This window comes from Drosophila grimshawi, unplaced genomic scaffold (genome assembly GCF_018153295.1).
Source record: "Drosophila grimshawi isolate 15287-2541.00 unplaced genomic scaffold, ASM1815329v1 contig_848, whole genome shotgun sequence".
NCBI lineage: Eukaryota > Metazoa > Arthropoda > Insecta > Diptera > Drosophilidae > Drosophila > Drosophila grimshawi.
Genome location: NW_025063692.1, coordinates 10770606 through 10839369, shown reverse-complemented (window position 1 = coordinate 10839369; position 68764 = coordinate 10770606). Strand labels below are relative to the sequence as shown.

The window sequence follows — 68764 nt, the reverse complement described above, 5'->3', positions numbered from 1 at the left end:
CCGTTGCCGTTGCCGTTGCTGTTTCTGTTACTGTTGCTTATCTCTTGGCCAATTTCAATATCATTTTATGCCGCAGTTGTTCCTTTGACCATCTCTTGTTCTCTGCTTTAGTTGTTGTTGTTGTTGCTGCTGCTGTTGTTGTTGTTGCTTTTGCGCTTCCTTCTTTTTCAGCTGTTAATTCAAAGTAAATTATGTATTTTGCATAATTACAATATTTGACTTTTACTGTTGACTGCACGCCAACGTCTGAGCCAAGTTTTCAGCCGACAACACAGACAGAGAGAGAGAGAGAGAGGGAGAGAAGGAGAGGGAGGAAGGGGTAACACAGCTATTTGCCTGCTGCTGCTGCTTCTTGGTCCAACTTTTCCTTTTTTTTTTCTTCTGGTTTTTGGGTATATTTGGACTGCGGCTTCCGTTCATTTATCTTCTTTATGAATTGCTGATGTTCTTTGTATTGTTGTCGCTGTTGGTAATACCATATTTATACCCTTGCAGAGGATATTATCATTTTTGTTTTGCCATGTGTAATGTCATGTAATTGAAGGAGACGTCTCCGACCCCATAAAGTTGAATTAAATATGTATATTTGTCGCAGGGAACAGATATGTCGAAGACGGCTGGATCGAAATACTATATCATATCGGTCGAAAGTGACCAGTTTGTTTATTTAAAAATGAAAAAACTATAAGCCATAGACTACTATAGCATATAGCTTTCATAATAATTATCGGTCGCATTCATAATGATGGAATTAGATGTCGGCAAGGGCAGCTAATCTTCGGCGTTCTTTCTTGTTATTGTTATTGTTATTGGCCAAGAAGTTAGCAAGACCAATTGTTGTGTTTTAATACTCTTACTCAAGATAGCAAATGCATCTTTGTAATTTCAATTACTTAATGATTTATAGTTATTTTAATTAACTGTAGTTGACTTGGCCAAATGTAGACAAATTCAATTTACTATCGAAAGCTTTCTTTGAAATTTAATTGAACAGATTTATATAAACTTTGGTCAAGTAATTGTCCTTTACTATATTGTTTTAACAGCAGAGTTTGACCATAAACCACTTTAAAACTGGTTGGCTTATTCAAAGCCAAACTGAATGAGTTTAACAACGAATATTGACCAATAGTTCCTTGACCAATCATTTAGTGTTGCACTCAGGTTTGTTAAAGGTGGCCACTGATATCCGATGAGTTAAAGTTACAGCTTGTGATGTTGCACGATTGCTGCAATCTGTGCTGTGTGGATTGGAGCCCCTTTTACCTTTCACCCAGACGCGATCGATCGATCGATACATGCTGTAAATTCCAATGTGCTTGTTATACGATGCTGTGAAAGGAGAAAGTTGCTTTTATGCTGCTGCTGCTGCTGCTGCAGGTCTGCTGCTGCTGCAGTCGCTGCTGCTGCATGTGGCAGGAACGTTGCATGGATGCAACAAAAGGCGGTGACTTTCACACACCGCCGTCGTTGTTGTTGTCCATCGATGCAACAGGTGCGGCAGCAGTGCAGCTTGCGGTTGGGACCCTGTTGTGTGTTTGTATGTTGAACGTGCAGGGTGCGGCGGGGAGTGATGCGGAGAGAGGGGGGTTGGATTGGTGGGGGGCGGGGAGGGGATAGTGGGGTGAGAAATGAGCGTGCCACATCTTTGCGTGCATTTAATTGTGCGTAATTATTCACTTTGGCTGCGATGCTAGCAACGGCGGCCCCTGCGAGGCCCATCACAGCACTTAATTGGCTAAACCCGCCGCCTGCTAATTGCCCAACAGCCCATTTCACTCGTCAACAAAAAACGAAGAAAAAAAAGAAGGTGTCTTACATGTGTTTTCCGCTTGAAGTGTTTTTTCATCACCACGTTCCTATATGTCTTCGACTAGTTCTCACGTGATTCATAATCGTCCCATTAACGTTACCTAACTGGGTTAACATCTACCGAACGAACACACAGCTGATGCGCAAAGGGTTAAAGCCTGCCTGACTTTTGATGTCATCATAATTGAAAACGGCGCAACAACAAAGAGAGTTGCACGGGTGCAAATTGAAATGCTGCGCTAATTGGATTTATTTTATATACAAATGCGCAAAGATTACGCAGATTGCATTTAATTACATGAATTGAATTACATTTTTAATTGTAATTACATTTATTCGCTGACATGTTTTAAACAGCGAATTAGCCGGCTGGAACTGGGCTGAAGTGTGGAATGTATTTTGTTTTCAATTCGTAGTTGTGTTTTTTATCGCCCATATTAAACACATTATTGCCTAACGAGGAGTCCCGCAATTTTTGCGCACAATACAGTTATGTGATGGCTGTCTCACAATTGGGGTTCCTCATCGGGGGGATATCGATTATGCATGACTATTATGACACTTGTCTGGACAACAGCTGCAAGCTGTTGTTATGGCATTTTGCAATAACGCTGCCACTCAATTTGATTAAATATTCAGCCTTGTCGCCTGACACACTCACAGAGACATCGAGAAAGCGACACAGAGAGAGAGACAGAGAGAGAGAGAGAGAGAGAGAGAGAGCCTGGGAAATAGCATATTGTGTCCTTACTTCTTGCAGGGTCAACGAATTAAAAAGCAGGGGGGGGGGGGCGGTTAAGTAACTTAAATCGCGCAACCATTTTGTTGTTGTTGTTGTATTAAGTCTGAATTTCCCACTATTTCCCCTTTGTTCGCTCCTAGGCTCGCTGCCTTTGTTTTAGGTCAGGTGCTGCACGCATTCACAAATTGTTTGTCTTATATAATTCTGTTGCATTTGACAGGCGCCGACATAAAATAATAACTCCTGACAGCGGCATCAAAATACCGACGCCTCTTCCCCATCTCCCTCCCCATCACGCCAGGCAACTGTTACGATTACTGGCCGACTGTTTGCGTTGCCAGTTTTCGTTCAACATCACCTACCCCCCACCCGCTGTGTCAGTCAGTTTGTGCAGTGCGCTCTTGCTTGGCTGAGCCCTTTGGAGCTTTCAAGTTGAGCTTACGAGCGCCACAAAGCTTTACTTTCTATGTAACGGAAGTTGTTGTTGTTGTAAATGATGACAGAACATCATCATCGGCATCAACAGTAGCGCATTATTGTTATTTGGAATGTCATTGCCGCCGTGACGTCACAGAGAGCGCCATCGTGGGAGTAGCATTAACAGAAATGCGATGAGATCCACAAACTGAGCGAATGGCAGCGATTCGTTGTTGTTTGACTTGTTAGTTGTTGCTGCTTCGGCTGCTTCTGCTTCTGCTGGTGCTGCTTCTGCTTCTGCTGGTGCTGCTTCTGCCGTTGCTGCTTCTGTCTGCGATTGTCTACGTGCTGTTCAACATGCGATTGCCTTTGTCGCTGCACATTGGTTAGAATCCCAATAAAATGCAGTCACTGTGAGCAATAAAACTTTATCAGTTGCCCTGCACCTTGTCGCAATGTGACGTATGTTTTTTTTGTAAATATATAGAAATATATGTAAGATGCATATACATACATAAACTCACCAAACACCACACAAAAAAAAATAAATAAATATAAAAAAATATATATACTAAAATTATGTTTCAATTTTCAATATAATATTGAGTGCAATTTATAACGAATACAGGCATTTTATTCACACATTTATTTGACTTGAGAAGTGAAATTCTGTTACCACTGTGTGCTGCTCGCTTGGCATCAATGTTCACGCCTTGCACTGCAGACACTGTTATATTTGTTGTTGTTGGCACTTCTGCCGGTGTCTGTGCTGTGTGCGTGGTAGTGTGTCTGTGTGTATGTGTGTATGTGCTGTGGGGTTTGGCTTCTCGATTTTTCTGTGCAGAGAGCAAACTGCAAAGCTGGGTAGCGAGAGATAGGGAGAGAGAGAGAGAGAGAGAGAGAGTGCCGAAAAGTCAACAGCTGTTTACTGCTATTGCTGCCGGCTGTGTGGGAGGTGGGAGAGAATAAAGTCACGCAGTCACAAGCACACATACAAATGCACAAGGGCAAGCAGACGCACACACGCACTGTATTGCTAACAGAGGAGTGCAGCCAATTGCACGTGGGCGCCACCTGTCGGTCAACGGTTGACGAATAATGCTTGAATGCATCTACGAACCTTTACACCGACCGCAAGCCCCCCTTTGGCCATCGTCCTTTGGTTAATTGATCAACAATTTGACAAACCGATGACTCTTGCCCTTGTTAACCAGTTGATAAAGCTAATTTTGCCCTCTGGTTCTTTTTTTTCCAATAGGGTGGCAAATGGGGGGCGAGTAGATGTCGGTTTCGAGATACAACACTTTATTAACTTTTTCAGTCATAAAAGTTCAACAAAGAAATTGCCAACGTGCCCTAAAAACCCGAGTATTGCAAATTTGCAACAAAAACCGCAGCAAATAAACGCGCGCGACAACAAAAAAAAAACATAATAAAAAATATAAAAAAAACCGAAATGAAATGAAACGATTTTACAACCTTGTTGCAAATTTTACGATCCACTCGAGTGTGTATGTCAGTGTGTGTGTGTGTGTTTGTGTGTGTGTGTGTGAGCCAACTACATCTTAACCAACGAAATTGTGTCTTTTTTGCAGCAAATGAAAATGAGAAACTTGCAATAATCAAAACAAAATAACAACAACATATAAGAAACAACGTATAAGAAACCCAACTAAATTAAACTTTAAGATAACAAACGAAAACTGATTATAGATGTGTAAAAAAATAGTTGCCTTAACAATGAAACTTCCTTGTTGACATTACATAAAATATATACAACAAATTATACATACAACATATATACAACAAATATATATACACTCAAAACAACAAATATATATACATATAAGCATATATATATATATATATATATTTTTAATACCTAAAAAACAACAAAACCAAAATCGAAAAGAAAGTATAAAAATCTGAAACGCGATGCGCCTAAAAGAGACCACAAAAAAATCACCGACTACGCTTTCGGGCAAGCTGCTCAAAACGCTGCGCGCATCGCCACCGACTGTCTTGCAGCAACAGCAGCATCAGCAGCATCAGCAGCAACAACAACAGCAACAACAACAACAATATCTACAGCAACATCAATTGCAGCAACGCTGCAGCAGCGTGGGCAGCACCAGCAGCAGCACGGGCACCTGCGAAACGGAACGCTCCACACAATCATCAGTGTCCTCATCGTCAGCATCGTTTGCATCGTCGTCGCTGTCGCCGCTGGCCGCAATGGCGGCAATGCCAACAACAATGCCAACGCTGCCCGCCAGCGTTGATGAAGCTGCCGCCGCTGCTGCGCTGGCGGCCAACATTGCGGAGTCGTTCACGTTTTTGCAACAACATGCGGCGCATCATTTTCGCGACATTTTGTATGCGGCCCACATGCTGGGAAGAGGTAAACCAGGAGATGGGGCGCAGGGAGGGGTGGGAGTGGATGGGAGTTGAATGTAGTTGCTTGTTAACCGGGATATTATACGACTAGGCTGAGATTGTTGCACGACCAGCTGTGGGCAAGCGGCTCACTTAACTGGTTTTTTTTTTCTTCTTTTTTTTCCTCTTGTGTTTGTTTTAGTTTTTGGCCAACCAACCGACCAACTTTCACTTTATGCTTGGTTGCCGCATTTCACCTGGCCACCAAGCAGCTCTAACGACTAACCAAAGATAAAAATGAAACAAAATTTTGTATTTATGAAATGCATTTACTGATTACTGATCGGCGGTTGCCTTATTCTAATTGCAGGCTATTATCAGCCGGCGGGTCCGCTGATCTCGCCGCAGGTGATTGCGCCACCGCCACCGCTTGCAACATCAGCAGCAGCAGCAGCTGCCGCCCAAGCAGCAGCAGCAGCACAGGCTCAAGCAGCAGCAGCGGCAGCGGCAGCAGCAGCAGCAGCTGCAGCAACATCGCAACAGCAGCCAATTAAGAAGCTAAACGAGGACGAATCCACATCAAACTCAGAAAGTGTTGAGCTTGAGCAGTCAGCGACTGCTCAGCAACAGCTGCAGCAGCAGCAACAACAACAACAGTTGCAGCAGCAGCAGCAGCAACAGCAGCAACAGCTGCAACAGCAACAACTGCAACAGCAGCAACTGCAACAGCAGCAGCAACAGTTGCAACAACAACAGCAGCAGCAACAGCAGCATCCATATCCGGGTGTTGGCGCCGTGGCGGCTGCTGCAGCGGCCGCTGCTGGTCATCCGGGTGTGCCGTATCAGCGTTCCATGCACGCGGCTCAGATGCACTATTCGACGGCGTATCCGCCCAACTATTATACACCGTATCCGGGCGAGGTCATGTGCTATTCCCCGCCCGCCTATCAGCCCTATTTCACCAGCAAGGTCTATCAGAGCGGACCGCCACCGCCACCACCGCCGCAAGCGCATCCCGCTGCACATCCACCGCCGCCGCCACCGCCGGGCGCCTATCGACGCTATTCATACTATCAGCACGCAGGACCGCCGCCGCCACCTCATCCGCATCCACAGCCGCCGGACTTATACGAACAGCAGCAGCAGCAACAGCAGCCGCCACCGGTGTCGACATTGGCACAGGGGCAACCGCAAGCGGTGCCACCGCCACAGCAGCAGCCGGTGCAAATTGCAGCTGCCGCCGCAGCAGCAGCAGCCGCCGCCGCAGCAGTCGCAGCTGGTGCACCCGCTGGCACCCAACTGGTGCCCGCCCATCAGCATCCGCAGCATCTGGATCACTATCCGGGCCCGCCCGGCTACTACGCCGGCTACAGTCCCGGCGGCGGCAGCGCCGCCGGCCAGTGCTACACACGCGGCCTTCAGGGTCCGTATATGGGTAAGGAAAAGTATGGTTCTTATACAGGGTCAAACAGATCTACAGATCTACAGTTCGGCATTAGCCTTATATATGCCTCAAACTCAGAAAGTGAATAGGTAACTTTGTAATGCCCAGAAGCATATTTAAATATACCCTGGCAGAGGCTATTATAATTCAGTTGGGAACATCAACTGTACTCCTCAACCAGTAGTTAGATCCTATGTAGAAGCTATTGGCTCAGAAAGGGCTATAATCGATCCAATAGTCTGCAGTAACTTGGGTTCCCAATATAATACAATATTAGTGCTATCGATATATATCGATATATAATATTATTACTAATAATTGTTAATTTCGATTCTTCTTTCTGTTTCTATCGATCGCAGAGTATCCGCCGCAGTGTCCATGTCCAATGCAACAATCGTGTCCAAAAAACGTCCATACTGGGCCTCATATTGGTAGCAACAGCAGCAGCAGCAGCAACAGCAACAGCAACAGTTCCACGCACAAAACGAGCTGCAGCGACAGCAATAACAAGAGCTTGTTGCTGAGTGCGACGAGCAACAGTTGCAACAGCAACAGCAACAGCAGCAACATGCCTGTGCATGGCAACAGCTTGCCTGCCAGCAATACAATAACAACAGCAGCAGCAACAGCAGCAGCAGCAGCAGCAGCAGCATCAGCATCAGCAATAACAACAACAGCAACAACAACACCATCAACATCAACATCAACAACAACAACATCAGCGCTGACTACCAGTAGAGGCCCAGTTAAAAATGGGAACATCAACAACAGCAGAGACACAACAACAATGACAAGGGTAACAACAACCGCAACGGCAGCAACCAATACGACACCAACAGTGGCATCTGTGGCATCCGTTGCAACGTTGGCGACAACAACCACCAATAACATTGGCACCCAGTGCCAAATGCTGCTCAAAACAGAGCTCAAAACCGACGCCGACTGCCAGGTGATGAAAATTCAATATGAGGCGCATGTGATGCCGCCACCAACGCCGCCAGAAAGCTACTGTGCCAGCGACGATAAATTGCTGGAGGAGCAGGACCAAGACCAAGACCAAGACCAAGACCAGGACCAGGAGAAGGAAGCAGAGCAGCTGCAACAGCAGCAAGCAAAGGATATCGAGTCTTATGATTTGACGGGCGGAACGCCGCCCCCACCACAAGTGATGCGTAAGGCGCGTATTGGCAAGAGCATGGCCAGAGAGATGGTCTATGCGGCACAGCAGAAACAGCAACAATTGCTGCTGCAGCAGCAGCAGCAGCAACAGCAGCAGTTGCAACAACAGCAGCAGCAGCAACAGCAACAACAGCAGCAGCTTCTCGGCAAGCAGTCAGAAGCAGAACCACAATTGCCTTTTGTACTTAAAGCAGAAATCAAAGCAGAGACCAAAATCAAAATTGAGCACGATGAACTAACAGCAGCAGCATTAGCTGCAGCAGCAACAGCTGCAACAGCAGCTGCTTTAACGGCAGCAACATGCAATACACATATCAGCGAACTGCCGGACTTGAAGCCAACCATTAAAACAGAACCAGAGCTCGAATTGGAGCTAAATCAGCAGCAGCAGCAGCAGCAGCAGGAACAGCAAGTACAACAGGAACAGCAACAGCAGCAATCGCCCGCCAGCATCAGCAGCAGTACCAACAGCAACAGCAACAGCAACAACAAGCGCATCAATTTGCTTGCATCTGCCGCACAGGGCAAAAAATCGAAGCCGCACAGCTATAAGAATCTGATCAAGCAAGCGGAGCCAAAGAATTATCTTTGTCCCGGTCGCAAGTTTGTGCGTCGCTACGGACGCGTCCCGGCCAAATATATAAAGCGGCGGCAAATGCAGCTGACGCAGCGCCAGCAACTGCAGCGACGCGAGCAACTGCAGCAGCGCAAGCAACAGCAGCAACAACAAGCAGCTGCAGCCACAGCAGCAGCAGCAGCAGCAGCAGGAGCAACAGTAACAGCAACAGCAACACCAGTCACAGCAGTAACAGCGAGAACAGCACCAGGTGATGAGGCATCAGCAACAGTAGCAGCAACATTGGCGCTCGCCAACAATTGCTCGCCGAGCGCGTCGCCAAAGCGTGCTCGTCCACGCAAGCAGGCAATTGCTGCACTGCATCTGCTGGAGAGTTTGGACACAACACTCACCGCACGCGGCTATTTCAGTGATCCGGAGTTGAACAGCAGCAGCAGCAACAGTCGCAATGCAGCAACAACAGTTGGTCTGTATGCGCCGGCAATTCCCTCACCGTTGCTGGCGCCACAGCCGCAAATGCAATTGTCACTGCCACTGCCGCTGCCCCTGGTGGCTAGCGAGAAGCGCTCCAAGTCGGAAACGAAAAAACCATTGGCAGGCGCAGGATCAAATAATGCAGTTAGCATCACGTTGGCGTCACTGGCGACGCAGACTACCTCAGGGGGCGTCGAGTCGCCGCCGGCGAAGAAGCCGCGCAAGCAGCCGCTCAAGCTCAAGTGCAAGGTCAAGAGCCGGAAAACAGCGGCGGCAACCGTTGCTGTTGCCGCAACAACAATTGCAACAGCAACCACTGCTGCTGCTGCCGAGACCAATAACAATGAGTATCAAACAACAGATTTGCAGGCGCAAAAATGCAATGCCACGCCCACAGTGCCAGTTGCTGTTGCAACCGTCGCAGAGACAGCAACAGCAAAAGTAACAACAACAACAACAACAGCAGCAGCAGCAGCAACACAGCCGCAGCAACATTCCGATGAGCAACACAAGTTCCTGATGCCCAACAGACCAATTGAGACACCGTCGATACCCCCAACAACAGTAACAACAACGGCGGCCGAAACGACAACAACAACAACACAAACACCAACAACACCGAAACCACCATCATCATCACCGTCACCAGCAGCAACAGCAACAGCAACAACAAGCACGCCAACAGCAACAGCAACAGCAACAGTGCGACATGCGTCGACCACGAAACGGGCACGTTCCCGCTGCAAATTCGGTAATCGAAAGAAGCAGCGTCATCGACCCGGCGGCGTCAGCTACGAGCTGGACGATACACAGCCGCCGGCGACGCGTGCCAATGTGGTGCCCAAGTGGAACAACGGCTGGATGTGGGCGGGCAAGGCCTTTCAGGGTCCAGTGTTTCTCAATGTGAGTCACAATTACGCTCAAAAGTCAACATTCAAATATTCACTATCTCTCTCTCTCTCTCTTGCTCTCTCTCTCTCTCTCTTTCTCTCTCTCTCTCTCTCTCTCTCTCTCTCTCGCTCTTACTCTCTCTCTCTCTCTCTCGCTCTGTCTCTGTAGAGCGATGATCCGCTGGTGCTGCGCACATGTTATCCGGCCATGCGACACGTTGAAGGCGACATCATACGCACCCGCGACTGTGTCCTGCTCAAGGCAAACGAGGACAATGAGCTGCCCTACGTGGCCAAGGTGGCCCATCTATGGCAGAATCCCGAGGATGGTAAGCAATCCAATCCACACAACAAACAATGAGTGGGTTTCCTGCTTAACTTAAGTTGTGGTTAAAGCGCAAGCTAATCCTAAATTTGATATGTGTCTCGTTGATCCTTATAATTTGCGCATCATTTCAGGTGAGATGATGATGTCACTGCTCTGGTACTACAGGCCCGAGCACACGGACCAGGGCCGCCAGCGCAACGACAGTCCGGACGAGGTGTACGCGTCGCGTCATCGCGATCACAACTCGGTGGCCTGCATAGAGGACAAGTGCTATGTGCTGACATTTAGCGAGTATTGCAGGTGAGTTTGATGGCTGGACTGGGACTGGGATGATATCATTGATGTTCATTGAATCATTGCATTTTGTATTTTGCATAGATATCGGCGACGACTGCGCGCCGCCGAGGAGGATGTGGAAGATGTGAGCATTGTGCCGCGACGCAGCAATACGACCAATTGTTTTACGGTGCGCACCGTGCCGGAGCACACAAATCCGGAGCTGGTCATGTTCTGTCGGCGCGTCTACGAGTTTCGTACGCGTCGCCTGCTCAAGCTGCCCCAGAAGAATGCGCTGGTGTCCAGCTAGCGCCGGGCCACTTAGGGTGAATCCCCTAACCCAAAAATCGAAGCAAATCTAAGGATACATTATTATGCATACGTGTGCTTCATTAGCTTTTAAGAGACAGCAGACAGCAGACGACAGACGACAGACATGTGCGGGGCAAGGATCAGCTTAATCAGCCAGCCCTAACAACAACCGGGCAAACAACCAATTATATACAAACAAACAAACACATTCATACATATATATATACACACACACACACACAGACATGACCAAAATCGGGGAGAAGGAAATGAAATGAAGGAAAATGTATGTGAAGAAAAAAACATGATGGTTTTTTTTATGTTCGAAATGGTTACATTTGTATTACATAATTTATTATTTATTATGCGCCCAACAACACACACACACACACACACACTTATTGTTATTGAGTGAAATGTATTTATTATTATTGAGTTTAGTCAACAATCTTGAACTGTTTCTCTTCCTCTGTCTGCTCTATAGCATTTTAGTGTTTATTTGTTTTATTATATGCCTTTGATTAATATAATGTTTTTTTTACTTTATATATTTCTCACACTACTCTACACAAAATTAATGCTCAGGCAAACACTTTGCGCACACTACTTTTAATGGCAACTTCTTTGTAAAATGGAATCCAAAAAAAAAAAAAAAAAAAAAACAGAAAAAACAGAAGAAAAAAAACGTGAAAGAGAAAAACTTAACGCAACTCGACGCGCTGTTGGTTTTTTGTTGTTAGTTTTTGTAAGAAAAAGAAAGAAAGAAAGAAACGAAGAATGAAAAGAAAGCTGCAAAAAATAGCACAGTATATTTATGTTTTTATGTTGAGCAAAATACTTTGGGAAATTTGATTTCTGCAACAAAATATTTATAGTTTTATAATTTAGACCAAATTAAGTACATATACTACATATTTTTCGTAAGATCTTAAGCTATCTATAATACATACTTATACAATAAATATAGCACTATCTTTAAGTGTGCGTTACAGAAATCCTTAACAAACAGCAAATGTTTAAATAACAGTAATATCAAAAAACAAAAACAAAAACAAAACAAAACAAACAAACAAACAACAACAACAACAAGTCAAATACATTAACAAAATGTACTTTAATCTTATTTTTAAATATTATTTAATTTTAATGCTTAGCGCTCTTAGTTCGAAAGCAATTGAAAATCATTCGTTTTATACCAAATACAATATAATTTATGCACCTAATTTAAAACACACACACACACACACACACTCACACACATACACACACACAAACACACACACAAACACACACACAAACACACACACAAACACACACACACACACACACATACACAAACAAAAACAAAAACATAAAAAACGAGAAAAAACACAAAAAACTATATACATACATATATGCACATGTGTATTATCTATATATTATATATATTATTATTTTATCTGAATTTTTTTTTGTTTATTATTAAATCAAAAGAACATAATAAAAAAAAATCCATTATAATCGATCCTTATACCATTGAAAAAGCTTCAATTAATTGTACTTTGAAAACTAAGAGCATATATAGGTATTTAAATGTATTTATTTATCTTAAAGAAGACAAACTAAATGTGTTGCTAAATTAAGTGCATTTGCGAACAATTTTAGAGGACGCCACTTTAATTGTATTTCGTCGTCTAATTAATAATTCTATTTTTCTCTATTTAGGAGATTTCTGGACTTGATTTAGATTTTGCACGTTTCATTGTGTTTGTATTTGGGGTGCCAAGAAATTACTAAGTAGCAAGCATATACCACATACATATATACGTACGTACATACATACATAGGTACGAGTAGGGAGCTGCAGTAGGCGTGTCAATGTGCCACAAAGCTATGTATGCATATGTGTAGCGTAGTAGACATCGTGTAAGGCATAGCGAAATGAAAAGTTTGGCTTAGAAAGGTTAGCGGTAGGAAGTGTTATATACATATATATATATATATATATATGTATATATATACACGCACATACACACACACACACATATACATGCATATAAATATGTGTATATATACATATACATATATATAGACAACAATATAGGGAGCACATGCAGACATATGAAACATGTATACCAAGCATATATCAAAAAAAAAACAATATATATATATATAAATATATATATATATATAAACACTTTACAACTCGTCCCATTTGGGTGTGGAATAAAAGAATTCAATGGTCCAGCACACAATGTATTCAAGTATTGAAGCGCAGGGGAAATAAATCAATTACAGCCATGAGGTGGTATACAGAGAGCAATAACGTAGGCCTAAAGTGCGAATTATATTTGTATACTCTATATAAGTACATAGCATACATTACATCAATACATACATAATACATACGTTCATCCACACACACACACATACATACATACATACATACATACATAGGCGTACATACGAGTACATAGAAGTACATTCAGGTACACATATTGGGCCACAGTCCCTCAGCTGATGTAAAGCTGGCCAATTCTACAATACATATGCATACATATACAAAATATATATATATAGACATATATATTTCTATAGACAATGTGACAAAAAAAAAAAAAACGAAATGAAATGAAAAGAAAAGAAATGGAAAAAAGAAACACCAATAAAACAATTAATAAAAAACAAAAAAGTAATTAGTATATTTGTACAATAGAAAATAATCAAAAGCAAATGACAGCACAAACAGCTAACAAAATGCTGAGTACAGTCAATACAAAACACTCACACACACACACAAAAAATGCCTGAAAACAAAAAAAAAAACAACAACCAATATACAAAATGAAACAAAGCGAAGAAAATGACAAATGATGAGTAAAAATGAAGAAACGTGTATGGTTTTTGAAACAAATGTTATGCCTGTAGCAATAATGAAACCTCAAATTTGTAATTTATTTCGAATACTTCAAATAGTTAAATTCTACACAGAGTATGTTTTGGGCACGTACTGCAAATATTATTATTGAGCAATTATTATGTGGCAGACAAGTTACATTTTGATGCAAGGGTTGGGCGCTCGTCTACTGGCATCTCATCGAAAAACACAGAAGCCCCAAACCAAACAATTAAAGTGTTTGTTTTTTGTTTTTGTTTTGTTTTTTTTTCATTTTTTACTCAGTGGCAATCGATAACGAAACACAACACGAAAAATTGTCAATAAAAGTCAAAATATTGTTTATTAGACAAATGCATGTACTTCTTGGCAAACTGCTTTTAATCTGAGATGGGATCGATTGGTAACTGCCAGCTCAAAAATATGTACAATACATAAGATCTTTAAGGGTATAGCCAAGTAGCTCTAACTCGCTCAAATTAGTACAGATTTTCAAAGGACAAAGGTGCGTTACAATTGTAAGGACTAATCCCATCGAATATCATTCAAGCATAATGGATTCATGTCACTTAGGCCAAATCCTTATAGATTTTCAGGTGCGTTAGATTTGTGGGCACATAGAATCTGAATATACAAAGAGAATAACTGATCGCCAAACAGATATTATTATTTAATCTTGTATATAGGGATTTATTAATAGATTTGGCTCTTTTTCCCAATATCTAAAACAGGTTCAGGTTCTCAACTTTCCGATTGAATGCCAATTGATGTGGTTTGACTGCGTTTGACTACGTTTGAAGCTGTTTTAAATGTGATATCTAAATATGAAGCTTTCCACTTATCTAAATTTGTATTTACATGTATGTATTTCATTCGTTAAAACAGCGTCTTCATTAAATGACAAAAATGCGTTCCATTTCATCCAACTGTTGACTTAGCAGAGACACACACCACGAACCACAGAAAAAGAAATGTTGGCAATATATTTTGGTTAGCCCAGACACACACATTCTTAACAATATATGGAAGACACACTTAACGAAAATCGAAATATTCTCTAACTATTTGACGAAGAAAGAGGTTTAAGTCTACGATTAATGTTCACAAATTATGTAGCACAGCCTTAGGCAGTCACTTAAAATGAAAATCTAAAACAAATGAAATGAAATATAAAAAAAGCAGGGGAAAACAAGAATAATTGTTTTATGTGTGTGGCTTACTTCAATATTCACAGATCTTATATATATTTAAATTCAAGACACGAAACAATTATTATTGCAATTCTGTCTTATGGCCATTATTAGCTTATGATCGATTTTGCTTATGGTAATTTATTTTATTGCCGTCTATTAATAATTGGTCATTAACGGCCAATGGTAATGCATTAATAGTTGAATTTTGATGGATGACAACAGGCGCAAGTCAACACTACTCAACTGGTTTTCCACATTGTTGACAACCAAACGTTTCCATGACTTGTTGTAATTGCTATATCTTATCCCAGAGATCTGTGTGGAGAAGAGATGACATCATTCGTTTGAATGAAATCGATCGCATGAATGACCTAATAAAATACTACAAATGAATGCCACATGAATCAACCGGGGGCAAATACACAACACTAACAGCAATAATGATTGCAACAACAATCCGAAATTCTAATGGAATTGCACCAAAGTGCAGCTTTCCCCCCACCTCCCACCACCCCTTTCTTCTTTGCGTGCAATTTCAATTTGCCAGACTCTCCTCTCTCTCTCTCTCTCGCTGTCTTTCTCTCGCTCTGGCTCATTTCGTTTCACAATTTCATCAGAAACAGACGCGGTGTCGCCAGTTCCGCCCCTAAATGCAAGCATTCACCCCACCCCAACCCACCCCACCTCCCCTCAACCTATTTGAGCTCCCTTTTAAGTGGGGGCGTGACGCGAGCATTATTCATTAAATGCAATCGTTGCAAATAAAAATATTTGTTTATTATTCCCTCAACGACCGCTTAATCATTTTTGTCAATTGTGGTGCAAAGGGTGAGCGGGGGTGGGGGAGTGTAGGTTGGGGAGTTATATTTTGGCAACAGTTCAAGGCGTTAGCCACCTGGTTGAAATTCGATAAGCATAAAATGAAGATCATAAGTTAATATAAGTGATATGAAATATTTGTATACCCTTTTTCCAATGATTTCGAGTGCTTTCAAATTAAGAATTGTATTTTCATTTATGTCGGTAATAAATTGAATGGTTTTCCCGAAATTGCGCGTAGGATCAAAAGTAAAGATATATTCATTGATTTACTGATGAACCAAAACTTCCATACAGTTCAGACACATACTAGACAATGCCCCCTTGCCCCCAAACCCCAACCCCAGCCCACTCTTCGCTCTGATACCATGAGCTGTATTTTCTATTACGCATTTGGTCTTTTGTGACGCCTTTGTTTCTTCGTCATTGTTTACCATTACGCACACACACGCACACGCACACACACACACACATACACCTGGCATAACAACCCACAGTTGTGGGGCCCACCCACAGCTCATCAGGCATTGAAATCACCTCCGCAGATTGATTAAGATTGTCTGCAATAAAGACAGGCAAAACGGAAACATTGAACGACGATTGACGTTGAACTACTCCCACATAACGTATATATATATATATATATATATATATATAGAGTGACATTTAATCGAAAGTGACATTTAATCGGATCTCGAAATTTTCGCATTTATTTTCTCTGGACCTTTTCCTTTTGATGTGAAAATGTGATCTTTATTAAGCAGATAGCAGATCCTAATTGCAAAGAACAGGGAAACGTTCCTTCTCGGAACAGTTTTCCCCCAAATAAACCAGATAATTATCGGTTATGTTATAAGCGAATGCGTTATTTTTTGTAAAATTATGATAAGTGATAAGAACTGGGTTTCATTTGTCAATGTTATCAATTAAACGATAATTTTAGCTGTCATTTGCGTCAAAGGGAATTTCCTCAAACCAATATACCCCGTATATATACATATATATATATTCTACGATATACCCTTGCAATGATTGGAACTGCTTAAGGCAACATTGTCTTTTGTTCTATCGATTGCTGCGCACTTTTTTTTTGTGGGTGCGAAATCGAAAATACTTTATCCATCTATAATCAACTGAAATTGGCTTTAAATAGATAAAGAAGCGTTCATAAACCAAAATATAAACAACACTCAATTGTTTAAGCAAAAGAGTATTTATAATTATTTTCCACGTGTTATTGAAATTTCCCAATCTTAACTGGGTTCATGACACACCCACAATTACAGCCACAGCTAAGGATGGGTTAGGAGGGTGAGTGGTGTGCAGCTCTAGCTATAACTGCTAATAAAGCTTTAGCATTGTTCATTACTCATACGACATGTTGTTCAAGTGAGGCTGTAAAAAACGCCGCTGGATAATAAAACACTTAAAGCTAAACGCTATTGGCGTCAGACGATAGACCATTATCCACGAGCGTCTGAGACACCATTCTACCTTGCCCGCGTTTCAATACCCAGTTGCCATAAGATTGGGTGCCAAGAGTAATATAAAGTTGCAAAAGTATATAGAGGAAAAAATGCAATTATCTCTAAAATCAATTCTTGAAAAATTAGACAAAAATTAGACTGTCTACAGGGTATCTAAGGTGAACCTCACTTGAGAGTAGAGCATTCCCATTTATGGGTTATATGTCGATTTGATGATGTGAGATATATGACACGCAATGAAATGGCAACACACACACACACACACACAAACACACACACACCTAGACAAATTATTATGTAAATGTGGCTTGGCTTTGTTTAATGGCCACATAAACTGTAATTGCAACTGTAAAGAAAACAACAAAATTATTAATTGAAACTTGTTCGAGTTTGCAGCTTGACAAGGAGTGGGGAATTGGATATGGGCTGTGAGGAGTGGCGGGTGCGGCGGGGTGTGCATCGGTGAGATGGGAGTTCGCAGTTCAAATAAACGTACATTGAAAACATTGCTGAGGCAGGCAGGCAAATTAATTGCAGCTAATTACAAGCAACAGCCATAATGGATACGCGCAGGGAGGGGGGGATGGGATAAGAGGAGGGAGAAGGAGCCACACACTGAGACCACACGTGCTGTGGCACACTCCAGCCAGCACACAACCCCATCACACTGGAAATGCCTGCAACCAAAAACCCGGAAGATGATGCAGCTAAAAACTCAGAGCTGCTGTCAACTCGATAGAGCCAAGGGGCACAGATGAAGCCTGATGCGTGAGGCAGAAGGGGTTAGGAAGGGAAGCGAATTGCGGGATGGGGTGGGGTGGGGTGTTTAGCTAGAGAAATGACATTGCGTTGATTAAACCAAGTTGCAATATTGCAACATTTCAACATTTGCACAGTGCCACATTGCCACATTGCAACAATAAATGCAGTTTCATTGAAGTTAATCAGCCATCCCACAGACCAGAGGACCAGGGACCAGGGACCACAGAGACCAGAGTCGAAGACGGCGCCGATCTTGTCGACAATTTTGCATAAGCAACCAGCAACAAGCAACAAGCAACAAACAACAAATAACAAGCAACACAAGACAAGCATTTACAACCACATCTGCTGAAAACAAATTAGCAAATTGACTGAAGCATTGCGTGGAGTACTCTGGCCTTATACACTGACAGAAATGACGATCCTATAATATGCATCTTACACAAACTAGTTCGTTACTTATTTCTTTAACTTTTCCAGAATTAAAGCAGATGTCTTGTATTTTTCGAAGGGGTTACTAGATTAGATATTCATTCAGCTCATCTTAAATGATGTATAATATTTTAGATTCTTTTTGTCACAGATAGTTTTCGTATCTTTTATCTCGTATCTCTTTCATTTCCCCAGATCAATTGTCACCTGGTTAAAATGCATATTTTTTGGCTATGCAGGAGCAAATCCTTTGCTTTTCGCTCAGTGTATGGTGGGTAGGGTGGTGATCTTCTCTTTTAATTTTTCCGCTGCGCTGCGGTTTCATATAATTTTTATTGGAATTTATTGTGCATGCATATTTGTTGCTGCTGCAGTTGCTGTTTGTTGATGTTGTTGTTGCTCTTGTTGCTGTTGTTGCTGTTGCTGTTGCTGTTGCTGTTGCTTTTTCTGTTGCATTAAGAGGAAGAGATGAAGCAGCTCCGATAATGTCATTTGCCTGTACAGAGCGAAGCATTCGTCTGCTCTTTTTTATCTGCCATTTGAATTCAAATTGAAATGGAAAAATTGAAATTGAAATGACTTTGTTGCAATGTCGTCCAATCAAATTCACATTTCGACTGGCGCCGCCATTGAACGCATCTCAACCATAAACAATATGCGCCTGTATTTGTGGAACCAGCCAACTGAACAAGTTCAAACAGTTGCAAATGCCATGAAATACCATTAAGAAGTGATTAAAAGGGTATCATGACATGCTGCAAAAGTATGTAACAGACAGGGGCAAGACATCAATTGATGTCTCTCTCTCTCTCTCTCTCTTCAATTTATGGATTGAATGCTTGTTGTTATCCTTTTGTCTTTTCGCAGCTCAACTTGTAGCAATTGAAAAAGATTTCCTTGCTTATAATTCGTGCTAAGTTGCGCGCTGACCTGTTAGCCAATATGTCTGTTGGCTAAGACTAAGTCAATACCATCTGCCTAGTCTCTTTTCAATTACCCCCTGTTGATCTCTCTTAGAGAGAGAGAAGCTCCCCTTTCTCCCCATTCCAGTCCCAGTCTTGCATTGACCCCAAAAACTGTTTATTGACACAAATCGTCAATAATCAATTCTCTATAAATAAGTTCAGTCTAAGCAATTGTATATGCCGATGCCGATGTCGATGTCGATGTCGATGGCCTTGCTGTGTTGCGACACCCTCCCCCACCCATCTCTCTCCCTTCCATACCCTGCTCTGTCAGCCTCTAGGCCTGCGCACCACGCATGCAAAAAAAATGTTTTTCCGCTTTTCCGAGCGCAAAAGAATAACGCAAGCATCCAGCATTGATTGGCAGCGGACTTGCGGGCGTGCAAGGGTTGGGGATAGGGTATAGCTGTTATTCGCTGTTATGCCTAGTGTCAATTATAACACATAGCTCACCGCGGCGCAGATAGGAAGGGGGAGAACGAGTGAGGGATGGAGTCGACGTAGAGAGGGTGCACAATTGCTGTTGGGCAATTGGCTTTGGGCGTAATTTATGCATGGTGGCCATGCAAATATTTGTGCATGTGTTGGATACAGGGAACAGCAGGAGGGAAGGGGAAGGGGGGGGAGGCTAGCAGAGCTGGCAATCGATCGATGGATGGTCTGAAACGATCTATCGATGCTAGCAAGCCATCGATCAATTGCAAAAGTCGAGGAATCGAACCGAACCTAAATAAATGTCAAATAAATAAAATGAACAGGCAATAAAAACAAAGAAGGTTGCGAAGATGGAAGGGTGGGGGCGGGGAGGGGGATGGAAGGGCCAGATGGCTTCCGGGGGGTTGGTGGTTGGTGTTTGGGGGTTGGGTCCACTTCAAATGGAGGTGTGAATGTGGGCACTTTAATGAAAACAATAAATCTTCATCACTTGCAAAGCGAGTGAAATGCGGCGCAATGCAAAATGAATTGCAAGTGAAAAACGATAAACGGCAAACGACAAACGACAAACGGTCAACGGCAACGGCAAGTGGCAAGTGGCGACCAGGGTTGCCACACTCGTTGTGCGATAGAAAGAAACAGACTGCTGCACAATTAATAATTTATTGAACACAAATGCACTTACAATTTGCAAACGTAACAATTTATGTCATCCAGTTACACAAACCGCCCTGTCCCCGCCACTCCCCACCCTATCTTTTCATCATCATCACCTCACTCGCCACTCTCACGATCTCTCTCTCTCTCTATATATATATATATGTATATATGTATCTATTTCTGTCTGTATGTCTCTGAAACGGAAGCACACATTTTGTTCGATCAATTGAAATGTGAATAAACAAAAGCTGAAAGCAAATAAATCATTGGAAAGTGCTAATGTGTTGGACTACATAATACCCTATCCATTGTTTGTTTGGGTTTCCAATCGGAATAATCGAATATATAATCGATTTATCCTGCTTGAATTTGTGAACATTTTCAGTTCAATCATCATCATCATCATCATCAATCAATGAGTTGAGCTCCCAGGTCCCAAGTCACAGGTCGCTTCCCCATCTTGGTCCGGGTGCCGGCGACAATTACGTAACTGAGGCGAGTCGGCGAGTGCTTGGAAAATGCGAATTATGCAATGCAAGAGATTTGCAGTGGCACTTGCCTAAAATGCCATTTGCAACGTGTTTGCATTGCAAGTGCGATGCAGCAATTTTAATCGTTTATCAATCGAGCAATGCGCATTAGCATTAAATACTTTGCCAGCTCATAAATTTTATTCTCGTTCAATTAGCCAAGTGCTGACTTTAATGCCATATTGATTTCCTTTATAGTTGAATTTATTTTGTATTCAGTTTTTATTATCTTATATTCGAATAATACAAATCAAAAGAACCATTAATTATATATAATATATGAACTATAACTATTTTTAAAGAAGCATTTTGTATTCGAAAGAAATCTGACGCATTTCAAATTTGAGAACTTGTGAGTTACTAAAAGGCTACAAAAAATAGCAAAAAAAAATTATAGATGTATTTCTTTGATGATTTTTTTCATCGTAATGGAATCTTTATAATGGAATGGAAAAATTTCCAGACTTTTGGCCTTAATTGCCAGCACATCGTTGCGGCATTAATAGACTTATCATATATTTTTAAGGAGTTCCAGCCTCAATTTTTTCATCTGACAATAGACATTGACATTGTTTACTTCAGAGAGGTTTAAGTCTGACAATTGTGACGATAAGCAAATGGTAATCGTTAACCAATTGCGGATTTTGTTGTTGTTTGTTTTTTAAATTTGCTGCTTGATAAACTAATGTTTTTATTCTTATTTACTATATATAATTCAATCTCAAGCGATTTGTGAACAATTTGTCAAACTTTGAATTGATAATAATGCCAATACTTGTTTGTTACACTGAACAATAAATAACAATTATGAGTCGTGCATGAATCAATCAATGGCGAACCCGAAACCAAACTGCAACTTCCTGGGAACTGGGAACTGTCGTAGTCGTAATCCTGCTCTGGCAACGATGGTGTTCCTTTCATTTGATTCCCGTTGCAAGTGCAACAGCAACAGCAACGCCGGCAACAGATGATGCACGTTTTTGCTACGTGGTAAAAACCCATCGTGTGTTTTTCTCGATAACCAATGCGAGACAATAACGTGAGATTTCCTTGGCCGTCTGCTATGATCTAGAAACACGTGAGGCTTCTCTGCTCTTCTCCTCACGCACGAGACGTATTGGGCCAGAGGGCATCCAACCAACCATATGGGTTAAGGTTAAGTTCCGGAAATTCCCGAATGGGAACAGGTAGTCGGCACAGGACCTGGTCAGGTTGCGTTGCATTTATTTCTAGCTCGGTCTTAGGTTTCGCTGTTGGTTTTGGTCTTGCTGAACGACTGAAAGAATGTTTCGCGATTCGCACTCGCAACGCCCGCCAAGAAGCCAATTTAAATAAGCAGCATAAACAAAGGACGACTGCGATTTATGACACTGTCGAATGATGGCATCAAGGATGCTGCCTGCTTGCCTGCGCCACACTTGGGCTTGGCCCGGGATTTTCCCACGGCCCATCTTCGCTTATCTGAGTGCCCCTTTTATGAGGCATCGCCATCGCCATGCATCTGTTTTTCGCACATTTGTCTGTTGTTGTTTCTATGTTCCATGTGATGGGAATTTATGTATTTCCCCGCTTTACCTGACCGGGAATCAAACCAAACCAAACCAAACCCAACCAAGGCAAATCGAACCGCATCGAAACCAACCCACACAATTCCCCTCAAATTAAATTAATAAATAATTCAACTAGAATAGATTTTGTTTCAATGTGTCAAGAATATTTTTAGTTGTAGTTGTCTTCTTTGATAATAGAATGCATTTTAGTGTTCGTTCGTTTGTAGATGACAACAAATTAATAAATCTGATTTTACTGCGCATTATAATGAATTTGAATGTACAATAACAGATTACCCCCAAACCACTTCATCGCCCCCACCCCACCCCCCTTTTTTTTGCTGGGGCGTGTTTGCTATTTTGCTATTTTGCTATTTCCAATTCCCAGTCTAAATCCATTTTGAATATTCTTTTCCGTCTTGGCCCATATAAACTACAGATGTATGTCTGCCACATAAATATATTGACGAGCACTTGAAAGCACAGACACTCCCTCCCCACCCCCCATCCCCATCACCATCCCAATCCGCCTGCCTTCTCGCATATTTGGTGGACGCCTTTAAGCTGCTGGCGCCGGCGCCGGCGCCGGCGCCAAAGATGAGGGTCGTCAAAATAGCAACTTGTAGCAAGTTTTGAGCGACATTTTGTGTCGGCTGTCGATATCTACGTATGTATGTATGTATGTATGTATGTAGGTATGTATGTACATATACGCAAGTGTATCTATCTAAATTAAAATAACAAAAACAACAACAACAACAACAACAAAAATATACACACAAAAAGATGATCGGCGCCAGACGGGCATAAAAAACAGCAAAAGGGGGGTGTGTGTGTCAGGCGCATTCCCATTTGTTTATTGTTCAAAATGAATTTGGTTTAATGCTTTTCCTTTCAGTAACAAGCCAATTTTTTTTTGTTTTGCTTTTTTTGTTGCGTTTTTTTTTTTTTTGGCAGCTTTATATGACCGGAGTCTCGGACCATATCCAATTAATGAGCTATGCGATTTGCGATGCGATGCGATGCGATTCGCTTTATAATCTTGTCGAATCTTTATAACTTTATATGTATCTTTATCCCCCCGTTTACGACTGCGCATTAATAAATTATCTCCTTCTCTGTCGCTCTCTCGTTCTATTTTACTTTTGCCATTAATCTGGCCATAAAGCAAGAATTTTGTTTTAATTTTTGTTTGGTTTTTTGTCTCGTTATTAGTTCATTTAACGCCCACGGTGCCACGCCCATTAGCCGTCGCAGCAGCAGCAGCAGCAGCCGCCGCAGATTGCTAATTCCCATTCCCATTCCCATTACCATTGCCACAATTTCCGAGCACCATCCCCACCCCCAGCCAGACTCGCCCAACTCAGCCATGATTCATTAAAGTCTAAAGAGCCAACTAATAGTCGAAAATTTCATTTAATTTGCGCGTTTCAATTTTTTGTGCGCTACTTGTTTCTATTTTTTTTCTTATTTGTTATTTGTTGTTGTTTTTTATTTCTATACCCCGCAATCTTTAATCCAAAATAAAGCAGATACAAAGATAGATAAGTAAAATCATTGATTACTTAAGAGATTTAGGATTGTTTAAGGGAAAATTCCATGCAGAAGTTTGGGGTATTTGTGGTGTTTGAGTAAAGCTCTGATTCAAGTTTAAACTGCAGGGCATTTGCCAGTCGAGCATTCGCTCTCAACTTGTTTTGTTGTTGTTGTTGTTGTTGTATTCTTCTTTTATTGTTGATTTGTTTGCGGGCGCATTTTCAAAGCGCTCGACATTACTCGAATTTTGTACAGGCAACAAAAGCAACAACAAAAACAATATGAAAATTGGTGAGAAAATAGAGTAAACAAATTTCTGTGTGTTGTGTTGCGTTGTGTGTGAGTGTATTGCGATCGGTCGGTCTGCCTCCTTGATTTTGTTAATCGTCTACAAAAGCTAACCCAGAGATGATCTAATTATTGACGCACGAATCCGCATTGGCCAAGCAACAACAACAACAACAACAACAGCAGCAACAACAACAGCAACACAAAGAGGAAAAATTGTAGCTGAGCAATTTTTGAAAAGCCAGTCAGAGACAACAGCAACAGCAAATGAAATGAACGAAATCAAATATCATTATCCAAGCCATTAGCTCTTTAACGGCTCTTGTTGTTGTGGTTGCTGTTGTTGTTGTTGTTGTTGCTGTCATTGTTGCCTTTGTTACTGTTGTTGTTGTCGGTGTCTGGCTATAAATCTGCTAATGTGTGCGCCAAACACCCACATCGACCCGTTTTGAAAGGCCACGCAATCAACTCTTGAACTTGTTGTGCCCAACACGCATCACACACACACACACACACACACACACACACACACAGCACACACATACAGCACACACACCAGCACACACATCAGCACACACACCAACACACACACACCAACACACACACACACACAACACACATGCATTTTGATATCTTGTTAGTATTCTAAGTGGTTCATGGCCAAACTGTGGCGACCTCGAAAGATAATTTGTTGTTCTTGTGTTTTGTTGCTGCCGCATGAGGTTTTTGCTCTGCGAAGATTTTTGTTATTTTTCATCTTTTTGTTATTTTTTTCTTGTTTTCTCTTAAAATAAACAAAATAATAAACGCAACGAGCTAAAAAGGCTTAAACAGATTAAACAATCACTCAAATGCACAGATTAAAGTGCATTTAGTCATTTTAGCACAATTTACAACATTTTTGAAAAAATCGTATTTTCTGATTGAAAATAGATCAAGTTTTGTCATTGGCAGTAGCCAGTAGTAAAAAAGGGATTTTGTATTCAATGGGAATTGAAATTTTGATCGGTGAGAGTGCTGCGAGTTTCAGATTAAGTTCTTTGGCAGCATAGACTTACTGGCGATTTGATTAGGATGATTATAATAAAATATATAAAAATGTGCAAGGAGAATTGTGATTTATTTTATTTTTTGTCGATAATAATAATATTTATTATACTTTTTAATACAAATGTTTGCTGTTGTTGTTTGTTGTTGCTGCTGCTGCTTGTTTAAGCTGACACTGAAAAGTGCAAAGGGAATAAGATGAAGGGAGAAGAAGAAGACGAAGCAGCAGCAGCAGAAGGCGACAGACAGCAGCGACAAGTGATAAGATCGAAAAGGAGTCTGTGGCAACGACGCATGCAACGCATTTCAAAAGCCGCCAGCTAAATGTGTGTGTGTGTGTGTGTGTGTGATGGGTCTTGGATGGGTTTGGGATTGCTTGGGATGATTCGCTTGGCGTGCGTATCAAAATATAACCATAATAAAAATGCTCGTAATGATGCATCATAAATCGCGCCAAATGCCGGCGGCGCGCGCTTTTTCAGCCGCCACCAAATTGCACGATGTGGATGGGGATGCGGCTGCGGATGGGGATGGGACACACGGGAGGTGGGCATGTTGGGCAGGGTATAGAGCTAGGGAACGAGACAGTGACAACGGATTGAGGAGACGCGGCCAGTACACAGAAAAAAATACAAAAAATAAATCGCATTCGATAAACAATAAATGCTAGTCTTGATTTAAGAGCTTTCCATTGTGCAAACCCAAATCAAGAAACGAGAAAAGCAAAAGAGAACAGAAACTGGACTGTATTCAATTTTGATATTGGCATGGCTTTGGTTTTCTCTGTGTAGGCACAGCCAATTTTCATGCCACATTTGTTGCCATTGGTGTTGCTGGTGTTGTTGGTGCTGTTGCCTGTCAATTCAGTGTGAATTTCAACTATTAAATGCCAATTTATGGCGCGTAGCTTACAATTTTTTATTATCGTTTTTATAACACCTTCGCCAAAGCGTCGGATATAATATTTTGCCTGCTTGCGGCTGGTGGCCAGAGAGGAGGGGCTGTTCTGTTCAGCAGGGGGTGTGTGTTGCTGTGGCAGTGGGGCGTACACCGTTTAACCAAACTGAGGTCCTTCAGCATTCACTGTCCCTACCCACCCCTCCTCTCCCGCCCTAGCCGCTGCCTCTGCCTCTGCCTCTGCAGCAGGCTCTTCCTCTATCAGCTTTAGTTGAATTCGTTTCGTTTCGGCTTTTTTCTTTTTTGTAATTTTTTTTTCTGTGGCGTGAGAAGAGATTGAAAAAAGGAATTTACAGATAAATCACACTAAATCATTTCAATGCTGCCCCCGGTACAAGGCGCATGCTGCAATGCAACAACTACAACTGCCTGCCACATCGGACTGCAACACAGACAACTGGCAACTGGCAACTGGCAACAGACTAAAGACAACAACAACTACAAATCCGCGCAGCGAATTTTTGAACGCCGGCGCGTACTAATCACTCGCATTGTTACACGATCACGAACCGAATGAGAGAGAGAAAGGGACAGACAAAGAGACAGTGAGCGGGAGAGAGAGAAAGAGAGAGAGAGAGAGAGAGAGAGAGCGGGAGGGGAGCTTGAGTGGAAAGAGATGGGGATTGGGAAGTTTTGCCGATCTGTTGTTGCCTTGACAGACAATCAGTCTGGAGTCCAACAAAAGCTCTTTTTTTTCTGCATTTTTATATAGAATTCCTCGATTCAAAAAATACAACTTTAGCAGCATTCTTAATATATTCACTTTGATCGACAAGATTTTCATTTATATTCAATTAAGTTAAGCCATATATGAAATCCACAAATATTCGTTCTAAATAGGAATAAAATCAACATTATTTTTTAATATTTTGTTTTTAAATAATGAGGAATAATTCTTTCTCTCTCTTTTTCTCTCGTTCTCTCAATTGCTTTTCAAGTGACCCAATGGGCCCCCAATTACTAACTTCATTTACAGCCCTCTGCACCCGCTTCCAGCACGCTCTCCACTAAATTGTCAATTAGGGGAACTGAAATTGTGGCTGGAACAGCTTCCAACAGCAACTTTGGATGCACTTCAGCTGATGATGCTCAGCATCAAATTGCACTAATAGAGTACTTAAGCAACTCCTAAAGAACTGCTGGCTCCCATTGCTTTTGGGGCGGGGGCAACATTTGGACAGCGCCCATGAGTCCGGAGAGACCGAGACCGAGACTGAGACTGAGACTGCGAAACTGACCAAGAGCAACACTAACATCAACAACAGAAACAACAACAAACTGTCAGCAGTGACATGCACATAGATCGTCTCTCCCTTCCTGGCGATCGTGCCTCCTGCCCCCTTGCAACTGTTGTCAGACAACGCGGCACACACACACACACACACAGAATAGAGCCAGTGGCTGCATAGACTCCGCCTGGTCAGAGACTGTGGGGCTCTGGTTGCTGTGGAGGCTGCCAGGCAGTCAGTATTAAAATTCCAACAATTAGGGAACATTTCACATGCCTTTCTAATAGCCAACAACAACGGAGCATGGATAACTAACGAGCGGTGCTTGAGGGGTAGGAAGGGTGCGAGGGGTCCTATATATCTGGAGCGGGGGCAAGAGAGGCAACATACTGATTGTTCAATGCTGATGCTGATGCTGGTGCTGTTGCTGTTGCTGTTGCTCAGGCGGATGCTGATGGCAAGGCTTTGGCAGCAGCTCGTCAAGCGTCTTTCTTATTGTTGTTATACCCTATAAATTCGAATTCAGCAAAGGAACTAACCTTTCCCAAAAAGTAATTTCAATTTAATTTGTAATTTATAATACTGCAAAATATTCGATTTAAAATTGATGACAAAAACTTCTTATTAACTTATTATCCTAGATGCCCAAAAAAGTCAGCTTGAACGAAATGATGTTTGGACCCATTCCAAAACAGCATCTCTTAGGATTCAAAGTTGGTTTGAAGGATAAGCATTTCTATAGAGAGCACACACACACACAAACACACACACACACACACACACACTCATACACACACACACTAGGTGTCTTTTAGTTGAGCAGTCGCTGCTACTGGAGCTGGTGGTCGCTGGTCAGGCGAGGCGCAAAGCAATACAATTTCGTAGTAAGGTTCTCACATGCAACACAGATACCCAACACAGATCCCCAACTCCAACTGCAGTCGCATCTCTTGTCTTGGCCCCAGAGAGCAACAACATGTTGGCATGTCAATAATCTTGTTGTGGAAGTCGAGCTGGGGCTCAGCTCAGAGTCTCAGCTCAGCTACAGCTACAGCTACAGCTACAGCTTCAGCCTCCTCCTCCTCCTCCTCGTGGTGGGAGTTGCTGCCTGGTTGGCCAAGAAAAAGCAAAAGTGCGCAATGCGAACAACAGCAAAATGGCAACAGCAAAAAAAAACAAGAGAAAACGTTGCAGTCGGGCTTTACCGACTGCCAAATACTTTGATACCATAAGTAATATCAGCTGGTAACAGGTAGCAAAGAACAAGAAGGGTGTAGCCAAGAAATACCACTCAAGTTTGCCATTCAAATTGCGGTAGATATACGCAAAGTTTGGGAACTTAAGCTCTTAACAAACTTAGCCATTTACCTTCCAGGTTTCCTAACTACAGCCATTAAATTACGGGAGATTCGAAGGGTATTCGACGAGTATTACAAGCAATATATCTTTCAAATTTGGCGACTCTAGCTTTCAGCATTTTTGAAGGACATCGCCTACAGCCAACAGCCTACCAACCAAATTGTGTGACTGTAGCCTTAAAATTGTGCGAGATATGTGGCTTTATCGAATTGCGATTATCGATTTGATCGATTTTTATCGATTTCCTAGTCCCCTAGCAGACGTAGCCCTCTAATTTTTACACTTTGCCTGCTTCAAGTCTCTATCTCTATGACGGACATGGCACAGAACCAATATAATACAATACCTTCGATATCAAAGTATAAAAAAAACTAGTTGTTGCTGCTGTTGTTGCAACAGCAACAGTTGCTGCGATCGCAATGCTCTAGAGCCTGAGAAATTCTCTGTGCACACACACACACATACATACACACACACTTAAAAGTTGATTGTAGGTGTGTGAACAAATAATAAATGCTGGACATTCAGACAGTGTGGAATCATTTTTGGTCGAGAGTTGAATGCTTCGCTCTGATAGCTGACGAACAATTTGGAATACGTACGTGACTTTTCATTTCCGTTACGGCCACTTTCTAAGCAATTTTCGTAGAAAATCAAATAATTGAAAATTACGCCAATAGCTGTCACACATTCATCAATTGGTCTCCCACTCTCGACTGACATCATCAACTGCCTAGGCCTATGCGAGCGATCAGACACACACATCGCCAGAGATTCAAACGTGCCAAACAGAACAAGAACAACAACAAAAATAGTAGCGAATACTTAAGTCGAGAATTGCAAGAAATAAAAGCAACAACAAAAAATCAACAAAAAAAAGAAATACTGAACTCAATCGAGCTCGGTTACGGCCCCGTGGCCACCTCTTGACAACTGGAACGTGAGATATGGTCAAATTTGCCAAATGGCGTCCCTCGCACGTCCGTCTGGCTGTCAGTCAGTCTATCAGTCTGTCAGTCTGGAAACATTGTCAATGACAATATAACAAAATAAAATACAAATCAATACAGTGAATATGGCCTAGCACAAGTCTCTCTCAGCCAAGCGTAATTCTTTCAACAAATTTAGTAAGTCCGAGCTAAATGCACACAGTTCGAGGGAAACTGACTGCAGCGGTGGCAACAAACGATCATCAAAAATGGTGTATGTTGCAGCAGCAGGTGCCTCAGATGACTATATATATATATATATAATATATATATATATATATATATATATATATTTATAAGTCTGAGCAGTAGTTGGTTGCATGGTTATCTTTTTCTGTTTGACTGCATTTTCGCATTAGTAATTTTGGGAACTAAATGCAATACTTTTCTTATATTTCCAATTGATGGATATACATCTATATATGTATATGGGATACATAATTTCTTTGAGTGTAGAGTGGCCCTTTGCCTATTGTCTTAATTATGCGCTGCTGCTGCTGTTTTTGGCCTCTGCTGTTGCTTCCCAAAAGGCGTGACTATCTAACGCCAGACAGCGGCAGCCGTTCAGCTTACTCATCGTCTCATCGTCTCATCAGCCCCAAACCCCCACCACCCATCCTCTCTGCCCCTACCCCTGCCCCTCAACCCACCAATAGTGTTGCCAGCCCATCGCTGAAGTGCTTAAATTGTTTGGCTCGCTTTGCTTTCGTTCCGCTCTCGTTGCTGTCGCCTTTGCCTTCGCCTTTCTCCCCGTCATAGTCCCACTGACCATCGTCTCCTTCTTTATCCCCTCTCCTGCCCTCACTCTTCCCCTCCCACTTCGTTGGTTCCCTTTCCATTGTTGCTGCTGTCGTCGTCACCGTCGGTCGCCACTTGTTTATTTAAGTAAGTATTTGGCTCTCTCGCAAGATCACGCGCCGCAGCGATCGCTGATAAAATATTATTTTGGTGGTCCACGGGGGGTTGAGCAGGTGAGGGCGGGGGAGAACACTGCGTCTCTAATCTGCGAGTGTTCTAATTTAGAGATGGGCGCATAAGCACGATTTTTCTTTCTTTTTTTTTTGCTACGAATATACTTAATATGTATTACCAGTCTACAGTTCTATAAGATATCTTTACGTATATGCACGAAGATCTTGAGTATAACATTTTTAGCAATTATAGCAAATGAACACCTTTTGATAGGTCAGCCATACAGACAGACACAATTCTATTGAATAATTTAATTAAATGATATTTAAAGATAGGAAGAGTCTTTGATGAATCAATATGATGTCAGTAAATGACTATGGATGACATAAATTCACTCATATGTATATGTGTTGGGCGATATGCGATAATGTAGATTACGTAAAATAGAACCGCATATGGGATGGGAAAATATTGAACTAATTTAACTGATCTAGAGAAGTAAGTACGTGCATAATGAGCACTTATCCATTCTCATTCTTTGCTGTGTCCGATTTGTAATATATAGACCTCTAGTGGTATACGTAATTATCTACGTAGACTCAGAAAAGCATGAAAGTCGTTCTTCTTTTTATAAAAAAGACATGTTTCTAACTTAAGGAACTTTTTCCTGCCTTTCAGACAGATCTGTTAGAGTTTAGCCGTTGTCAAAATGAAGTTCCCTTTTAGAAATATACTTTCTGAATAATAAGGTTGTAGAGCGACTTTTCTCTGAGTGTACGTATTCGTAATTATGTCCAATTGCTGGACGCCTGGCACTGCCTGGATGCCAATAAGCTATTGACTTTTGGATCATGTGCTCGAACATGTCCGGCACTGATTTATATCTGATCAGCGCCTAGTCACATGCCACCTGGCAAGGTGGGGGTGTCCAGTGTTTTAATCAGTTGCCAAATGCACGTGCCGTTATATTTACGATCGCGTGTTGTTTGTTTGCTGTTGCTCTTAGTGTTGCTTTGGTTTGGCAAGAGCACTTTTCTAATTAAGGCAACTCAAAACCAAAAAACAAAACGCGTTAATTGTTGCAGCATTCTGGAGTGGCAAAGCCAAAGCCAAAAGTGGTGAAAGCAGCTGCTGATTTGGCGCTAAATGTTCAAGTAAATAATGCAAAAATGAAATGATAAACAAAATTTAAATAACTGGAAAGGTATTTCGGGAATTGAAAATGATTTGGTACAATGCTGAACAAAATGTTGTAAGTTTCGTTTATATTACATGGCTAGGTAAATACTATTAGGCAAGTAGTTGGATATGCTATCTTATGGTAGGTCTTGTTTGTTGAACATCGAGGCATTCCATGAGCGAAAGCGACTATTTTTAGACACCTCGCAATGCAATCGTACTTGTGTACATACTTACATCTATCTTATATCTCAATTTGCGAGGCAAACATTGCGTCGAGAGTTTTTGACGATGATGGATCATGGAGATGGCATCTCCAGCTAAACAAATTACATCAGCAGCTGCACAAACTAAACGCAATTCGGCTACATTTTATGTGTGCTCAGTCATATTATCCACTAGTCAACCCCGAATTCCGCAAACCCCAAAAATATCTCAAGAAACTAAAAGAGAACAAAAAAAAAAAAAAAAAATTGCTTCACGAAAAACTGTGTGCAAAAATATAAACATATTTTTGCATTTACGCACAGTTACAATTATAAATAAATGCGCGACTGTGTGAACAATTTGAGTGCTTGATATAGGTAATAAATACCCTGTACTAAATGCAAGACATGTAAAACTGCAAATTGCTTGTCAATTAAAAACTATACAAGAAATGTCGAATGTGATGACAATATAATGGACAAGAGAGATAGAGAGAGAGAGAGAGAGAGAGAGAGGGATAACCCACTTAATGTAATGCTTGACTACCATGTTCAACAGATGCCAGTTGCTGCGATTTCAGTGCAGGCAGCAATATTGTTCGCATATTACGCATACGCCGCGTGCGCCAATGCGACGCTGCCTGTCGTAGGTTAGTTCCGCCGTTTGCCGCTCCAAAACGAGTAGGGGAATATCTAAGCTAGTATAGTATGTGTAAATAGTGGATGGGTTTTTCAGTGCTGGGCTGGGCTGGGCTGGGCTGGGTGTTGGTGTTTTTTATATATATTTTTTTTTCTAGTGTAGCGCACGCCTCAATAAGCACAGCACAACGAGGGGTTGGGTTGGGGTAAGCTGGGCGGGGCGCAGCGCAGCGCGCACATTAGCGACAAGCAAAAGACAAAACAAACAATATAAAATACACGTTATAGTAGCCAGCAAAAATAAAAAGCAACAAAGACAGAATCGAAATTAAAATCCACAATAAGCCAAATGGCAACAACAACTAATCCAGCAAACGGAGCGCGCGTCGTGCACATTGACAAAAGGCAAAACCAAAAAAAAAAAAAAAATACAAAAATACTAAAATACAACAACAAAAAAAAGCAAAAAACTAAAAAAAAGCTCAACAACAAAAGAACGTCAACGGCGGCAGCGACGTCAGTGTCAAGCAGCGCAGCTGTCTGCCGTTGTCTATTTGCCTATTGCTCTATACAAATATGTGTGCGATTGTCATATAGGAAAAATGAAAAAAAAAATTGAAAAAAAAAACAACTTAAAAAAAGCACTGAGAGAGCGGCAGCGGAAAGAGAAAGAGGCGGCATGAGGCATGAGGTGGCGTTAGGCGTTTACTCTATGGGCTGCTGCTGCTGCTGCCGCTGCTGCTGCTGCTGCGGGTGCTGCTGCTGCTGGTGCTGGTGCTGCTGCTGCTGTTGTTGATGCCGGCGCTTCAGCGTCGTCAATCGAACTTCAGTTTGTCCAAGATCGCGTCGACTGAACGACTGAACGACGCTAGAAAAGACGCGCGCGTGCAAAACGACGACAACGACGCCCATGCGACAACAAGCACAACAGCAACAACAACAACAACGACGGCGAAAAACACAGCGAACTCGAATCAAACATAAAACAAAACAGAACGAAAGCCGAAGTCAACGAAACTATATAAACCGCGAACTCCGACCGCCAACCGTTAAGCGCGAGTTCCAAAAGAAAACTCCAGGCTCGTCCTGCCTGCAGCAGCAGCAACACCAGCAGTTAGTGTAAAACTCAATATTAAAAAAGAAAATAATAATAAAATTAAAAAAACTCGCGTCATTTTTTTTTTATGCATGTAGGTGACAACAACACAAATCTCTCGTATATGTAATAAAGTGTGTAAGACATGAGCAAATGAGAGCAAATGAAAATCGAGAATATATCTATTTTTGATTCAAGTACGTATCAAAAGTAAACAGATTTACAAATATCTGAGACCAGCACTTAGATATATTTCAATATGAACAACCTTGAATAGGGTTTGTTTGGTTCTTCATCTGCTTTTAATGTTATTTTTCATTTTGAGAACGCATTCTTGATATCAATTTCTAATTCTAAAGTTCTAATTCGATTCCATTCCATTCAACACTCAAAAAAAAAAAACAGAAAACTCTTGAATCCAGATTTACAGTTTTGTATGGTGAAAACGCATTAATAAACTAACATTTCGATTGTTTATTAACACATTGGCACTTGAAAACATGTGAAATGGTTGCATTCAAAGAGAATATCAATCAAATTGGGTATGATGGGAGACATGAAGAGAGAAATATTATTATGTTTAATGACAATATTAAATAATAAAGTCAAGCACATTCTCAACTAATTTCAGGCCAACTGCCGATCAAGTTATTAGCTTGAGGAATGCGGCTGTGTTGGGGTACCCAACAGTAACCCAGAATTCAGACAGAATCCCAACCTTAACCACAGCCCCACTTAGCCAAGATCCACACCCAACTAAAATGGCATTTATCTCTAGCATTGAAGTTGCTTTTATTACTATATTTATCAGACACTAAACGAAGGGCGACCCAAAAAAAAAGCACAAATCAATCGATTGACTGGGGAAACGGGAGTGTGGTGGATGCGGGGGGAGGGGGAGGGAGGTGAGGCAGCAACTGTCGGTCGAGCCCAAGCGAGATAAGCAACAATTTTACAATTTACAATTTACAATTTACAATTCAATGGCTGCTTGAATCGTAACGCATCCGATCAGATCGGATCGAAACGGATCGTATTGTATTGTATGGGGCATTGGCAATTGGTGTGACTTACACCGATTGCAATACTCTAGAGGCGTGGCAGGCGTAGGGGGGAGAGCGAGGTGGCGAGGGATAGGGTTAGGGAGAGGTAGGCGGAGGTGGGGGCACTGCGGGTACTGCCATTAAATAAGCACATAAATTGCTGGCGCTGATGACGCAGCTTTCATACATTGAACAACATTCATTAGTTGCTGTGTGGCTGCTGGCTTGGCATTTGCCATTGTTATGTATATAAAATATATGCAATGGACTGAATCTATAAGTATGCATGTATTCCTAATCCAGATCAGCAGTCGATCATTTTAGAGAGAGAGAGAGCACATTTGATCATATTTCAGGTAATGCAAGAGCTTAAGCTACAGACAGAGGTTGGGGTACGAGTATTTCTTATTTAATCGGCCGAATAGAAAAACCAAAATGAGCAATCGATAATTGGCTAGCCAGCGGGTGATCGATCAATCGTGCGATCGATCAATTGATCGATCTATGCCATCGAAATATCACTCAGCAGGTTAACGCACAGCTTTACGGCTCTTGTCAGCCAGTTGTCAACTGTCAGTTTAGTCGATCTATAAATAGATATATACGATTATAAATATTCATACGAGACGCGATGACTGCGATGACTGCGATGACTGCTTCGCGACCGATTTAAACTTTCCCAACTTTTTAATTGCTCATCTAAACATTTGCGATACACACCTGGCGTATGCTTGATATTGGGTTACTCTGCACATAGCCAGCGCGAGAGAGAGAGAGAGCGAGAGAGAGAGAGAGAGAGCGAGAGAGAGAGAGAGAGAGACAGCGTACTTTAAAAATCAAATAAAAAGTAGATAACTATAGCTGAATCTTTCATAAAGCTTTCAAGCTTCATTTAAATGCATTTGAACTTATTTGGTGCACTAATGCCATTGTGACTTGTATCAACTCAATCTTACTGCAAAAACAAAGACCTTTGAGCCTCAAAATGCATTAATGTTAATTCAATATGAAATAGAAAAAAGAAAATACCTTGAAGCTGTAATATGCTTTTGGGGCACACAGTGGGGCAGTGAATAGAAGTTTGTTTATATCCATTTGCCGCTTTCTCTGTTATGACTAATCCATGATGGACTTCAACTGGGGCCGCAGCTAATAAAACTAAACAATAAGCGATAAATAATAAACAATGTGGTTCCAATTTCAGCTGAACACAGATGTTGCAAAGCAATGTGGTTGTTGTGGTTTTTGTTGTTGTTCTTGTGCAGTGCAGTGGCTTTTGCCATTTGCCATTTAAATCAGGCACAATTTTTTGTGATTTACTTTGATTGGCATCTAATTTATGATTGACAGTTGCAAACAAATGTTGTCTTGTCGAACAGCAACCGATCAAAAGCGAGACAATGACAAAAAACATTTGAGCCTACCGCAAATGCGGATACAAATACATATAAACTGAGAGAGAGAGAGAGAGAGAGTTACAGATAGACCGAGAGAGAGAGAGTTACAGATAGACCGAGAGATATAAAGAGGGGCACTATAAAGATAGAAGCAGTTTGCCGTCAAAAAGATACAGATAAAAACTATAACAGATACAGCAGATACAGCAGATGAAGTGGAAGCAGTGACTGATTTCAATTAAATGTCTTGATTGACTTTATAGTATGTTTTATTCAGTTTCGATTCGTTGCGCTTGACAACATTTGTCAAAAAGTTAACAGTTAACACACACACACACTAACTGGCACAACTACTGCTCTCCACTCTACTCCATCCCTTTGTTTGGGCTTACGCGTCCTATACGCAATGCCAGCCTAGGTATTCCAAAATATTTCGGGTTGGCAACAGTCAACCCAATTAAAAACACATTCTGGGTCAATCCACAATTGCGCAATTGAATGTACATATGTTTAGAAGTAGTCAAGAAGCGATGATATAATATATATGCGCCGATTGGTTATTTGGTTAATTGCCACCGTTGTTGATTTGCTGTAAACACAACCAAGTCTTATCTTGGGACAATGCGCCAATTCACCCAGCAATCGATACAATTGGCCGATAAGCGTACTGCAGTGATCTATACGATATACTATCTGTAGCACACTTCACAAGAGCTTCACGCACGTATCACCCTCAACTGAGTAATTCAGCGTAATAATCTAAAATGGGAAAAGACTAATTGACTGGTGTTCTATTCGTAGAATTCGATAGGGAAATAATTTGGAGCTTAAATTGAAAACGGTTCAAGTGCAAGCTAATCGAATAACATATTGTATTTTAAGGCACTTAGTACTTGTAGTATATATAATGCGCTCAAGCGATTCCATTTCCAACTTTTATGTGGAAATTTGAAATAAGTTTCCATACAAATGTTTTCAAGTCACTTGAGATTTCTGACTTTTAGTCTAGTTAGCCTAAATTCCATTAGATTTAACTTTAACTGCAAGTGCAACTCTTAGTCTATGACTAGTTTAGTGTGTGTGTGTGTGTGTGTGTTGCTGCTCCTGTGATTGCCACTGCGGCTGTGGCAGCGAAGTCAGCGTCGACGTTAACGTTGACGTCGCTCGCTAAAACTACATAAATCAAAGGAAAAGCATTTTTCTGTTCTGCTCGTTTTCTGTTCTTCGAGCGTCTAGAAAACTTTTTGTTTTTGTTTTTTTTTTTATCGTTGTTGCTGCTGATTGTTGTTGATTGCGGCTTGTTGTTGTTTCAGTTGTTTTTGTTGCTGTTGCTTTTGCATTAGCATTTTGTACGCATGTTTCAGTCATTTAACATTTCTTTTCATATAGACAAGAGACAGATATCGCACTTATATATATATATATATTTATATATATACATATACTTATATATATCACCGATTCATATATATATAAAGTGGTTTTTGTGTGTGTGTCTTGGTTATTTGTTGTTTGCGGCGGGCTGTGAGGCCAAAACATTTATAGGAATATTTCAAATCGCAGACAGCGTCCACGTCGACGTCGCTTCGGGCAGCGCATTAAATGGGGATGACAAAAAAAAAACAACAAAAAAACAAATAACAAACAACAAAAAACAAACAATAACTGAAAATTTCTCGCAAACAAAAAATATTAAAAATTATGAAGTGGAAATGGGACTAAAAGCAGAAAATAAAACTACAACAAAATGCAAAGATTTTGAAACAGGCGAAATGGAAATACCCTTTCAAATAAGTTAATTAAATATGTTTATATATCATTGAAAGAGAGCGCATAGAAAAATGCATTCCTTAATTTAAAATATATTCTTAATTAATAAATAAATGAAATAAATTATTACTATCTGTTGTGCATATTTTAAGGACTTGCCATTCTTAAAAAAACATTTCATCCCATTTTTCCCTTCTTGCCTAGCAGGATGAAAATACCCTTTGGTGGGAGAGTATTTGTATGAAGATTGTTACTGTTGCCATCTGCCTATTTTCGTGCATATTATTTCATAATGTTTTTTTTTGCATTCTTTGTCGCATTTTTTTATATTTTCCATTATTTATTTGGTTGTAGTTCAGCTCTTGTTGTATTTATGTATGTTGCGTATTTTTTATAAGTGCTTTCAACTATTTTAATTTGTTTTATTTTTGCTTTAAGAGTGACAGAAATTATTGTTAACGATATCGTTCGCCATTTTATGGCCAACGACTGGCGCTACATTAAAATAGTTCAGCTCGATGCTGTTGTTGTTCCTGTTGTTGTTTGTTGTTGTTGTCTGTCTGTGTAGTCTGTGTAGTCGGTGTTCTATGTTTTGCAGTTGTTGTTATTGTTGATAATAAAATTGACAAGAACGGGGGAATCAAAAACACGAAAGCAAACAAATTAATTAACTAAACGCCTTCAGTCAGCCTTCAGTCGCCCCCTCCACTTCCTCCCCCAAAAGCCCCCCTGTACCCACCCACCATCTCTTCTCTCTCCCTCTCTCTCTCTCTCTCTCTCTCTCTCTCTCTCTCTCTCATTCCGCTCAACTTGGCCATCGCCATCGATCACTCGTCAGCTCTCTCATGTATTTATATCCCTGCAGATGGTATTATAATTGTGTCTTGAAGTGTGTAACGCATTGAAGGAGTCGTCTTCAACTCCGTATTATATATAAACGTAAATATTAATCGATCCATCTAACACACTATGTGAAAAGCTATTCTGATGAAACTCAAAGGTCTTAAAGGTATTTCGATTAAACTTGGAGCATTCTGTCTTTTGGATGAAGGATCGATCGAATCGGTGATCACTATATCATTTATGTAGGACTAATCTGTCGATAGATGAGTTCAGTGAGCTATTCACTTTTCTTGTATCATCTCCCCGAACTTCCTCGGCATTCTTAAACTTAAATTCTCTTTACACCCTAATTAAGGACATCACTCTATTTGTTTGACTTATAAAACACACAATAAAGAAAAAGAATCTATTCGGTTGTGAGTACTTTTCTGGTCAGCAAGGGTATATTATCTGCGGCGTGCATAGCCTGGAATTTCTTTCTAGTTTAACATAATTTTGTCACATTGTCATAAATTTTTTTTTGCAGATATTTTTGGTCGCATATTATTTATTACTAATACTTAATATATTTCTGACTATTTTTTTAATTGCGCTCACACGTGCCCCACTCAAACAACGGACAACAAACAAAAAAACAAACAAAAACAACAACAAGACACAACAAATAAGGTGCATTTTTTTTGTTGTAGCTTTAAAATGATATATTGACGGCCATAGAGGGATTTGTCGCCAGACAAAAAAAAAAAAAAACAAGAAAATAATCATAAAAAAATGGTCAACTAAAGAAAAAAAAATAAAGGAAAAATTGGAAAAAATCAAGCGAGAATTTTCGTTTTCTTTAATATTTTTTAGCTTGTTTTTTTTATGTACTGCGAAAGAAATACTTGAATGATTAATCTTGTGCTTTAGTCATTCCTTGCATATTTTTCGTTCCGTTTCGTTTTCGCCGTCAATTCCGCCGGAGTTAATTGATCGTGTAGCAGCCATAAATTAGCAGCTTTTCCAACCAGCTCGACAGAAATCAAACGCATATCTCTCTGTCTCTTTCACTCTCTCGCTATCGGATTAATTTAATAGAAATTCATACACTCAGAGATTGCTTATTATTATTGAAATTGAAATTGAAATTGGATGGATTTGGTAATTGGATGGGTCACTGAGTTTCTAAGCCTCAGCTTTCTCTCTCTCTCTCTCTCTCTCTCTCTCTCTCTCTCTCTCTCAGTTTATGTTATTATAACAATTAGTTTGGACAGCGCTGCCCTCCCATTTTTCATCTGTCTCGATATTTACAAGTCTGTGATTGGCAGGATATACAAACAAGAATATTGCACACCCATTCCATCCCAACCGATGCCGATCTGCCCCTCCCTCTCTAGGCGGACACCATCTTCATTTTGCTTGGACTCACGCCCACGCACAGTCCACGCAACATGTAGAGCCAACATGCCAGGTAGTCAGTAGAAAGTCAGGTGGTTGGCAACATGTTGCTAATGCGTTGTCAACATGCTGCTCAAGCAGGCACGCATGCGCCGCTGTCGGTGCTTTGGCGTCGGCTGTTGTTGCTGCTGCTGCTGCTGCTGAGGCGCTCATTCAACTTTGCATTGGGCAAACATCTCGGCGACACGCGACTCAGCAACAGGAACAGCCGCAGTCTCAGCAGCAGTCGCCGTCGCCGTCGCAGTCGCAGTCACAGCAAGGCGCAAGTTTTGCAAACGACAAACAATAGCAACAACAACAACTACAACACTAACAACAACAGCAAGCAGCAGCAAAAGAAAATTGCTTGCGCGTCGTTTCGTTTCGTTTCGTTTGCTGCTGTTGCCAAAACCGCTAGCAAAACGACAAAAGCCGAACAGCCGAACATACGATCAGTAAGCGACGCACGACAGCAGCAACTTTGTTGCTCTCGTATTGCGCACGCTCTCCCTCGCTCACTCTCGCTCAGTCTCTCGCTCTGTCCGCAATTTTGTTGCTGTTGTTGTTGCTGCTGTTTATTTTATTTTTTTGCCTCACCTGCGTGCTTGCCTGCCTGTCTGGGCTGCACGTTCTGCTGCTGCTCTCTCTCTCTCACTCTCTCTCTCAATCTCTCTCTCACTCTTGCTCGCATGTTTGCTTGCTCTCTTTCGCTGTCACTGTCGCTGCCTGCGTCGCCGTCGCCGTCGTCGTTAGCGTCGCTGCTTTCATCGTTTTGTGCTTGTTGGGTTTTAGTTTATTTATTCAACCGACCGATACCGTGTGTGGACATTATTTTCGTTCGTAACCGCACAACACACACACACAGCCACACACACATACACACTGGCACGTATACAGACACACACGCACATCGTCGTCATCGTACACACTCGCACACTCACACACACAGTCGCAATTGAGCAAGCAGCGGCGCAGCAGCCACAGAGCCCATATACACGGCGTGTGCGCCCCGTGAGCTATCTAGTAGATAAAAACTCGCCGACTCGCCGACAACAGCAACAGCAACAGCAACACAACAAGCCATAAGCCACAAGCAGCGATCAGCAACTAACAGCAAACAGCAACAAACAAACAACCAAGCAACATTAACCAGCAACGTTTTTGGGGAAAGAAAGTCGGTTAGAAAAATGTGCAAAATAAACAAGTCTTGAATATTAAATGGCCAAAATTCAAATGCGACAAATTTCATTAAATGTGAACGAATAAAGTGTACGAAACCAAAACTATATAAGTAAAGGTGTTTTAGAAAAGAAAGAAAAAAACTATCAACGAAGAGAAAAACACGCGTGTGTTATCTAATCTGTAGAATAAAAATAAAACAAAAACAAAAAACAAAACGTGGAAATAAAATTCAAGAATATTCACAAAAATCAAAAATTAAATATTAAAATATCGGTTCGGTCGGTGAACAAGTAAATCACAACAATCTCTAATATACAAATATATTTTTTTCCTGTTTACATTTTTTTGACAAACAAAACAGAGCGCAACAAAAAAGAGAATAAATACGAAAAGTGTATGTACTTAAGTTTTTAGTCATTTTCTATTTTTTTTTTTTTTTTTGCGCAAAAGTGCCTAAAAAATAATTGAGTTAAAGCTAAACTAAAAAAGGGGTAAAGAGCACGAAACGAAATGATCAACAATTCAACGAATGTTGCCACGGCCTTGGCGACGGCCACAGGCACCGTGCAGACACTGGACAGGGGACAGCAGCAGCAGCAGCAGCAACCGGGGGCAGCAGCTAACAGTACGGCAACATATGGCAGGGGCATTAGCTCCGACTGCAGCAGTACATCCAACAGCGGCATCCCAGCATATCACTATCATAGAAAATTGCAACACCTGCTCCTCGTCGCGCTGCTCATCTGCCTGTCCTCCGCCTGCTGTTGGCCCCAAGCGGTCCAAGCGCGACGCCATGCGCCCCTCATGTTCGAGGAGGCCGACACGGCCAGGCGCTCCAATCGACCAGCGGGTAAGTGTACAAATATCCATCAATATCCATAACCACATCTATTCAAGTAGAGCATATTTTTTATACTATCATTATACGATTAACAGAAATATGAATGTCAAATTGAAATTGCATAAATTCAAATGAAGAATTTTTGAAAATGTAAATATAAATGATATGTGTCTACCTCCGTTCCATATATGAGGCAATCACTTTTCTTTCGAAATGCGAAATGCGTATTAGTTGAAAAATAGTGAAACCATTGAAGCGTTCTACTAACTGTATCAGATATCAAAGTAGCAAGTATTATGCAACAGCTAAATTGCACATACGCCCCGATGCTCTCTCGCTCGTTTGCCATAAAAGTTGGTTCGCCTTTCGGTATTTCCCCGCAGGTAGCGGTTCGGTTTGTCGGTGCCTCGAGGCGGGTACTGGCTCGCACCCTTAATCCCCCAGCCCAACCGGTAGAGATACACACACACACACACACTGCACAACACAACACAACAGATTGTTTAGCAGGCAGATCTGCTGTCCTGGGTTTTTCATCGCTTTTTATGTTAGTGCTAATCCGGAAAATGGGAATTCCCTTCCGCTCGCTCGCTCGCCTGTCTGTCTGCCTACCTTTTCGTTCCTAGACACATCGGCAACCCCATCCCAAAATAACACAAAAATTACAGTGTAGAAAAGAACTCGCTTTTGTCTATAAGCGGCTTAGTATGAATATCAACTCTCAATACGAAGTTTTAAGTTCCCTGACGTATACTCTCTTTCCAGTTTCTCCAGTTGAGGTAGCTCAATTTGTGACAACTCTCACGCTTGATTAACTGAATTTCCATAATATATGTTTATGGGTTCGACTTTATTTTTATTTTCTTTTAATTGAAAATAGATTGCGGTTTTACTGCAACGACTTTGAACTGTTTCTCGTATTACAATACAAATCGAATTGCAACAAGTGTTAATGTTAATGCCAATGCCAATGTTCATCTCGATGTTGTATTTAGAGAACTGCTGCACCCAGTTCAAAACTTAAACACTAAAGCCGTAAAACAGTTAAAATTACTGCCGCTAATAGCCCAATTAAGTTTCACTTTAGATCTTACACTTATACAATATAAATAATCGTTTTGCTTCCACTTTTCTGCAAGTTTTTCTTTATCTGCCACAAATGTTTTATTTTATATTTCCCTAGAATTTGATAAAAATATTCTTGCAATGGCCCATATCCGTCGGAATATGTCAAGTCATTTTGTTAAAAAAAAAATCGCTCATTGCTTGCCGATTTGTATCTTTATGACCTTTTATATAGGTTGTACAAGATCGCTAATCGCTAACATGTAACTAATAACTAAAAACGATAAAAAAAACTTGCCAATCATATGCATATTAACAGTTATTATTATAGCTAATGCGCTGTAAACTCTCAACGAACTAGCTCTTTATAAGTCAACAACTTAAGATTGGGCCTCACTTGAGCAATAAAACAACAATCATCAATGGCTTATCATATCTCACATTTGCCACCTTCAGCAGCATCATCAGCCCCAGCTTCAGCTCCAGCTCCAGCTCCACTTCCACTTCCACTTCCATTTCCATTTCCACCCTTCCCACGCAGCCAACCCCCAAGGCACCCACTCAAAAAGAGACCCGAAAGGCAGAGCCTCGTGCTAATTAAAAGCTCAGCATAATTTGTATCTCTATGTTTATATGTATGCGGAGTTGCTTGGCGTAGTAGAGTAGTGTGTAAGTAGGCCCCTATTCGACAGACAACTAATTCGGGCAACGGCAAATCCCACCATCAACATTATTATTTTTTTAATGAATGAAAAGCCAACGCACACACAACACACACACAGACAAACACACTAAATCAACCGTTCTTTTTGGATGTATTGCTTTTTTTTTTGTGTGTCTGCACAGCTTGTGGGGCGGGGAGCGAGGCGGAGCAGCTGAAGTCAGATTGGGCTAATCAAACATTAAAAACCACGCACTTTTATTCGACAGATAGAGAGAGAGAGGGAGAGAGAGAAAGAGAGATAGAGAGATATAGATGTGGTAGCGAAGGGGGGCTAGGTGGAGAGGAGAACTGGCCAACTACTAACTACCAATTCGTTTTGTTCATTTCGCATTTAATTTAGCTGATTAACAAGCGCTGCTGTCTGCCTGCTGCTTGTTGCTGTTGTTGTTGCTGTTGTTGTTGCTGTTGTTGTTGTTGTTGCTGTTGTTGCTGTTGGCCCCCTTTGAAAGACCGGACGGATCGTATCGGATCGGATCGAAACGTAGCTGCCTACATCGACCGCCGTTCTTCCCCACAGCTGGTCGCGTTCCCCTTCACTCCCCTCTCTGCATACGCCAGCATTCGTCAGCATAATTCATTTATTCAACTGTCTGCCGCCCAGTTAGGTGTTAAAAAGTTGTTAACTTATTTTTAATGAATGCGTGTAAAAGACAACAACAACAACAACAACCACAACAACAACGACGAAAATCAAGATGTGCCTACGTAAAGCAGCAAACGAGACGACAGACACATATACCGACAGACAGACAGGCAGTAAGCCAACCAGCCAGCCAGCCAGACAGACAAACAGGCAGACAAACAGACAGACAAACAGACAGACAGACAGACGGACAGACAGACAGTGGGACAGAGCGACTGTTCGTTCCGTTTGGCATCTCGGCAAACATATCCATGATCTTTAACGAAACCCGAATACGAACACAAGTAGATGCGAAACATCAGCAACAACAACAACAACAATAACAACAAAAAAGCAACAACAACAAAAAAAGAAGAATGAAACACGCTAAAACGCTAAGTCGCAGAGTCAGAGCCACAGCAACAGTCGAACTCTGAGCCACAGAAACGACGTCCGTCAGACGCCAACATTTTTTTTTTAGCCTTTTTGTTTTTTGCCATTTTTATGCACTTCCCAACCAAAAAAACAAAAAAAGTGCTCACCATTTCTGACGAGTTTCGTTAACCGATTTAAGATATAGGTTTTTAGCTTGTTTTTTCTTCTTTTTGGTTGTGGAAAATTGTTAAGTCTAAATTGAGATTATAGAAACAATGTTGCATCAATAATTGCAGCATTTGGAAAAGCTGTAAAAACGGATTAATTTTGTTGTACAAACATCTCAATGCTTGCGAAATTTGAAATTGTTGAATATATAAATATAAATATTATATATAATATGGTAGAGGAAAAAGAGAGTATTTAGGTAACAGTTTGGCAAATAGTTTTATTATAATTTTTGTTTTTTGTGGCTTTCCTCATGTTTTCCTTTTCGTTTTTGGTTTGGGGCTGTGTCGCGACAGCCTCCCAAAAGCGAATCGCCATCGTCGTCGTCAGTGTCAGTTGCATGTCAGGCAGTCGAAAACGAAATGCAACCAATTTGTTGCCGGTTGCCGCAATGGTTGCAGCAACAGCAACATTTCAAGCCGCCAAATGCAGCGGCGGCAGCAGCAGCAGCAGCAGCCTTTTTTGGCTTGGAGACGAGGCGTCGCCAAATCGTCGTCGGAATCGGAGTTGGAGTTGAAGTTGGAGTCGTGTGTGGGCAGAGGAAGCACTTAATGCCCACAAGGTGTCAAATTGCAGCAGAGAGCTTTCGAGCTCGAATTCGAGTTCGAGTTTGGGCTCGCCCACCACCCGGGCTCAAAAGAAAAGCCAGCTACAGCTAGAAAAAAGTCAAACATTGTGTGTCTGTCTGTCTGTCTGTCTGTGTCTGTCTGTGTGTGTGTGTGTTAATTAATTTGGCTCTTTTCTGTTGTTGCTGTTGTTGTTGTGTTTCGGCTGCAGCGTAGGCAAATAAGATACAGATACAAATATACACAGCGACAGCCTATGGATACACAGATACGCTTCAAAGATTTCGTGGGTTGCTTTTCAGCCTCAGCTTCAGTTCAGCTTTTTTTTTTTGCAGTTGTTGCGCATTTCCGTTCCATTGAAGAGTGAGACAATGCGAGAGAGAGAGAGAGAGAGAGAGGGGTAGATAGAGACAGAGAATTGTGAGAATTTATATATATATATATTTGGGGAAGTGGGGAATGAATTCGAATCAATCCAGAGTTTGTTGGCTTCGCTGCCGTTTCGAACTGTGCCAGGGGCAATTAATACTAACTCATCTTATTGCCATTTCTTGTCTCATTTAGACTTCATTCTACAATGGTAAATCTTCATTTCGGTTTCTTCATTCTAACATCTAACTGTATTTTCTCAGGGTTTATGATTTTTCTAGATGATTGGTTGGTTGTTGTTCGCTATAGTCTATAGTTGCCACAGCGCCCCCATCAGTTGTCTGTTTGCAATTTCGCATTTGGCATTCTTGCCATGCATTAATTATCAGCGAACAATCAGCTGCAGTTCTGCAGCTAAAGTGTGCCCGCCCCTTCGGTCCTTTTTGCCTATCTATTTTAACTATGAAATATCTGGGAATTCGCGCATCATCTAAATTTTGCATCGCTGATAGGCGGACAGTCGGCAGCCGGCAGTCGGCTGTCGGGGCAGTCTTCTCTGATCTTTGAGTGCAACTGTTTTTGAGGCACATTCACATTCACGTTTCGCGTTCACAAAAATCGCCAGATTGGGTGGGTTTCTGTAATGCAACAAGTGCACTCAATTTATATAAAAAAAAATCAAATAAAAAAACTTAAGACTATATTCAATTGCACACTTTAAGATTAAGCGAATTGCTCAACTATTTTTTTTGTGTTTTTGTATTTGTATTTGACACTTAATCAGCACTAGTCGCGTGCTTTGCTTCTTGGTGTTGCTGCTGCTGCTGCTGCGGCTCTCAATCTCATTGATTGCAGTAACGACTGCAACCGTCAGCGCTCATCATCATCAACGTCATCATCAAACTAGCCACCGGACCTGTCCGCCTGTCCCTCCCACACCCCACAGCCTCGGCACCAACACCAACACCAGCCGCAGTCCCAATCCCAACCCCAACCTCAGCACCACCCCACACATCCTTAGAATATTTGTGCAACTTATCAGCGCATTTAAAATTAGCAAGCAACAACAACAACAATAACAACAACTACAACAACAACAACATACGTTGTTTTTGCCCGTCTGCTGCTGCTGGCTGAACTTTTGACGACATCTGCGACGGGGGCAAGTCGCAGTCGCGTGATTTGCTTTGTAAATGAGCAAAAATGCAAAACAAAAACCAAAAAAACAAAACCAAAAAAAACAACAACAACAACATATAACATACAAAAAAAAAGAAGAAGAAGAAACGACCACCAAAAACAAATAAAAATAGTCATTGAAAATGTTTACGGACAGCGACGCGTTGCCTTTAGCTCTGTTCCAAAATAGCCAAACACACACACAACACACACACACACAAACACACACGCACACACACACAACACACACACACATGTATAAAGACACACACGCTTTCAAATTAGCTGCTTTTGGGGTATAGCTCATGCGCAATTGTCTAAACAAATTTCAGAGAGACCAAGATAATTGCAACGATTGCAACACAGCCTTCGATCCACACTGTCTCCCATCATTATTTTCATATTGGATGCAAGTTTGGTATCCAAAGCTTGATTTATATGCACCTGTTCAAAGGGCGAATCAAAATATATATGTATGTGCATTTTTTGACATCTTTTCTGAGTGAGGAGTTTTTTGTGAGATTTCTGCCCTATTTAGTTGGTTCTAGACCTTGATCAATCTGAACATAGTCTATATGTACAACCGGATGTGGCCCAAGCAACAAGTTCACAACACAATTGGTTGCCATATATCATGTGCCACACATATCATATAGATGTGTGTATATAGCATAGACCGATCTGTTTGCCGGCTAATTGGATAGCAATTGTCACTCATTATGATTAAGATTCTGCCACTGCCGCTGCCTCTGCCTCTGCCTCTGCCACTGCCACTGCCACTACCTCTGCGTCTGTCTGCCTCCATCTCGGTTTGCTTCTCTATTTGTCTTCTCGCTTCACTTCTCGTTCAGTTTCCTTTTGCTTTGCCTTATTTAGCGTCGATTTGGGCGTTTTTTTAATTTTTATTTTTTTTTGTTTTACATAAGCAGCGACCGCGAAAAACTTTTTCGTCTCGATCGATTTTCGAGTATTGCGAATTTTTCTTTTAGCCACTATTTGTTGTTGCCAAGGTGCTCAGCAGCAGCAGCAGCAGCACCACAAACAACAACAACAACTGAACGAGCCCCTTTTTTTTGTGTTTATTTTGTGTGCGCGTTTTGCTAGCGACTTTAAACGCTAAAGGCCGTCGTGCCTTTAGCGGCCTTTCCTTTTTGAACTTTTTTCTCTCAGTTTTCGGGGTAATGAGACATATTTGAAGGGGTTGGGGGGTGTGAACAACAACACCAACACCTCGTGTGTATCTGCCTGTGTCTGTCTCTCTGTCTGTCTGTCTGTGTGTGTGTATGTTTGTGCTGGTTGCTTTGTTGCCGCCGACGTTTTGCTCTACTGCCCCACCCTCCAAGCCAGCCGTCCCACTCCCCTTGGTCACACCTAACGCACAGCTATCATAAATTATCAACAACAAGCGCAACTTGAACTCCAACTCCAACTCCCCAATTCCAAACTCCAACTCCAACTCCAAAACTCTTCATCGTGGTCGTCAGCGGTCGGCAGCCTAATCAGCCATTAGAGATCTTCATTTCGTAGCGTCGTGTGTCCCCAAAAGAAACCTGACAGTTGGGCATGATCGACCAAGGGATGCCCTGCACTAAAACTGTGTCATTCAATTGAGAGCAAGATGAAAATTAATTATTTAATGCAGCAAATAATTTGGCTTCGATTTAAGCATGTTCTCATCGCTCAGCTTGTGAAACCTTTGCATATTAAGACATATAAGGGAGAGAGAAAGAGATAGCGGATGCACTCCCTCAATTGACCGATTACAGGGTATTTGTGTGTAGTTCAGAGAAGGGCAGCTGGGCGCAGCACATTTTTGTTTGAGGTTTGTTTGTTTGTTTGTTTTTTTTGTTGTTAGCTTTGCACTTAAATAATTTAATTGCTTATAAAATAAATAAACTGGGGCGCGGGATAACGACCACAATATATACATATATATATATATATATATATATATATATATATGTACTTATGTATATATTTGTGTTTGTGTTGCATTTAAATGCATTTTCCAAAAATACTTATTTACACTTTCAGTTGCTGTCGTATGTTTAACTTAATGTTGTTTGTTGGTTTCGGTTGATTCTTTTTGTTGTTTCATTGACTCAACGATCGATCGGTCAATTGATTGATTGATTGATTGACAGTTCAACACTCGTAGCTGTCAAATTTTGAAGAACGCAAATAACAAATAACAAACAAACAGCAAACAACAAGAAACCAAAACCGAAACCGAAACCGAAACTGAAAGAAAGTCATTCGATTGGTTGGTTTGCCTGCCACACTCCTCCCCCCAACCACCCCCCAACCCACTCCACACGCCTTGCTCTTGCTGCCGCCCACATTGCATTCTATCAAATTGTTGCCTCTTGAATCTGTTTTCAGCATTTCTCGATCTACTATATATAGTATATATATGTGTATATGCATATATTTATTTTTCATTCTTTTTAACATTTATTGTCGGTTTTATTTTATTTGATTTTATTAATTTCAGCGTTGAGCTTTAACTTTTACGCTAATTATTTTGCAACAATTAATTAAGGCGCACAACAGAAATAACATTTTCAAATCAACAGCAACAACAATAATACTAAATATATAGATGTATATACTATATATATATATATACTATATTTTCCTACCAATGGCCAGACTATATAATGCTGATCTGTGCTGATCTTTTAACTCAATTAAAAGCGCACGCAGCCAAATAAAATAGAATAAAAATGAGTAAAACAATCCGAAAGAGTCTGCTCAACGGGCAGTTACCCTGTCCTAGACATTATATCTTTTCGGGACATGTCGTAGTACTACCACTAATACGTATGTATGTAATTCAAAGTCCAGAGGTCTAGCTGCTCTGTCAATCAGCTGTTGCTGTTTACAGGGTATACGCAAATTGGAAAATGAAGAATAGTAGCTATTTTCAAAGGCACTTTTCGACTGTACGTTTGGTGTGTGTGTTGTGTGTGTGCTTAGGCTACAAATACACAACATTGCGCCAGTTCGACGCCGCTGTCGACGGCAGCAGCGACGTCAGCAGAGGTTCTGCGTCATGTGAGTCAGCAACGCATTTGGCAACAAACAGCGAAAGAAAACGCCAAGGCGAATTTTTAGTTGGCTGCTTCGTTGCCTAAAACAAATGACCAGAGAGGAAGACCAAACGACACACACTCATTCACACACACACACACACACACACACACGCACACACACTTAAACTGTAGGCCACGTGTTGTTGGCAGCCCCACAAATGTTTATTAGAAGTTGAAATGCCTGTCGCTGCCTTTTGACTGTAATTAGCACATTGTTTATTTTTTTGTTGCTGCTGCTGCTGCTGCTGTTGCTTGTCTCTAAATGCAGAACACACACATACACACACACACATATATTTATATATACATGTATATGCATATACCTCTAAGCCGTAAGCAACAAACATGCATTAAAAAATACTAAAATACTTATTCGTACACCACGCAAAAATTGTCGCCAAGGGCCCAAAAATAATTTCCAAAAATATATATGTTTTTGTTGGGTGTGTGAATATTTCAAAAAGCTGTGGACAACGCAACAAGCTTGTTCATCTTTAATTAAAATTGATTTTTAAATCAAATCTTAACTTAATTGACAGCTGCACTTTTTGTTGGTGTTGCTTGTTGTGTGTTTGTCTGTTTGTCTGTTTGTGTATGTGAGTCAATGCACTGCCAAACAACAGCAACAATAACAATAGTCGCAAATTTATTTCTAGACATTTCGTCTTAAATGAAACTTAAAAATAAAATATGCAAAATATATATATATATATATATATATATGTGTGTGTGTGTATGTGTGTGCAGATGTGTGTGTGTACCCAAAATGCACTTGCTGATGCTTCAGAAATTGCTATTGCGTGGGCGGCCCACAATAATTGAATAAATCAAGAGAATAAATAAAATAAATAAATGAAACAACAATAAATTTGGCAAATTGCGCATGCCTCAACGTTAAGTTATTGTTTGTCTATTTTATTATTGTTGTTGCACGTTTCGCTTGTCAGATGCATCGATGAATGAAATTGGCACAAACAAAACAAAACAGAAATAGCCTGGAACAGCAACACCAACAGCAATGCCCAAAAAATAAATTGTTGAAATAGCATATTTACGCCAAGCAAAAACATTTTTGCGCTCATTAATCAAGAATGTCTAGACAAATAACAACAACACTTACAAACACACACACTCACACACACACACACACGCAGACACACACACACAGCATATACACGCACATACGCACGCAAATTTTAGCTATAGATCTCAATAGCGCATAATTAACAGCTGCATTTAAATGCTGATGAGTTGTAGCTGTTGTTTCAGTTGTTGTTGTTGTTGTTATTGAACGTTTGAACGGAAATGAGGGGCGGGTCCCAATGTTGCTGATCGGCGCAACAGGAAGAGCGACTGTTAATCAAGCAGCTCGACTTCTGTTATTAACAGCAGCAGCAGCAACAGCAGCAGCAGCAGCAACAGCAGCAGCAGCGGCACAAACAGCGCAGCAGCAGCGAACGAAAGCAGCAGCAACATTGTTGCTAAGCTGCTATTTTTGGCTACACTTTAAGACGACAGCAAACTGATTGCCAACCCGATCGAACGTAGACAACATGTTGCCGATCAGCTTAAGCTTACAGACATTGCTGCAATGGCAACATTGTCTAGATGCTCACAGCAGCATTGTTGCCAACAGTTAGACACAGCTGCTGTGAATGCTCTAACCAAAACGATTTTTACATTCTTTTAAGGTCATGAAGGCATATTTAAAAATATATATTTATATATAAATATATAATATTTACAAGATTTTACGCTGATTTTGCAGGCGCACGCAAAACAAAAGGGGGAAGAAAAAAAATATGAAATCAAGCGCAAAAATTGCCGCGCGCCAATTAACGTAAATTTCAATTATATATGTTCGTTTCGGCCCCAGAGTAAACGTATTTTTAAAATTGCGCAAGCAACAACAAATCAAAAATACAAAAAAAAAAACTCAAATAACAAATAACAAATACAACAGCAACAAAAAATGTTGACTAAAATGGTTACTATAATGGGGCAACAAAGGAGGGGCAGCTCTAGGGTAGCTGTCGGAGCATTTCTTTGATTATCACGTTGTCGTTGTTGTTGTTTTTGTTGTTGTATTAAAATATATGTATGTGTATAAATATTTATAAATCTATTGCGCGTAAATCGGCAGCTTTTGAATCGCTGAGACGCTTCGAAATCTGTCTTGTCTTTTGTGATTGTGTTTCTATTGTTGTTATACATAGTTGTTGCTCTTCTCGTTCTGGTTGTTGTTGTTCTTGTTGTTGCTGCCTGCATTTAGAGTGTATTTGTTTTTATTTTCGCACGCAAATAAAACTGGCGCCAACAACAACAATAACAACAAATTATAATAAGGCCGACACTTGATAAACGTCGCGCGTCGTTAGCGCCACTTATCACGTATACGCCATGTCGGGCAATGCCGCCCCTGGCTTTTTGTTATTGTTATTGTTGCTTGGTTGTCTGTGGGGTGGTGGTTGGGTGGGCGTGATAGCTTCGACAGCTGATTTGTCGCACTCGTATTTAAAGTTAATTAGTTGCTGCTGCCTTTTAATTTGTTATTGTTCGTTTTTGTATTTATGACCAAATCAGCAGCTGTGCCGTTTTTTTTATTTTTTATTCAATGATAAGAGCAACATTTGTAAAGCCAAAACAACAATCCATCATCACTCTAACTGATATATTTACGCTCATTCACTGCCATGGGACACAAACATACACACAGATACCCTACACATGTGCTTCAAATAGCAGCTGCCGTTGTTAACTTTGGCAATCAAAATTCAATTTAAACTGTGCAAAAATTATAATTCTATTAGATCGCAAGCAAACTGAAAATTAAAGGCCAACAATTTTCTAGGGCAGCCTTAAGTCGTACTGCCATTTTCTGGTTTATATAAACATACGTGATTTTTTGTTGTTGCTTTTTTTGTTGCTTTTTTTGTTGCTATTTTTATGGGCTGGCGTCGCCGTCGTTCGATGTGTGGCGCCAAAGAGTTTAAAGTTTTAGCATTTGTAATTTTCCTTCTTTTTTTTTTTTTTTTTTGGTTCGTGTGTTGGTGTTGTGTGTTTGTCGGCCTGGGTAATTAAAATATATTAATAATTTAACGCGCTTCGCAACGATTTGCATACCGATTTTAGTGGCCCATCCAATTAACAGCAGCAGCAACAACAGCAGCAACAATAGCAACAACAAAAACAACGACAACAATAAGAACAAAAATGCCGCTAAAAAGACAAAATAAATGTGCTGTTTGCTGTTTTTGTCAGCTGCTGCCAGAGTTGGCTGCAGCCCACCCTGCTCCACTTTCCCCTCGTGTTAACAAATTGACACTTGTTGGCGCCAGTGACAACAGCAACAGTTGCTGCTGCTGCCGGAAGCGCTGCTGCTGCTGATGCTACTAAATGTGGCGCCAGCAGCAACAACAACATTTTTAGCCACCCCCACCAATCCTCCCCAACCCATTCCACTCACCTAGTGCATCATCATCTCTCTCTCTCTCTCTCTCTCTCATTCTCTCTGCCTTTCTCTTGGTCGACATGTCTATGAGCTATAGATAGGCTCAGGCATTGACTAATTTCATTTATGGTCAAATGCAATTAGATGGCGCCACAATTCCCCATACCAAAAACAACAACAACAACAACAACAAAAACAAATAGCTATATACCATATAGATATATATAAATACGTATACGTAATATAAATGTAATATACACTTTTATAGCAATGGAGGAACAATTTAAAGATTGCGATTTCATTCTGCTTATTTTATTATTATTATTATTATTGTTATTATTATTTTGTAGTTCATTTAAATGTTGTGATTCTGATTTCTGATTTCTGAAATTTTTGCATTTTGTTTTTCTTGTCTTTCCAGTTACCGAATGCCAGTTTGGCAAAGTTCTCCGTGAATTGGGTTCCACTTGGTATGCGGACCTGGGACCGCCATTTGGCGTCATGTACTGCATCAAATGTGAATGTGTCGCGGTAAGTTTATGCTCAAATTCATCTCAAACACTTGATTCATTCCAAATACGAAAGAAAATCGCAGTCAAAATACTCAAGATGTTTTCAAAGTGAGACTGAGGTGCTTTTAAAGTTGATTACAATTCAAATGTGTTTTAAGAGCTTTTAGATACATTTAGATAATCTGTGGAAAGCTTTAAGAAGCTTTTCGTCAACTTAAGCTAAGCCAATTTGCAGAGTTTATGTAATTCATACAAATATACATAGCAGAAATCGAAACTGATACGAAATTGAGATCTTTGATCTTTGTTGGGGCCAGCCAGGCCATGAGCCTAAGCAAATTGAGTCAAGTCAAAAACGATTCTTGTTGCTGCTGTTGCTGCTGTTGTTGTTGTGGTTGTTGTTGCTTCTGCTGATAGGCGGCCAACTAATTGACTAATGACCGCCGACATTTGCTACAAGCAACAACAACAACAACAACTACAACACTTGCGAGACAAACTACACAGTTACCAAACAAAAAAAGAATATAATAAAATAATAAATAAGTAAATTATTAGCGAAAAACGTATTCTAACTTGAGGGAGCAGTGCTGGCAGGGATGGTGTTTGGGGGTGTGGTGGAGGTGGAGGTGGAGGTGGAGGAGGTTGCTGTGTCGCAGCAAGATGGCAAAGCGCATAATTTATGGCATTTTTACGCATGATTAATATTGATTTGAAAGCTCTTTTTAAATGCGAAACGAAAGACGAATCTCTCTCAGTCTTACACTCACCTTCTGTCTCTTTCTGTCTGTCTGTCAGTCTGTAGTTTCTAGTATTTTGTATAGCCTATATACCCCATACATCCGACATTTAGTAGACACGCTCAAGTGTGTGTGGAAGCCTTGCCAAAACTCAACTAAAAACAAATTTAACATTGTCATTGCTGTGGTTGTTGTTTCTGTTGTTGTTCATCGAATTACGCAAAAAGAATTTGCAATGCCGTACAAATTACGTAGAGAGTGAATGAGACAGAGACAGAGACAGAGAGGGAGAGAGAGAGACAGAGACAGAGCGAGAAAAACAAGTGTGAAAAGCGACGCATACAAAAGCGAGGAAGTGAATGGGCAGTGTGGGGGGAGGGGAGTCAGGTGGCAGGGGTACGGGTGGATGTAGATAGCCAAACGACCAACAATAAAATGTCCAAGTTGTGTCCTCGTTCAAGTTCTGCGTAAAGTATGAAAACAACAACAAATTACATGCAGCATTTGTAAAGATTATATATATTTATATATATTATATATGGATTATATATAACCGTATGTGGGATATATTAAGTGTATATCAGTTCGTATACATGTTTATAAGGCAGGCCCCGAAAATTAATTGACGCCATAAAGTCTTGGCATATTTTTCTTGTTATTATTGTTGTTGTTGTTGTTTTTGTTGTGCGTCTGCCAACGACCAGACAACAGACGTATATGGACCCACACCTGTGTGTGTGTGTGTGTGTGTGTGTGTGTGTGTGTGTGTGTGTGTGTGTGTGTGAGTGCGTGTATGACAACCCACCAATAAACCCAATTAGCGTACTTAAAAAATCGAAGCACCTTTTAAGAAATACATTTAGTAAACGATTCAAGCCAATACTCCGAAGCAAACTATTTGTAAGAAATAAATAATGAGAAAATAATGCATATATAAAATATAGTCGTCATATATTTATTTTGATGATTAATCGGGAACTGACTCTCATTTGTGATATGACTTTATCTTTCGATAATAAAACCAATCAACCGTAAAGCTAATCAATTCACATATGAAATGTATTTTTCTTAGAAAAGATGTAGTAAAATACGATTAAAAATGCTGATTATAAACCTATTACTGAACTTAAGCTTATAAAGCTATAAATATGTGTCTACTTCATGACTGAGTTATACTTTTTGGCAAATTGTTGGATGCACCAGCATCCCTTCAGTTGCCTCCCTCGCTTTTTGTATCGACGCCTGTCCAGGCACTGGTCATTCGGTCAGTTCTTGTTCTTGTTTGGATGGGGGGATGGGGTTGGATGAGGTTTGGTGTTTGGTCTTTAGTCAGTTGTGTATTAATTAATTATAATTTATGTGGCTGCAAGCGTTTTAAACGAGGCACATCATAAAATAATTTCTGCTTCTGTAAGAACTTGAGAGCTACGATATAGCATCCATTAAAAGCAACAACGTTGTCAGCCCCATAAAAATCAACAAGAAATTCATATAAACATCAAACAAGACAAGAAGAACGACAAACACACAAACACACAAACACACACACACACAAAGTAACCTCTCAGTGGATTCGCGCAGATCTGAAATGAATTAATAAGAATATAAAAAAAAACATATAAATAGAAAAAACATACGAATTATAAATATTTTTTTATATTTATATTAAGAAAATCGCAGCTTGATTTAGTTCTAAATTTAATAGGAGCGGCGAGACAGACAGAAAGAGATAGCAACGCATCGACTTGTGAGTCGATAGACGTTAGAGACGAGAAGATACCCTGCACTTGTGCATAAAATCGTATACGAATATGTCAGAAATATATATTAAAAATATATGGACAAGAAATTGAAGGCCCACAACTTGAATGGTTGCTGAGTGTGCTCAGTTGTTTGAGGGATGTGGCTTAGAAGAATACGCAAGCTTTAGTGAAGAACAGGGTATTTGTGCCAAGTTCATTATGTTTACAGGGCGTAGAAAATAAATGCAAAACAATAACAACAACAGTCAAATAATAATAAAAAGAAATCAAGAATTTGAGTCAGTTTTCAGTTATGCGAATGGCAGCGCTAATTAATTTTGTGGCTACAAAAATTATATAAAAAGTAAATAAAAAATAAATAAAATATACAGTAATGGCACAAGGCAGACAGAAGTGACACATTGGCGATCCACTCAGCATAACTAATGAGATACAAAAACAAAAAATAAAAACATAAAATTAAAACCAAACTTTTTTTTTTCATTATCATTTAACCAGAGTTGCAAATAAAAGACGGTTGATTTAGGCAATATACGACTGACTCTATTATACATGTATATATCCAGCATTTCATAAAGCTATCCAGCGTTCATTCGTTTTCTTTTTTTTTCTTTTCTTTTCTGATTTTATACTAACCATGTTATTATTCTTGTTCTTGTTGTTTTTGTTGTTGTAGATACCCAAAAAGCGACGCATTGTTGCACGCGTCCAGTGTCGCAACATCAAGAATGAGTGTCCGCCAGCAAAATGCGATGATCCCATCTCATTGCCCGGCAAATGTTGCAAGACCTGTCCAGGCGATCGTACCGGTAAGTGCCAAGCATCAACCATATTGCATATCCATAAGAGATACTATTTACCCCTCTCACTCTCACACTATCTCACTGTCTCTGTCTCTTGGTTTAAGGAACACTTTCGCTCAAGAGATCATGCCAAACATATGCGTCATATGCTTGTCTAATTACGTATGGGGAGGGGTTGGTTGGTTGTGGGGGGGTTGGTTTAGTTCTTTTGGTCTTAGCGTGTTCAAAGCATTTTATGTGTGTATGTGGGGGAGATTTATAAATATGTGAAAATATCTCAATATTTTGACACATGCAAATTGTTTGTTACGCACAATAAAAACAAAATAAAACGAAAAATATTGAATAGGGTGATTTGGCGATATCAGACATATTTATATATAGATATATATATATAGATAGATAGACAGATATATGGGTGACATATTAAAAATGTGGCGGCTGCTTGTAGAGAAATTTGGCAAAATGATGTCTATATATATGTATATGTATGTGTAGATCATATATCTGCATATGTATGAATAATTAAGCGTAGCAGCAAACGCAGCTGTATAACACTTTTCAGCGACGCGTCGCGACATAGACCATAAAAAAAAAAAATAAACAGAGGAAAAAAAAAAGGAAGAAAAATAGAGAAGAAACATGCTAAACACATACATATGACGAGCATATATAGCATAGATATATAGACATATAGTTCACGTCTTCGAATACTCGACTCGACTCGGATTCGAATTCGTTTCTTTCGTTCTCGCAAAACCGAAACGCGTAAATTGTTTATGAAAAATTACTTGGCCCGAAATGAAGGTCAACGCTACGCAATTTATAATTCTTTTTTATGCCATTTGGTCCGCTCTGTTGTCGCCCAGAATACATATATATATATATATAATATATATAATATATATAATTTATATATATATATATGTATATATGTATATGTGCACAACATCATATTCCAATCTATACTTGGAACACACACACACGCACACACACATACTCACCCATGATTTTCTTGATGTATGTTATTTAATTTTTTTTTGTTTTTTTTTGGCCATCTCTGCATTTATTTATTGTATGTAGGAGCAGCATTCGACGACTTTTGCATGTTGTTCGATGTTTCGTATGTTGTTCGTCTCGATTGTTGTTGCTGTTGTACTATAGAGACGATTTATTTGATATCAGCCCCTGAACATCATGCGACAACACCATGGGGAATAATATTTGGGTGACTATCGAAATTGGTATGTCGACTATATGGGAGAACTTGGATAAATTGGGCTGCGATTCGCCGAAATCACAGAAATTATTTTCGCTGGCATACACAGGGGACACACACGTGCCACATTAAACGAATGGATTGCGTTGCCACAACATGGTTCAAAGTCAACTAAATATATATAGTTGCTATATAATCTATATCGATCACGGCCACACGAAATGCGTCTGGGGAGCAAAATTGAGGCAGCTGCCAAGGGGCAAGCGCAACTCGAAAAACGTAGTTTGTGTAATTCGATTATTCAAGTAATCAAGAGTCCTTCAGGTATCTGACAAATCAAAACTAGCTGGCAACCCTAAAAGCTCGATGGCAACTCTTCAAGTTGTTTAAATCGTTGCATAAATTCTACACCACAATTGGAATACCCGGAAAGTTAAGTTATGCTCCTCTGGACTTAAAGCTCATGCGTTTGCTTATGAGCACGCAAGACACACACAAATCACACACAAAGCACACGCACACACACACACACACACGCACACATACACACAACAAACATAAAGAGCGACTGAATCACAAGCAATTCTTTTGGCTTTTTGCTAATTTTCTGCATGAATTGAATTCATAATTAGAAAAACTTATGAGGAAAGTTACACAGTGTGTGTGTGTGTGCGTGTGAGTGTGTGTGCGTGTGTGTGTGAGTGTGTGTGTGTGACATTTTTCACATAATCAAACCGAGTGCTGGTGGCTGAATTCCAGTCTGCGTCTCCCAGTTTGCTGTTGCTGTTTTGCCGCTGTGTGGCATGTAAACTGGTTGCAACTGCTGCCAAGTTGCCAGCCTGCCTGCATGTTGCTAGTTGCCTGCCTGTTGCATGCTGCCTGCTGCCTGCTGCCTGCTGCCAGTTGCTGCAGCACATCATTAGTTTCCGTTTTGCGGCAATTTTTCATTTGCTTATGCAAAGCCGTTGACCTTTGGCGCTTCTGTCTCTTCTTCGCCAGCGACTCCGCCTCCCCACCAACCCTCCACGTCCGCCTCGTCCACCTCTTGCGGTTTTTTGACGAGCGGTCGAAACGAGAGATTTCACTTTTATACAGTTGGGCGGGCTGGCAAGGGGGCTAAAGGGGTGTGCTGAGGGGGCGTTTAGAGTTGGCTTAAATTGCTGCCACGTCAAATTGCAATAGCAGCAGCAGCAGCAACAGCAACAGCAGCAGCAGCAGCAACTGTTGCTGCCTGTTTGGCTGCCTCAGCTCCGCAAAGTGGCAGCAACTCTGGAAACTTGCAACTCCGCAACTCCGTAACTCGGCAACTCGTTTGCCATAAATAGTTAGAAGGCACGGGCGCGGCCCCAACTTGGCTCGAGTCGCTGATCGCTGCTCGCTGCATGCCACATGCCACATGCCGCATGCCGCATGCCGCCGCTTCGCTCTCACGCAGTCTAGGCTATTGTAAAAATATTTAACAACACACACACAACCACAAGCAAGCCTGCTTTTGATTTAACAAAGTTTTTTTTTTCGCCTAACTTGGTCTACGCCATGCCAGCCAGCAGCTTTTGTCCAAGCAAGGCATGCATATTATATATATATATATATATATATATAAATTTTTATAGAAGAAGACTGCTACAAGCCAAGTTTAGTGTGTGTTCATCTGCAACGCGCAACAACAACAACGGCGAAATTGCCAACGTTAAATGCCCATTTTTGGGGCAAACTGCAATCCACGCAGCTCAAGCATCGACTTCAAGTTCGACTCTGTGTCTCCGTCTACACTCAAAAAAAATAAGTATTCAACAAAAAAGTCCTGATTTGCACGAAATATGCGTCGAAATTTCCATATATTAAATACTGCCAATGCTAAATCTGGTTGTGTACAAGAAAACACCACCGAAAGGAGTTTGGAGCTGAGTTTAGTCTGATTTTCTTGGCCAGCTTTTTGTCGAAGTGTATTTGTGTGTCTGTCTGCGGTGCTCTGTTGATTCTTAGCATTAATTTATGCATTTTTTCGTTATTTTTATAATGACATAACTCGAGCATTTTAACGCTTATTAAATTATCTCATTTACCGCCACAAACAGCGGGCGGTCACCGCAAATGCCAAGACAGACCAGCCGAGGAGTTGCCGTTGGAGGAGGAGTAAGGAATGGGAATGGGTATGGGAATGGGAATGGGAATGGGTATGGGTATGGGAATGGTTAACGTTTTTACGTTTAAAAAACCAGGTAGACACAATAAAAGTTAATGTGTTCTCATATACGATTTTGAGGCAAACGATCGATGGATCGATCGATCGATTCGAATGCGATGTGTTTCGATAAGGCCAGAAAACTGTTCGACTTCGACTTGAACGACTGACTCTGCTCGGTTCAGTCGATTCTCAGTTCTTGGCTGTCGAGTGGCGTCCATTAAGAGCTGACAATTCAAGTTGATGACATCTTTTGTGGTCGGTTTCCTTTTTAGAGCATTTTATGGGCGCCCGAACCCAACAACAACACCAAAAAAAAAAAAACAAAAAAAACCAAACAACAACAACAGCAACTGCAACAATAACGATCCACATAGCGCAACAACACTTTGTACACACAAAAGGATAGGGACAAGCACACACACACACACACACACACACTCAAACACACACACACACATCGATTTTTATCGTTGGGCGTGAGTATGTATTGAAAGTATCTCTCTGCGCCTCGGGGACAATAAAATTTTCAACTTTATCGTTATCGCAACGGCATCAAAACGGAACTGTCTATTAAAAAACTGTGCTGCACGATCCCATTTAAGTTGTTACCAACTCAAAAATCGGCTCTGGTGTCTCAAGGTATCTTTGTGTGTGTATGTGTGTGTGTGTCGGGTGTGTATATGTGTAAGAGCTTTTGCTCTTGAAAGTCCTCGCAGAGCACTCCTTTGGAAGCCTGGCAGAAAAATAGAAAATGCTTTTATTCGCTTATAGAAGCCGTCGCATCTTGTCTATAATCTGAGCTGGGGACAAGGGATCTCTGATCTATCTGCTTGAGTGAAGACCGATCTGTTTTATATCTTTATTTCGCACTTTCCAATATTAGCAAACAGTTAAATTAATGGAATTATCAGCTGCTTATATGTATAAGCTTCACACAACGACGCTGCTCTAATAACTTTAAGAACCTTCGAGCCACACACAACGCTTAAAATTCTATGGAACAACAACAACAACAACAAACAAACAAACAACAACAACAACAACGGCAATAAACAACAACAATTCCATCCGAATCCAATCAGCAATCAGTTAAGTTTTTATGTGTAGCTGGTTGCCTTCGTTGGCTCCGTTGAAGATCTACATAAGTAAATGCTAAACGCTTTGAGGGAACCCAATTCAGAAAGATAGATCATTTGAAAAAACACTTTCAAAACTATATTGTTGTTGTTGTTGTTGTCGTTTTTTTTTTTTTCTTGGTTAATGAGCTGTGGCAACACAATCTGTGTGATATGAGATAGTTAGTAAGCGAGAAAGAGAGGCAGTGGCAGTGGCAGTGGCAGTGGCAGAGGGAGATGGCGGCAGTCACATACCAAAGCGTTGACTCAATGGCCGAAGGTGTCGTTTGTCTTAGCCTCTGGCTTTGTCGGCTTCTGGCATGGCCTGACCAAGCCAGGCCAGGCCAGGCCAAGCCAGGCCAACTCAGTCAGTTCTCGTTGTGCCGCTGTCCGCTGTCCGTTCGCGTGGTTGTCATGATGGGCAACGTGTCGTCGTCTTTGTGCGCACCAAAACTCATTTATCTTGGCTTACAAAAACGGCCAACCCGAAGACCGAAATAACAACAACAACAGCAACAACAGCAACAGCAACAGCAACAACAACAACAACTAGCAGCAACCACACACGGCATCAAAATGAAACGAAACGAAACGAAATTCATTCATCTGCAATGGCAGCAAGAGGAAGAGCTGGAGAAAGGGCCAGGGAAGCAGGAGCAGGAGCGGGAGCAGGAGCGCGAGTCAAGGGCAATATCGACAATACTCAGACCTACGAGCAGCTGGCCTCAGCAACAGGAGAAAAAACCTCAACCTGAGACCTGAGCCTCAACTCTTGAGGTTGAGGCTCAGCTACACCCAGAAAAAAACATCAATGCAATACTCGAATTTAGAAAGGGCAGACAAAATTCGAAAGATTATTTTAAATGAATATCAACGCATAAACAGAATTACCCACTTTATGCCCGATTTATCAGATTCAAGACAATATTTTATATTTTTCGACTTTTATCATATTGCTAATTATTTGGCAAAATCGATGCTTGAATAATGTAACATATTTTTCTGCAAGTGTAGCGATCTTTGGCGATCTTTAGGCGATCGCCAATAAGCTAAAGAATGCGATGCAGACGACGCGTCAAATTGAAAAACGCAGCACGGCAACAAGCAGCAGATGGAGGAGAAAGGCAGGGGCACAAGTAGAAACAGGGCAAGGAGGAGGCAAGGAGGGGGCAGAGGTAGCAGGGGAGCATGGGGCAGGCCGAGTTGAACAGGGGCTAGCGGCTTCGGTCAGAAGTGGCTCGTATTAAGATCAGGCGATAAGATCGGACAGCCACAGACGACATTGGGATGCACTGTGAATGCGGCAACAACACACAGACACACACACACACACTCAGCAACCGCAGCTTGCTCTTGGCCTGGCTAAGCCCTACCCCCACACAAACACAGACACACAGAGCGAACTCTGCGGCCTCGGCTCCAATAAAATGCTATACAAGGTGTCAGATTTGTCGCCCTTCATTATGCGGCAAGAAGTTTTTTTTTATTTTATTTTTTTTTTGTTTATGTGTGCTGTTGCTTCTTCTTTTTTTGCGGCTTAAGGCGGCTATAAAAGTGAGAGAGAGAGACAGAGAGAGAGAGAGGGAGAGAGGGAGATGGAGCTATGGTTTGAGCGGGCGGCAAATATAATCGAAATTCCAATGCAGCAGCATCCAACCTTCAGCTTTAGCTTTAGCTTTTTATCTGTTTTTTAGCCTCTCTCTTCTCTTCTCTTTCATTTTTTTCTTTTTTTGTGCTGTTTTTAATCAGCTTTGGGCAGAGCGGCTTCTAACGAAGCTGCTGCTGTCAATCAATAGTGTATGTGTTTGTGTGTGTGTGTTTGTGTGTGTGTTGTGCCTGTCACGTCCAGAATTGTCCACCTACTTTCACGCTGCATACTCTTTTGAGCAATACACAATATATATATGTATATATATATATATATATATGTATAGATAGATATATATTTGTATTTGAAATTCTAGGAATTCTTTGATTATTGTGTGCGTTTCTTGTTTTCTGTTACCTGCTCAATTTATGCACGATTAATGAATGCCACCTGGACGAGTCCCCTGCTTATCCTTCCTGCGCTACCTGTATATATATATATATATATATGTGTGTGTGTGTGAGAGTCTTTGGCCCTTTATTCAGATTGCGATTCATTCATACGTTCAGGGGGCATTCATGAGTTGCGGCTCATCCTCTTTGAAGCTATTTAGCTGCTATCTAAATTCCATCTAAGTAGAGCAACAGTTCAGCAGTTCAGTTCCTAACCTTCATCTCTCTATTTTCTTGTTTACAGATACGGATGTGGCTTTGGATGTGCCAGTGCCCAGCGAGGAAGAGGAGCGCAACATGAAACGTGAGTAGCACAAATTATAAACGAACAAAAACAACAAAAACAAAACACAAAGAAAAACTATACAATTTTAGCCGATAACCTTTCCAGATAAATCTGTATCCATACATAAGTTTTGTTCAATTATATATATCGTTGTCTGATCTTAAGTACAATTAAATGTTTAGATTTTTAGGCAGCTAAACTCATTCCTCGTCCGATTGTTGCCTATATCAACTAAACGATATAGGAATCAGAATTAATACAGCTTTCGTCTGATTAATCATATTCAGATGTAAGAAAATACAACTTCTGAAGCCAAGTAGCTTCAAAGTAAAAGTTATTCCCTATAATATAGAAGACATAATGCAGACAGTAGAAAGCAAATCGTTTTTCATGCTTAAAAACCAAATTTACGACCGATAACTCCAATGACAGCTATATGATATAGTAATGCGATACATCCGCTTTGGATAAGCAGCTGCCACACATTTCAGTTTCTTCTGGCTCAAAAGGGATGGGCGAGCAGGTCGTCTCTCAGCAGGTCGTCTCACGACTTATTCAAACACTCACACAGACTCATAGGGTGCCATTCATGCATTCACTCTAACTGATTCCATTCACACAATCTGAATTCGTTTCACAGATTACGCAGCGCTGCTAACGGGTCGCACATCCTACTTCCTGAAGGGCGAGGAAATGAAGTCCATGTATACGACATACAATCCACAGAATGTGGTTGCAACCGCACGCTTTCTGTTCCACAAGAAGAATCTGTATTATTCGTTCTACACATCGGCGCGGATCGGTCGTCCCCGGGCCATACAATTCGTGGACGATGCGGGCGTTATACTCGAGGAGCATCAGCTGGAGACGACACTGAGTGGCACCCTCAGCGTCTATCAGAATGCAACGGGCAAAATATGTGGCGTGTGGCGACGTGTGCCACGCGATTACAAGCGCATTCTGCGCGACGATCGTCTCCATGTGGTGCTGCTGTGGGGCAACAAACACCAATCGGAACTGGCCCTGGCCGGCAAGATCGCCAAATATACGGCACTGCAAACGGAACTGTTTAGTTCGCTGCTGGAGCCACCATTGACGGCGAGTGGCAAACCGGATCCACAGCTGGCCGGTGCCGGTGGCACAGCGATCGTTTCGACAAGCAGCGGGGCAGCGAGCTCAATGCATTTGACTCTCGTATTCAATGGCATCTTTGGCACCGAGGAGTATGCCGATTCAACGCTCAGTGTCCGCATTGAGCTGCCGGAGCGCAAAGAAGTCATTTTCGATGAATTGTCCCGTGTGCGCAAACCATCCGCAGAGATCAATGTCCTCGAATTATCCTCACCAATATCCATACAGAACCTGCGGCTAATGTCGCGCGGCAAACTGCTGCTCACCGTCGAATCGAAGAAGTATCCCCAATTGCGCATTCAGGGCCACATTGTGACGCGTGCCAGTTGTGAGATATTCCAAACGTTGCTGGCACCACCGATGCACGGCGGCGAGTTGAGCACCACCAGGAGCAGTGGCTTGGCATGGGTGTATCTAAACACAGACGGGTCGCTCGCCTACAACATTGAGACGGATCATGTGAACACCAGAGATCGTCCGAACATCAGCCTCATCGAGGAACAGGGCAAACGCAAGGCCAAACTCGAAGATCTAACACCCAGTTTTAATTTCAATCAGGCCATTGGCACTGTGGAGAAACTGGGACCCAAGGTCCTCGAATCCCTATATGCGGGTGAATTGGGCGTCAATGTGGCCACCGAGCATGAGGCAAGCCTGATACGTGGCCGCCTCGTGCCACGACCCGTTGCCGATGCACGAGACTCTGCCGAACCGATACTGCTCAAGCAGCACATGGAGCATGGATCATCGGCATCGGCATCGGCATCGGCATCTGCTGGCCATAGCATGGGCATGGCCTGGATGTCCATCGATAACGAGTGCAATCTGCACTATGAGATCACATTGAGCGGCGTGCCAACGCAGGAGCTGCAACTCTATCTGGAGGAGAAGCCAATTGAGGCAATTGGAGCGCCTGTGACACGTAAACTGCTCGAGGAGTTCAACGGACAGTATATGGAGGGTTTCCTGCTGGGCATGCCATCAGCGGAGCTAATCAAACTGGAGACGAGCGTCTGCTATCTGGAGTTGCATGCCAAGCACAGTCACCAGCTGCTGCTGCGTGGCAAACTCAAGTCCACAAAGGTGCCCGCCCACTGTTTCCCCATCTATACGGACAACAATGTGCCGGTGCCGGGCGATCATAATGATAATCAAATGCTAACCGCTGAAACGAAATGCTTCCATTCGGGTCGTTTCTACAATGAGTCGGAGCAGTGGCGCAGCGCACAGGATACGTGCCACATGTGCGCCTGCCAGCGTGGCCAATCCAATTGTGAGCCAATCAAGTGTCCGGCACTCAAGTGCAAGCCACTCACCGAGCAACTGTTGCAGCGCGAGGGTGAATGTTGTCCCACTTGCGTCGCGAGACGTGGTGAAAATGGCGCCGATTGGCATATGGCAGCTGGTGCGACAACATCATCCACATCCATTGCTGCGCACAGCAATAATGGCAGCAGCGATCTGTTGCAGCCGCATCGCGGCTGTCGTTTGGGCGATCAATTTCATGCCGCCGGCGCCAGCTGGCATCCGTTCTTGCCACCGAACGGTTTCGATACGTGCACCACATGCAGCTGTGATATTCTGACGCTGGAGGTGCGCTGTCCACGGATGGTCTGCCCGCCGCTGCAGTGCATCGAGAAGTTGGCCTTTCGGCCCGATAAAAAGGCATGCTGCAAGGTCTGTCCCGAGGGCAAGCAGAGCACTCATGGCCAGAGCAGCAAGCATACGCCCAGTAATCCCAATGTCCTACACGATCAGGCAATGCAGCATTCGGCTGCCCATACCGCTGAAGAGGTACTCAACGCCGGTGGCTGCAAGGTCGTCAATAAGATCTACGAGAACGGACAGGAATGGCATCCCGTGCTCATGTCCCACGGCGAACAGAAGTGCATCAAATGTCGCTGCAAGGTAAGTCCAAAGCAACAATTTCCCAGGCACTTTCAAGAGCTAAAACAAATTTCATTCGATTTTCACCTGCCTCTTGCACTTGCCTCTGCCATTATCCTTATCTCCCTGTTCAACTGCCTTACTTATGTGTGACTCTTTTTTTTATCTTTTCCTTTTGAACAGGACTCGAAGGTGAATTGCGATCGCAAGCGTTGCTCTCGCTCCACGTGCCAGCAGACGCGCGTCTCCGGCAAGCGTCGCCTGTTCGACAAGCCCGGCAGCGAGGCGGCGACGGGGGCGGGTGGCGGACCACAGCCGATTGATGAATGCTGCTCGACGCAGTGCCGACGCTCGCGACGTCATCACAAGAGGCAGCCGCATCATCAGCAGCGGGCGGCCAGCAGCTGAGCAGTTGGCAGGCGCAACAGGGGCAACAGAATTTGTGTACTCTCCCAACGAGAGCGAGAAAGCGTGACAGGGAGCGAGCTAGCGAGCGACAGAAAGAGAGAGCAAGAACAATGTAAACTTGTATTATAGCAAACAAAACAAAACAAAACAAAACAACAACAAAAAAATAGAAAGCATGCACAGAGCGAGTGAGCGAGCGAGAAAGCCTGCGAGCGAGCGAGCGAGAGAGAGAGAGAGAGGAACAGAAAACATTATATATATATTTATAAATATATATATATATATTTATAAATATATATATATATATATATAAATATGAATATATACACACACATACATGCATATACATATATATATGTATATATATACAGATATGTGAATAACCAGTGCAGTTGCTTTAAATTCTATCCGAAGAAGTTAGCTCGAAAGCATTTTCAGAATTTCTTTGATTTGAAATTTGTAAATTTGATATGGAAAACTGTGCTGTGTTCCGCCGTTAAGTAAATTTTTAAATAACCACTCATCTTCTTCTTC

The 68764-nt window shown here is 41.4% G+C and overlaps 2 protein-coding genes across 4 annotated transcripts in view; both read left to right on the top strand.

Moving 5' to 3' along the window:
* The window catches only part of LOC6565560 (AF4/FMR2 family member lilli), a 15567-nt gene extending 4534 nt beyond the window's left edge, over positions 1–11033 (top strand). Inside the window, exons 1-8 of one of the 3 annotated variants that reach the window (XM_032738586.1) lie at positions 6074–6782; positions 7151–9162; positions 9220–9417; positions 9448–9553; positions 9671–9924; positions 10081–10240; positions 10371–10539; positions 10618–11033. In XM_032738586.1, coding sequence (XP_032594477.1) covers positions 6200–6782; positions 7151–9162; positions 9220–9417; positions 9448–9553; positions 9671–9924; positions 10081–10240; positions 10371–10539; positions 10618–10825 — 3690 coding nt within the window. In that variant the 5' untranslated portion in view covers positions 6074–6199 and the 3' untranslated portion in view covers positions 10826–11033. Of the gene's footprint in view, positions 1–5717; positions 6783–7150; positions 9925–10080; positions 10241–10370; positions 10540–10617 lie in introns of those variants that run through there. The other 2 variants (XM_032738585.1, XM_032738584.1) reach the window with 2 other exon arrangements.
* A 31040-nt stretch (positions 11034–42073) lies between these two features.
* Positions 42074–68444, top strand: LOC6565558 (dorsal-ventral patterning protein Sog). Its single transcript, XM_043216161.1, has 6 exons — positions 42074–42473; positions 54560–54669; positions 57830–57962; positions 64763–64822; positions 65445–67843; positions 68006–68444. The coding sequence occupies exons 1-6, from the start codon at positions 42134–42136 to the stop codon at positions 68228–68230; spliced, it is 3267 nt and encodes a 1088-aa protein (XP_043072096.1). The 5' UTR covers positions 42074–42133; the 3' UTR covers positions 68231–68444.
* Positions 68445–68764: the final 320 nt, after the last annotated feature.

Excerpts from the sequence above, each read along its gene's own strand:
- LOC6565558 (XM_043216161.1), top strand. The coding sequence starts at position 42,134 with ATGATCAACAATTCAACGAATGTTGCCACGGCCTTGGCGACGGCCACA. Across the intron at positions 64,823-65,444 it reads AGAGGAGCGCAACATGAAAC|ATTACGCAGCGCTGCTAACG; the intron begins GTGAGTAGCACA and ends TTCGTTTCACAG. Across the intron at positions 67,844-68,005 it reads GCATCAAATGTCGCTGCAAG|GACTCGAAGGTGAATTGCGA; the intron begins GTAAGTCCAAAG and ends CCTTTTGAACAG.